Raw genomic sequence first — 72,089 nt, forward strand, 5'->3', positions numbered from 1 at the left:
CTGTATTCTTAAGCATTTGGGGTGGTGTGGTAGTTTGAATGGCTGTCTTGTAACAGATTAAGTTTTTGTTTCTTTTTTTTTTTTTTTTTTTTAAGGTAGGGTCTCACTCTGGTCCAGGCTGACCTGAAATTCACTATGTATTCTCAGGGTGGCCTTGAACTCATGGCAATCCTCCTACCTCTGCCTCCCGAGGGCTGGGATTAAAGGTGTGTGCCACCACACCCGGCACCAGATTAAGTTTTATTAAAGCTTTTGAATTTCTATCTGCCTGGCTGGAGGAGGTGTCACTGTGGGTGGGTCCTAGGGTCCAGCCCTAAGGTGTGTTTGAGGATAGATATAAATTTCCAGCCAAGGGCTGGAGAAATGACTTAGTGGTTAAAGCATTGGCTTCAAAGCCAAAGGACCTAGGTTCAATTCCCCAGGACCCACATAGGCCAGATGCATAAGGTGGTGCATGCATCTGGAGTTTGTTTGCAGCAGCTGAAGGTCCTGGTGCACTTATTCTCAGTTTCTCTTTCTCCTTCTCTTTGCCTCTTTTCCACTCTATTAAATAAATAAAATATTTTTAAAAATTCTAGCCTAAAGGTATGCAGAGCGCTTGAGCTCTGCTTGGGGTTCCTGGAGTGTGCTTGCTTTGTGGTGCTGGTGGTGGTGTTTCTCTCTGTGTCTGGACCTGTGAAAGGGGGCCGGCTTCTTCCCCAATTATGGAACTTCCCATGGATCTGTAAGCTTCAATAAATCCCTCCTATAAACTGTGTTTAGTTTGGAAGACCATCCCAGCAATATGAAGCTGACTATAACAGGTGGTGTTTGTGTACATACCTGATGTGTACGTATGGGTGCACGTATGTCATGGAGTGTATGTGGGGGTCAGAGGATAACTTCTGGGTGTTTGTCCTCACCTTTCACTTTATTTGAGACAGGGTCTCCCCTGTTAATTTGTTGCTGTAGAGGCTATACTAGCTGACCTGAAAGCTTTGGGATTCTCCAAACTCTACCTTCCATTTCTGTACGCACCTTTGTATTACAGGTGACTTGTGTCTGGCTTTATGTGGGTTCTGGGGACTCCGTGATCAGGCTTGCACAACAAATGCTTCTAACGACTGTGTCATCTCTCCAGCACCTTCTGAAACTACTGAAGTCTTGATTTCCTTATCTGTAAAAATGTTGCTTCCATAGCTACCTGTGGTAGTTTGATTCAGGTGTTCCCCATAAACTTAGGTGTTCTGAATGCTAGGTTCCCAGCTATGGAGATTTGGGAATTAACAACTCCTGGAGGCACTGTGTTGTTGGGGGCGGGCTTATAGGTGTTATAGTCAGTTTCCCCTTACCAGTGTTTGGCACACTCCCCTGTTGCTATTGTCCACCTTATGTTGGCCAGGGGGTGATGTCCATCCTCTGCTCATGCCATCATTCTCCCCTGCCATCATGGAGCTTCCCCTTGAGTCTGTAAGCCAAAATAAACCCTTTTTACCCCTAGAGCTGTTCTTGGTCAGGTGATTTCTGCCAGCAATGCAAACATGACTGCAATGCTACTTCATAGGATTACATGAAATATTAGAAGCAAAACACATATACATACATAAAATCTTGACAAGCATGCCTCTTCTGTTCTCTCTTTCCCTACAGCCTTTTGGACCTGAAGAATCTGGAATTATTATGAGTAATAAGGACAGAGGGCTTTTCTTTGGTGTATTACAGAAATTTTCTTTCCTCAAATGTCAGCTCTTGTTCATGTTACAATGTTAGTTATTGAAAATATTCCTGGAAGAGTAACATTGTTTTTTAAGTGTTTTAGTCTGCAAATATAAAAACTAAATCTAGATAAACTCATTCTTCAGTCACGAGGGATATCAACACAATTTATGAAATTTAGAACTCCCTGGTTTCATTTCTTTTTTTTAAAAGTTTATTTATTTGAGAGAGAGGCAGACAGACAGAGGGAGAGAGAGAGAAAAGAATGGGTGCACCAGGACCTCTAGTCACTGCCAACGAACTCCAGATGCATGCACCACCTTGTGTATCTGGGGGATCAAACCTGGGTCCTTAGGCTTCATAGGCAAGCACCTTAACCACTAAGTCATCTCTCCAACCCTCATGTCTTTTACCTGTCTCTAGACCACTTTTTTTGTAATTGAATGAATGAAATTATTCATCCTCAGTTTCATTCAGAAGCACATTTATTACATGTTCAACAAACTTGTATTCACTTTATACAACTGAAAAATAGTTAGAGAATTTTATTATATCTGGGATATTTTTTATCAATCAGATTTAGCTGCCACGAAAAAGAATTCCACAATTCATCTCTTATACAAGTTATACTCTCTACACTATGAAAAAATATTAAATATAATAAAAACTATTCATAAGCCTTACTATTTCTTGGCAAAGAAAAAAGCTCTTTGTGTTTTTAAAGACATGGTGAAGAATTTAGATGAAACTTACAAGTTTGAAATGAGTGCCAGATGTAAACATTCAAGCACACTCACAGCTGCATCAGGAGTTTCGCCGTGATTTACTAAAAAGTATTCAGCAGTTCTGTTTCATAGAAATCTCAAAAATACAAGTATTTCATTCACAAAACACACAGCTTGGCAGGTTTCCAGGGTAAGAATTTGCTGGAGAGTAGGTCAATTTATTGATTAAAATAAATCAGATAACTGACATTTGCCTCAGAAAATTGACAAAACAATACTGTTCAGAAATGGGAAGTCTTACAACTGGAGCTGGAAGAAAACTCCAAGCTATTATTTATGTTTATCATCAGAATTCATTGACATCATAAACTAGGTCTTTGAGAATTCTTGTATTATCATTGAAAAAATATACATGTAAGGACAAAACCTCTGATATGAAATTTGGTCTATATTCCTTCTTTATCCAGTGCATATTCACATGGACTAAATAATGAACATTCTTGAGCAGAATATATGACAAAATAATTTAGACACATGGGCTGGAGAATGATTTAGTGGTTAAGGCACTTGCCTGCAAAGCCAAAGGACCCAGGTTCAGTTCCCCAACGTTAGCTAGATGCACAAGGGGGCATGTCTGGAATTTGTTTGCAGTGGCTAGAGGCCTTGACATGCTTATGTGCGCGCTCGCTCGCTCTCTCTCTCTCTCTCTCTCCCCTTCTTTCTCTGTCAAATAAATAAATAAAAAGAATTCAAATTCAAGTAATCCAGTCCTTAAACATGTTGATATTACTTCTTACTCCATCGTATGTTTTTTCCTCTCTGTGTCTTCTCCACATAAAAGCTGGAAGTCATGGTGAGCTTCTGTAAACTCAACAGTCTGCTGAAGAGGGAGAAGACAGAATTTCCATAGAGCTCTTGAGAGTGCAGCAAAAAGAAGAGCAGCAGCAGCAGATGTAGAGAAACCCCACCTCAAACGGGGTGGACTGGTAAGAACAGACTGAGAAGTTGCCTGTGCACTTCTACATGCACACTATGGCACTAATGCATCCACACTCACACAGACATATACCCACACATGTACACACACACAGATATTTTTTAAAAGGTCATGTGAGCACACATTGCAGTTGTCTACAAGCCAAAAGAAGAGAGCTCAAATCCAACCTACTTTGCTGGTAGACCTTCTAGCATCCAGAATCTAAGAAAAACATTTATTTTTTTAAACCACCCAGCCTATGTATTTTGTTATGACCATCCCCAACAGACTACAGCAATTAAGAGGCTCAATACAAGTGACACAATAGTTTTATCCATTTCCTTTAACTGCTTACTATTTTAAGGGTTTGGATTAACAAAACGTATTGAGAAGGTAGGCAGACTTGACCAGGATAGTTTCAGATAGATCTCTGAATTCATCAAGTTTACTTTTAGTCTAGAACCAGGGAATGCATGAGACAGGCGCCTTGGTCATATAAAGTCATCAATTCAGGCCTATCATGATATTGTAGGTTACAGAACACCAGTCCACAAACTTGACTTATCTTCTGAAAGAATGTTTGAGGTATCATAGAGTAATGGATAGTTAAGTTGGCTTAAACACCAGGGGATGCTAAGTCAAGGTAGAGAATTACACATAAGGAAAAAAAATTATGCTATTTGAATACTCCAAACAAAAAGGCTAAGAGTGACAATTACTGTGGGCCAAAGTAATATGTTAAATTTGGTCTACAACTCCTTGAGTATCTATAGCTTGAACTAACGCCTAAAAGTACATTCTTATAACATGTAGCTGAGTCTTGTACATAATTAATAGCAGGTGACTTTCAGCTCATTGGTCTGCCAAATGATCTGTCTATATATGACAAATGCCCAGCTATATCAATCAAACTATTGTCTCCATCGCTTCTAACCCCTCCCCAACTCCTCAAATCTGCGTAAAGATGCCCGATGGAGCTCTCTGTATCTTGAATGGTTCAGGAAACTAACTCCATTCATGAGCCAATTATTTGCTCAAATAAACTCTACTAAATGTAACTTATCTAGTTTTTTTTTTTTTTTAAGCTGCTAAGGCGTTATTTCCTTACAACCATCACAGTAGTAAAGTATACTAAATTTGATTACAGACGCTAGTTTAGCAAACGGAAACATTTCTAAAATATCCCTCCTTACAGGCCCTGTTGCATTGCCAGCTTTCATTTTGTTCACAGTGCTATTTTCTTGTAGCTTCTTTCTTCTTTTTTTCCTCTTTTTCATTTTCTACGCTCCTGCAAGCCTAACCGAGCGCCAGCCGCGTAAAAGGACTGCATAAACTTTTGACTAGGAGCGCCCAGCTGGAACACAATGGACATTCAAATATGCGCAGACAGGGAAAATGGCAAGAAGGAGGAAAAAGCACGGGCGGATGAGAACGTTCCTAGGCCTGGAGAGCGTCTCTGCAGTGATTTTTTTTTTTCCCCTCCTTGCGCGAACTCAGCTCAATTTCTGAAGTCAGCACTTTCTTCAGGCAGACGCACCAACGCGGGCTTGTGGTGGAGGAAAGAAGAAAGCATTAAAAAAATAAACGCTTGGATTAAAAAAAAAAAAAAAAAAAACACGGAAAACGGGAGGCGGCGGGAGACGCGACGTGGCGAACCGCCTCTCGCTGGCGGATGAAAAGGCGAAGCCAAGCCAGGCCCGTTGCCGTGGCGACCCAGGACCAAAACGGCCGCCGACGATTGGCTGAGGCTCCGGAGCCAATGAGAAGGCGCGATGTTGGCGGGGCTCTAAGATGGCTGCCGCGCGGCTGCTTCCTCACCGGTAAGTTCGGCTCATCGCGGAGCTAGTTCGCGGCGGTGTCCGCGGCGGGCCTGACGGACTTGGGGGGTCCCGGGGCAGCGGAGGAAGCGGGGCTGCGCGCGCGGTCTCCCCGCCCCTTGACCGAGGCGCCTGGGGCGCGCTAGAAAAACTCCCGGGAAGGACGGCGGAGCGGCCCTCGCTCGGCTCGACTCTGCTCGTCCCCGGCGCGCGGAGGCGCCTTCCCCGGGCTCCTGTGTCTCGGGCCGGGCCACGGGGAGAGCGGGGAGACGGCTTTCCGGCGTGGAAGCGGCCTCTCGTGTAAGCTTGTGTCCCGGAAAACAGCTTGGTGAGGGTGCGGGCCGGCTGGACCCTCCGAGGCCCGGCTCCGCGGCGCGAGGTTCCGGGCGGGGGCGGCCCGGGCGCGGATCCGCGTGTGGCTTTGCCCCCCGCGAGCCTGCGGGCTCCCGGCCGCCGCTCTGGTCTTGAACCTGTAAGTATCCCCCCCGCGGGCTCCACTTCAAACGAGTCTTGGGTGTTACTGGTAATTGTAGATCTTTGCAGCCAAGGGCAAGGGTCTGGGCAAGTGTCCCCCCCTCCACCCCAAGCCTCGGCTAACCAAACGTTCCCTTTCGTTAAAACGCATTGACCCTCGGAGAATCCTGCTAAATACTTTATCCGAACGAGCAGATGGGCAACGTCAATCTGAACTGGGGCCTGATTTTCTTGTATTCTCTGTACAAAGGAAAGCATGGACTTCATAAAAATAAGCTCACTGTATACAGTAATGCTGGTATTTCATGCTTAGGAGTATTTTAGTTCACAGTTCCAAAGATTATAGGATGGTGATTATGATTATTTTACAAATAAGGTTATATTTGGATAAGATTAGGATTTCTTGGATTGTTTTTAATTGAGTACTAAATATAGGTTATAATCCTCATTTCACACACATGTCATTTCTAAACTGGACAGGAAACCTTTATCCATTGAGATGCTTTAATTGTGTCTTTTGGGTTTTATCTATATACAATTGTCTGGTCTAGAAAGTATGATATTGTTACTCAGGCCGCTGAATATGACTCAGTGTATGCAGCTTAATGTAATATCTTACATAGCTTTTCATATCTTAAAAAAGTACAGAAAAAATTCTTATTAACTGTTAGCCGTTTTATACTCAGAGCCTAGAATCATTCTTTTGGACCTCCAAATATTCCCATAGTTTAAGGCAGCAGGTTCTTTTTTCTATTAAAAAAGGGAATCACAATTGGTGAGGCAAGGCGATATCTCATCTGTGAGAAGGTATAGATGTGATTTCTAGTGGAAGGGTTGGGAGGAGTCATCAACACTGCACTGTTTAGATGACATGGGTGACAGTGCCCTGCTTTGTTTCATCTTTCTGCTCTGTGTCTTGGCTGTAACTGGGTTTCCTTTCCTCCTCAAAGTCCTGAGGTGTAGCATTTCTAAACCCTCTTAACCTTGTGAGGTAGAAGAGGAAACCTTATATATACAGGGGTTTAATCAGAAGTGCATGTAATTGAGAGAGAATGGAATGATAACTTCACAGATTGATGCTGCTCTAGTCATTTAGAACACATAAATATTAAGATCACAGAGAACTGTTGTAAAGGTGCAGAGATCTCAGAGATGAGTTTGAGCATGGAGACCCAGGCAAATGCAGTGGCCTGCTTAGGGCTAGCAATCATCAACTTTCAAGACTGGTTTTGCCCTCCTCTCCCCCAGTAATACCAGTGACCCCCAGTCCTTATTCAAGATTTGATATTGCTGTGGATTTGATATTTTGAAAGGTGGTATTTTCTAAGCTCTAGTACTTATAAAGACCAGTTCATCTCTGATGAACATGTGGTAAAGAATGATGCTTAACTGACCCTTGCCTAAAAGTTGGTGATTTATGTCGCTAAGAGGAAAAATAAAATAGGATAATTTTTAAAATATCGATAATTAGTAGCGGCCTCCATTACTTCCATCATAAAACTGTAAAATCACATAGTAGCAACCACTGACCTGCGCTGTCTTCTAAATGCCTTTTTTTTTGCCATGCTGCTGCACTAAATAATGACAGCGGTTATATTTCAAGGATGAAAGAAAACCTAGCATATTCAGACTAGGACAGTATAGAAATATTTTCAGTTCATAGTGAGTTGTGTCAGATCAAGACTGAAGATGTGTTCTGTGTAGTACCCATGATAATTTGTATGATAAATATTGGATGGAATAAATCTTTACTCAAGAGGTGATGGGGTATGAAATGGAGAACAGTGTGATATTCACAGAGAAAGGGATGGGTGATTATGAGTCATTTATATCTTCCTGATTAAATTAAATATTACTGGTTTACAGGCCAAAAGCTGAATGTTTACAAATTGTATGTTATATGGTCCTTGCTATAATCTGTATAACCTTTTCTAGTTATCTGGTATTCCCTATCTCTTGAGAATGGCTGAGTGAATTTCTCAGTTAAAGGGTAATTAATTTGGGCTCTGCTTTAAAGTAAAGAAATAAATTTGGCAGGGTATATGAGACAGATTCATCCTTCAGAGAAGCCAGAACAGGAATGAAAGGACCAGACATGGTGCCACTTTGAAAACATGTGAGTGGCATGTGTATGCCGTGAACAGGAAGGTGTGTTTCAAACACCAGCCCATAGCAGAAGTCACTAAGCAGCCCCTACATGTTGGCTGGCGAACAGTTGAGCTGCTTCTTACATGGGCAGGCTCCTTAGTGAGGGACTGTGGTTACCTGAATCTCCCATACATACATGCGTGCGAACATACGTACATGTGTCTTTTAAACAACTGGGAAAATGGCATGTGACTTTAAAGATATTCAAGAATTGAGTAAAAAAAAATACCTTACTGAATTTTGCTTTTGAAAGTGGAATCTACTCTTTTAGAATTATTTTTTTTTTCTTAAGATAAACCCAAGAAATTTTATGTCAGGCAAAGGTCATATTGGAGACAATTTTATTGTCCACGAAGCAGGAACTAAAATAACTTTGAGAAAGCTCCATAAGTCGTGAACATGGTATAGCTGCTTGGAGACTATGAAGTAAAAAGTACACCTGTTTTAGGGCAACTGCGACTGCTCACCACGGAAAAGCACATTTGGATGCCCAGAGTATAGATTGCTATACTGCAGAAATGCTACGAAAGTAGTCTAGCAGGACCCCTGTGCCATTGGACCCTGTGGGAGGCACATGTCATCTGACATTTGGCTGCTGGTGGGTGTAAATGTTGTCAATAATTTTTGCTTGTTTTGTGTACATCCTTCTCCAAGCTCTTATGTACTGTGTAGCATGTAGTGAGCATTTAAAAAATACCATGGGCAGGAAAAGAAATAGTGCTTCTTAAAATAAATCCCAAGCATACTTAAAAAAAAATAAACGAGTGAAATTCTTAGTCTTTTAAGGCCTCAAATGGATAATGAGTCTAAAGATACTTGCCAGTGGCAAGGTAATGGAGAATATTTCTCCTTTCTCTGCTCCTGAGAACGTAGACTTTTTTTTTTACTTAATAGTATAAAAGTCATTTTCCAGTATTGGCATATTTTTACATAATGTCCTTTGTGCTATCAAAGTATCTTAGGAATATCTTTACCCCCAACTTGTAAAACCTGCAAATCCCACAAATCCATCGTAGGGATGGATGCAGGTTTTATGGGGCTTAATGCTTTTATAAATTTGGGTCTCTCCTTTTAAAGATGAATGCAAGTTCTGGATAGAAAGTGAAGCACATGCTCTGGAAGAGCTGTAAGAATGAGGAGCATTGAAACTTGAATTCCATTAACTTCTTGGTAATTAGTCTTGTTTTGTTGCTCCATTCAGAAGACCAAATACCAGCTTTATTAATAGAAGCATTAATCTGATGTGGGAGTCAGGGAAGAAGATACTTTATATCCATTGCTAAATGAATGTACTACTAATACTAGAAACTACACAACCTTAGGAGCCTTCCTACTCATAACAGAAATAATAAAAATACAGCACATGGCCACAGAAATGATGAAAGTGGGAACATTTATTATTGGAAATTTTACTTAGCCCCTAGAAGCTCCTGAACACCTCAGACTAACCCCTAATCAGTAATTGTCCTGTGTTACAGATGAAGAAACTGAGTCTCTGAGATATTAAACATTTTGTTCATTCCACTAGTAGGTGGTGGAGTCTGGAGCCTAGTTGGAGCAAGAATCTGGACAATAATCAGTCAGTCAGTCACCCACCCATTCTTTAAAGCTGAGAGGTCCGAGAACAGAATCTGTTATTCAGGTTAATGTGAAGATCCTTTATTCCTCTGACCCCAAGAGAATGAAGATGGTTTTGCTACTAGGTTAGTTGCAACATTGGACAGAAAACTCAGCATAATATCTGTCCTTCCATTTCTTCAGGTTAAGAATAACTCTTGAGAGTTGTTTTTTATTTTAGACATCCTTTGAATGAACAAGTTTTGGTTTATTTTGTTTGCAAAAATAGACTGTACATGGAAGCCATAGTGAAATTTTCCCCCACTGTTATAACTTTGCAGATGGTACATTCTTGTTTTAAGAATGGTTCCTGAGATTCAGTAATAATGACTCTTACCAGTGGGCTACACAGATAGTTCTCAGGACCGTGCTGGACTTGTTGTCCCCAAATTTAATGCTGTTATTACAAAAAGTTATGGGATATTTGAGTTAAATTGTTAGAATTATATTTCATTTAGTAATTTTAGCAAGCAGTGTAAGATTTAAAACTGGGGTATCCTTCTCACCTGCCACAGCTATATGCACATACATACATCTTTTAGGGAACTGTTTCTCTACATAATCCATTGAAAGTTGATTATGGTTAAATGTGAGACATCCACCTTTATTCTCTTAACTAGTATAGCTCAAAGCATAGTATGTTAAGTCTTGAAGTTGCTTGTGATTCCTCACACCTACGAACTCAGAAGCAAGAAGCTAAGGCATGAAGATTGCCAAGAGTTCAAGAGTAGTCTGGGCTACATAATGAATTCCAGACCAGCCTGAGTTAGTCTCAATAAATAAACAAATAAATGCTACTTTAAGTTTTAAATTCTTACAGACTTTTAACATTATTGAACAATTAATGTTTTAGTGACTTTCATTTTTAGAAAAATTATCCATCCATTGGAGAATCAAAATTCTGTTTTATCTGTAGATGTATATTATAACACTTGTAATTATTTCAAAACTTTAAATATTTTTATTTTAGCATTATTTATTTATTTGGGGGAGAGAGAGAATTGAACCTGGGTCCTTTGGCTTTGCAGATAAGCACCTTAGGTGCTAAACCATCTCTCCAGCACAAAACTTTAAAAAAAAATTTTTTTTTGTTTATTTTATTTATTTATTTGAGAGCAACAGACAGAGAGAGAGAAAGAAGCAGATAGAGAGAGAGGGCCTCCAGCCCCTGCAAACAAATCCAGACACGTGCGCCCCCTTGTGCATCTGGCTAATGTGGGTCCTTAGGCTTCACAGGCAAGTGCTTAACCGCTAAGCCATCTCTCCAGCCCCAGCCCAAAACTTTTTAAAAATGCTTTATTTATTTTATTATTTATTTGAGAGAGAGGGGGAGAGAGAATGGGCATGCCAGGGCTTCCAGCCACTGCAAACAAACTCCAGATGCATGCACCCCCTTGTGCATATGGCTTACATAGGTCTTGGGGAATTGAACCGAGGTCGTTTGGCTTTGCAGGCAAATACCTGAACTGCTAAGCCATCTCTCAGCCCCGAAACTTTTTTTTTTTTAATACAAGTGCAGATATAGATACTAGCTGTTATGGTCCAACCCAGTTTTTGACTTAGAAAAATTTAGCTGGACTGTTTTTAGGTCATTGATAGACTTGCTAGACTCTTGGGGTGTCTGAGTGGTTTCAAACTGTTTCTGTGACTGCTATTTGTTTTAAGTTCAACTTTTTTTCTCCTAGAAGAAAAGATGTGGAGTGGCCTGTTGCCTCCTGGCCTAAGTGAAAGTGATGTTGAGTTGAATTCTGAAGATGAAGCCACCTTGGGGAACTCAGAACTTCATTTACAAGAAGGTGAAGAGGCTGGGACCAGTAAGAATCCAGAAATCCCAGTAGATGGGCTAAAAGCTGAAACAGAGACCAGTACAAATGCATATGAAAAGTGTCCTTCTGGAATCTCCTTAGAAATGTGGAATGTAGGTTTTCTCTAATGTGCTGTTACTACTTCCTGTGTGTGCATGTGTATTTGTCCTCTCCATTTCTTGTGGGCAGAATATTTGTGTGTTGGTATACAACAGATAGCACCAACAGCTCTAAGTACTTTCTCTGTACTTTGAATCATTTAGATGCATTTGCTTTGTGATAAAAACAGCAAGGGCAGACTACGTAGAATTAGCTGGCTTGTCTGGCATGATAAGTGAACTTGTCTTCATTTTACATGTTTTATAAGTGTAAACCATTGAGCTTCATTTTCAAAGTATCAGTGTACATTAAAACAGATACGTAAACTCTAAGTAAACTCTAGAGGTTTGTTCATTGTTGATATCTATAAATGCCAAAACGTAAGTATTTTTCTTATATAACACATTTTGTTAGTTTTCTAAATGCATGTTTTTCTTTAACATACATTTTTCAATTTTTTTAATTATATAGAAATTTCAAGAGTTACATAAAAAGCATTCTGAACAGAAAACATCAATGCCAAGATTCAGAGGGAAAAAAAGGAAACGCTCCAGAAAAGGTGTTTGTTAAGTTATTTTAATATTTTTATTTATTTATTTATAAGCAGAGAGGGAGAGAGAGAAAATGGGCATACACACATCAGGGTCTTTAGTCACTGCAGTTGAATTTCAGATGCATGCACCATTAGTGCATCTGGTTTTACATGGATACTGGGGAGTTGAACCCAGGTCACTAGGCTTTGCAGGCAAGCACCTTAACCACTTAGCCATGTCTCCAGCTTTGTTAATTTATTTTAAATATAAGTTTCCAATGGTTATGATGCTAGATTGTGACTAATTGAGTTAATTTTTTAAAAACATTTTCAAGTAGTTGTTGGATACTTAATATTTGACATTCTGAATTCTTTTCAGATAAATTGAAGAATGAAAAAGATTCTCAAGGGTAGGTATGATTTAAAATAGGTACCTTTTTTGAGCAGTATTGTAGAATTTATCCAAATAGCTGATTACCTATCTTGAGTAAGAACTAGTCATTGTAATGTAATTGTAGCCTCCAGGTTAAAATAAGTCAAAGTAAAGATGGGTAGCTTGTCTACACAGGAGTTCTTATCTGTCTTGCAGGGAGAAGCCCTCAAATGAAACCCAGTGGAAGGAACTTACTCAGTATTTTGGAGCTAATGATAGATTTGAACCCCCTGTTAAACAGAAAAAAGTTGACAAGGTAAGATCTTTTTAACTGTATCTTATATAGGTGTTTATTGCTCACTTTGTCCAAGAGCCTTGTTTATTAATTCTTGTAATTAGACACTTAAAGTGCCTACTGTGTACAGAAAGGCAAAATAAACAGCTAGTTACGTAGTCAAAACTGCTAAGGAGAACAACAACTTGTGAAAATTAAAATGAGGGCTTCCCTCATTTATCTTGGGTGGCAAGGAAAAGTTTTTCTTAGGTCATTTCACCAAGACCTGAAGGTGGTGGAAGACTGCTCACATAAACAGTGATTGTACCAAGGCTGTGACATGCATAAAGACCTTAAGGACAAGTCCTCCTGGGACCTCTGAGTAACTCTAAGAAGGCTAGCCTGGCTGAAGTAGGGCCAAGATAAGATTGTAGAAGTGATAGAGTTGGGGCGGGGGGCTCCTCAAAGAGCAGAGTAAGGAAATGGGCTAGATCTAGTTTATGTTTTAAAAGATTTCCCTTGCTGTTCTGTGGAAACCAGATTGTGGTGTAGCAAAAGTGGACAAAAAAACCACTGTTACCAGACTCATCTAGGCACAGGGTGATAGTCAGTTGAACGGGAGAGATACTGGTGATGATTGAGAGCAGTCTGTGGATTTGAGGTACGGTGTGGAAGTACTGATAATATTTGCCTGTGCATTGCTTTTTGGGTGCTAGGGAAGGTTTGGGGCATAAAGTAGGGAAGGTTCAGATTTTGCCCTAAGCAGTGGTGTGCCCTGTAACGCTAGTTACATGGTTGAGAAAAGTTAGGAGGAAGAAAGTCTTAGGTGCGTATTCAGAATGCAGTTTTATGGGTCAGGAGTATTAATTATAATTGAGGAACAGAAGAGTTAGTATAGTATAGTAAGGTGGGAGCTTAAAGGAGAGTCCGAGTTTGCAGTATGTACATACATGTAGTTGTCAGCCTGCAGAATTCAGAAAAGGCTTGAATAAATAGCTCACATAATCATTTACCTGGAGGAATGTTGGTAGGCTCCAGGAGTTGGAAAACTTGTGTTTGGTGGTAGAGCTGAAGCATAGGGTTAGTGAAGCCCAAGTGCAGTGTATGGGTCATTACTGTACATTACTGTATATGCTGAGAGCATTTGCTATTTTCTGATCACTTGGTATTTCTTGTGGAAAAACCTCCCCTGTTGTATGCAATCATGCCATTGAGGGCATGCACATGAGAGGCCTGTCATGGTACGATGTTGCAGATGCTTGCTTGGGCTTGTTTGGTTTTGTTTTCTGAGATGGGTTCTTGTTACATTGCTCAGGCTGGTTTAGAGTTCTTGGGCTTATTCAGGTGATCCTCCTGATCAGCCTATAAGTAGCTGATATTATGTGACCTTTTTATTCCCATTTCGTAAAGAATTCTTATCATCCAAAATAGTCCCTATAACACTGAGTAATTGCAATGGATTACTTCTATTGAGCAATAACCTTCAGGCTCAGCAATCATAAACTTTCTATAAAGAAAGACCATCCATAGAATTGAAAGTAAAACCAGGGCTCAGTGGAAAAATGGGAGTGAACTTTTGAAAGTATATTTGCATATTGTTGATGCCTGTTGTTCTAGTGGTCTTGGCGCAGACCATGTGACTTGGACTGCTGCTGGCTGTACCACCCAATTTGTCCTAAAGCCGTAGGAAGAGGACCATGCTGCCTTCTGGGCCATAGGTGGGAGGCATCTCTTACAGACTACTGTAGAGTCCTAGCCACTGACTCTCGTAAGGGAGTGATTAAATATTGGATCTACTAGGATTTTCTTTTGACATGTGAGTTAAAGGCTCTTGGTTTAATTATTTGTAGTTTTTGTTACTTTTTTCTGATAGCTATATTGATTTTAGAATGTCTAACTTGTTTCTTAAGAGAAACTAAAGCCATAACTGAACTTTTTAGCCATTCTAAAAAGCAGGTTTAGAGAATAATTTTCACAGCCTAATAGAATTTTATTACCCTACATCTGAAGTTGTACCTTCTTGACCCTGGTCAGGTATGACTGGCTCTTACATCTAGAATTTGGTCTGTATGGAGTTACAGAGCTTCTTTGTACAGAATCTTTAAAAGAACTTGGGTTTAAGAACTAATATCTTATTTGCCATTATGCATTAGATATATTCTAGAAGAGATGTTAAACACTATTAAAAATGGTTTTTCTGTTTTTGAGAAATTGCTGTAAGTCCTGTTGTAATTACATGTCCATATAGTAAGTTTGAGTTCTCTTAATGCCTTACACAGACAGGCATCTGCATAAATGACACCTGCCTGAGAACATTATGGTTGTCTTCTTGCCAGGGAAACTGTTGCTGACTAGGCTTGTACTTGTCCACAGTTTTTTCTGTATTTCACAAATAAATGCAGGAAAGGCAGGAAGGATGTGGTGGCAATGATTGTGTGTTCTCTTGGGAGGTGGGTGTAACTGCATGCCAGCAAGTCCATCCTCTTTCATTGGCTCAGGGTTGTGGTTTTTATGTGGTGCTCCTTTTGCTGTTGTGCTGAAGTTGACTGTGCATCATCAAGCAAAGAGTATTTGTAGGCCCAGCAGATAGCTACACTCCTCATGAAATCTAGTGGGGAGCCTGCAGAGCTGTGTGTACTGTGGACAGAACCAGCGTGGCTTTCCATCATTGTTCTCTCTGAGCCTCAGAGGCTGATCTGTTACATAGCCCAGAAAGCCTTTTTATTTTGTTTACATTTAACCCTCAAGAATAGTCAAGCAAAACAAACTTCTTCATCTTGTGTCCATCACACAGCCTTTCCTCCCCTTTTTGGCACGTTTCCAAGCTGAAAGTATTGCTCAGCCCAGAATGCATGTTACAGCCCTGTGTCACCTGCTTGCCAGACAATGCAGAGTCTGGCATTTTAAAATATCCGGAGCTCTTTTAAGTGTTCTTTATATTAAATACAGCTATAGTGGTGTTTCTGGCAGCAATTCTGGGACTTACTGATAATTCGATAATTACAACTATTATGAATCTATGTGGGAATTTCTGTAGAATAAATTTCGGTCATTGTAAATATCTCAAGTATTCTCCACTTAGCGGTAGTGGTTGAAGTAGTTCTGTGTGTATCTAGTGGATAATTTTTCGCATGAAAACTTGTATTACTGTTTGGAGGTGTACTGTCTTTGATGTTTTTATAGTTGTTTATCAAAGGAGACTGTTACTGAATAGAGTAAGTGGCTTTAAACTTTAAAATTTTTTTTGTAGTAGAATTCTTTTTCCATTAAGACTCTTACTTAAGTGGAACTCTCATACGTAGATCAGATCAAAGCTAGTCTGCCTTAAGCAGGTGGGGAAAGATGTGCAGGGCCTACGGGAGTGTTGGGGCACCGTGAAGTTGTCCTGGTGCTAGTCACAATTGTTCTCAGAATTTTTATGGTGTGCTCTGTGGAGTGGTTGGCAGGGTCAGTGTTAATCTCCTGATAGAGATGAAGAGATGGAAAGCTCAGTGGAATTACCTGAGCAAAATGAACAGCAGGTAAGAAGTAAGACTCAAACTAGGGAGATGGCTTAGTGTAAAGGCAAGTTCTTGCTAAGCCTGACAGCCAGGATTCCCCAGGACCCATGTAAAGCCAGATGTACAGAGTGGCACAAACATCTGGAATTTGCAGCAGCAAGAGGCCTTGGCCTGCCCATTTTCTCTCTTTCCCTCTCTTTCAAATAAATAAGTACATATTTTCTTTTAAAGTGAGACTCTAAACGCAAGTCATTTGGTCCCATTTCTAGGTTTTTAAAAAATATCTGAGCTTATTAAATAATTCCTCTCTATTTTATTTATTGATTTATTTAAGAAGGGCAGGGAGAGAATAGGCGCACTGGGGCTTCCAAACACTGCAAAGGAACTCCAGATGTATACACCATCTTGTACATCTGGTTTTATGTGGGCACTGAGGAATCAAACCCAGGTCCTTAGGCTATGTAGGCAAAAGTGCCTTAACTACTGAGCCATCTCTTTAACTGAGTTTAGTTTTTAACTTATCTGACTCAAGTGGTTTATGCAAGTATGACGTATTTACATATATAACACACATATATTAAGCAATCATAATTACATGACTTTTTAAAATACTGTTGTATGCTGTAAACACAATTCTCCTCCCCTCTTCTTTAGGCATAAATTGTCTTATTTTCAATATACTTAATTCCAATCATAGTACAGGCAAATTTTAGTAGACAACTTACTTATATGTAATATGCTTTAAATATTGAATATCTTATCCAAATAAATAAATAGTAGTGAGAGATCTGTAGAAATGCTTTGTATTACAGGTTGACTTAGAGAGCTTTAGTCTCATGTTAAGAGAGCTTTTAGATGGGCATATATGAGGTGAATCTATAGTGTCAAGCTTCGCGTCCATGAAGGCTTACATAAATGGTTGTCATTGTGCTGGTTTGACATCTGTAGCAAATCTCTGTTAAATGGAATGTTAGTAGTCATTGCCTTGTGAGAACCTGTTAATTGCTGCCTTTGGGTGGATTTTCCACCAATGGGCAAATTATTGTTTGTTTGTTCTAATGCATGTCATATGCTAAATTCTGATTCAAGCCAAAAATGTTTGGAACACAGTAAGGCTATATAGCTCTCAGCAGAACCCTGTAGCTCCTGCCACTCTTCAGGTGTGGAAGGTTTCCTAGATAAGTCAAAACCTACTCTTGGGTCCACCTCCTGTTTTTAAAAGCTTAAATACTCAAATCCTGTCTTGTGAAGCAACTTACTGACTCAGAAGCTGAATTTTTAGGACCTGAGCTTTGAATCTGAGACTCTGGGCCTTTTCTTTGTACAGAAGGCGTCTTGATATTTAGGCAAGTTAGAAACAATCTGTTGCTTGCCGAGTGCTTGTTGGAGTCTAGATATTTGTCTACAGCTTTATGTATCTTTTCCTGACCCTTGCCATTGCTTGTATGAGAGAGTATGGCTTTATCCTCCTTTTACTTCATGCAAGGTAACTGTAGCCCTTTTTACTCAATGATCTGTGGATCTCTGGTCACCCTGGGCCTTGGTATACAGGAAGACAGTATAGAAGTCTTCATACTCTTGGTGGCCCGAATGATAAGGGAAATGGTGCTGTGCTGCTGTATGAAACCTGGTGGCCAGGTTGCTGAGGTGAAAGAGTGGAGCAAATCTGGGGTGGTTGATTGTTAGGATCAACTCCAAGTTGAGGTATGAGGTATTAAAACTCCAGAATTTGTGATACAGAACAGTTGAATTTGATACTGATGTTTATTTCATTTGTCTCAGTGACATTTGAGGATGTAGCTATTCTGCAAAGGGAAGAAAGGCTAATCTGTAAGCATTTTTAAAATAAAATAGTTTTATTACCAATGTAAATTAAATATGAGGTTCTAGGTGTAGAACCTACTAAGCTGATTGTACTAAGCTCTGAGAGTCCAAGATGGGATGATATTTTCCATCCCTTGGAGTATATATTTTGTTTAGTAGTCAGTTAGACGTATATAAATAAGCATAACTGCATGTGAGCCTTCTTTAACTTTTAAGGGCATTATCACCTCAATATTACTACTGTGGAATTCTTTTGGAGACTTGTGTTATACATATTCACAGTGTGTAGGGGCTCCTTTTAATATTGATGCAGACATGGACTACTGCTCTGTAAATGTTATCTCAGTAGTACAGTCCTAGCAAGTGCCTCCTCTGTAGAAGGAACTGGGCTGAATTTTGGGACACTCCAAGCTAGTGATATACAGCGTCTGTCTTTATTTAGCATAGAAGCAAGAAAAGAGAAAGAATGTTTCATCAGTAAGTGCTGAGGAATACACACTGCACACTGACAGCCTGGACTGGAGAGCAGTCTGGTGTGGGACATGGAGAAAGGAGGTAGGGCCAGGAGGTCTGTCAGATGATAAGGTCATATTTGATAATAAGCCTAACAGGGTGATTAGGATTTATTTATTTTTGGAAGGGAAGCATATCAAGCACGGAGTACATTGATCAAATGACAGATGTGGGCAGAGACTAGAGAGCATAGCATTGCTGAAGATGAGGCTGGGAAAATTGATTTAACATAAAGACGGTCTGCATTCTGGCACAAGCTCCTTAGCTTTGTGTGAACCAAAATAAACAGTTCCTAAATTGGCACTAAGCCAGGCATGGTGGCTCACGCCTTTAATCCCAGCACTCGGGAGGCAGAGGTAGGAAGATCACCATGAATTCAAGGCCACCCTGAGACTACAGAGTGAATTCCAGGTCAGCTTGAGCTAGAGTGAGACCCTACTTTGAAAAAATAAAAATTAAAAAACAACCTGTCACTATTCATATCAGTCCTCATAGACCTCAGTTTGAGTGACACGGGCCTAGAATATAGAATTCTAACTAGAGTTACAGGTTCCAGACAATGAAAAGCATTGAAAAAAAATCTAAGGTAGTGTTTGGACCATCAGAAGAGGAACTCTGAAGAAATACAAGGCAGGGAAATTTCTGGAGATTGGACAAGAGTAAGAATAGAGAATTAGAACCATTTGGCCTAGGGTCAGATTATGCAGAACAATTGATTGAAGGTCTCCAGCTACTGTGGAGGAGGAAGTTAGGAGAAGGAAGTCTTCCCTTAGTGCTGGATATAAGTGAGACCTCATTGGTTTTGTTTCTGTGATCCTTTTAGGCAGATTATATTATGGTTACTTGAGTCTCGTTTCAACAAAGATAATAAATAGGACACAATTTCTCTCCACTGACTGTTTAAATTGAGAAATAGAGAAGAGCTGTTTTAGCACTTTTGTCATAAGAAGGAGAAGCATGTAAGATAGAGACAGCTTTAACTGAGTGCTGGGATAAAAGGCATGTGCCACCACACCAGGCTTCTTCATGAAAATTTAAATTATGATTTCTTGAACTATCATGAGTAAATTTTAAACCACTGCCATAGGAAAATAAAATTATTCTCATGTAGTTTCCTCCCTGTTTAGCAGCCAGCATAATTGTAGTGTTGAAAATGGTGAAAGGCTATTGAGTGAAAGTCAGGAACTATGGGATTGGGCCATGAGTATAGGCTCTGAGCAAACCTGGATTCTCATGCTGGCTTTAAACTTCTGACAGGTCGAACATCTTAGGCTGTTTTTCCTCATGTCTAAAATTAGATAACATGGGCTGGGAGATGGCTTGTTCAGTAAAGTGCTTGTCGTCAAGACACCCAACATCCATCTTTGGCCTTCACATACAGGTGCACCCACACACATGAACACGCATGCACATTCATGCATACCACACACACATGTGTGCGCACGGGTGCAAAGAAGAAAACAGGAAAACCAAGTGAGCATTTTTCATGGAGTTATTATAAGGATTAAATGACTACCTTAACAGAACCAAGTGAGCATTTTTCATGGAGTTACTATAAGGATTAAATGACTACCTTAACAGTACTAAGTCTAGGGTCTGTCATGTAGTGAGTACTTGAAGTGTTAAAGTGTTATCATTAATGTTGTTGCAGTCGTCTTCCTGCTGCCGACCAAAGTAGCTTGTGGGAGGAAAGATTTATTTTGGCTTACAGACTTGAGAAACTCTATGATGGCAGGAGAAACTGAGCATGAGCAGAGGGCTGAACATCACCTCCTGACTAACATTAGATGGACAACAGCAGCAGGAGAATATGCCAAATACTGGCCAAGGGAAATTGGCTGTAACACCTATAAGCCATCCACACCGCTTCCAGGAGGCTCCAGTTCCCAAATTGCCTCCATTTGGGAACCTAGCATTCAGAAAACAAGGATTTAGGGGGATACCTAACTCAAACCACAACAGTTGTTGTTAGGGGACAACAGTTTTTAGGTTCATAAAAATACATGAATTCTTGTATCCTCTCATTCATTATTTACATATGGGGATGGGGTACCAGGACCCCTTGTCTCTGCAAAGGAATGCCAGGTGTTGGTGCCACTTTTTGCATGTAGTTTATATGGGCACTTGAGAATTGAACCCAGGCTGGCAGACATTGCAGGCAAGTACTTTTTTCTGTTGAGGCATCATCTTCCCAGACCCTTTGCATTACTAGCTTCAGAAGTTACATGACCTTGGGTAAATCATTTACTGTTTCTGAAACTTCTCATCCTTTAAGGGTTATAGTGGCAGCTGCCTTACAGAGTCATTAGAGGTAAACATATATAATGGATTTGCTGTAGGTCTGTGACATGCTGTTAGCCAGCAAGTGGTTCACTTATTCTTGCCCTTAATTCACAGGTTTCTTTTCTTTTTAGTCAGGGCTTGAAAAAAGGATAGACCAAGCTGTGGATGAGTGGGATGTTGAGAAAGCGGAAGAACTCAGCAACCAGCTGGCGACTCGAGAGGTGAGTCACTGATTACACACGGCATTTCCAACGTTTCTGAAGTGGAAAACATTCTTTCTGTGATCATTAAGTTCAGTATCAAAATATTTTATTTAAGGTATTTTCTTTCTTCTTACTCTGCTATTTATTTGATATGCTAGGTTCTGTGTTTGTCTTTAATGTTTGTAAATTACTCTAGTTTAAAATTTGGGCTAAAAATAATGCAAAATTAATATTTGACCGTAGTTTTACACATACCAGAGAATTTTATTTTCAGGTCTGGTTAAAAGTCTAGCTTTCTTTTTCCAGTTATGACTTTAACTCAGTTGGATCCTCACTGAGGCAGCTGTATGTCCTGAAGTCACTCCCTGCAACATTTCTTAACCCTTGCTTATGTCCTGTGTCTGTCCATTCTACACAAGCTCCTCAGCCTTAAGGTGATTGAGCCACTTCCCCCATAGTTGGTAGCATTAATACTTTGTTTGCAAGGTCAGAAGGTCACAAGAAACTTGATTTACGACTCTGGGGGTGAGGTGAGGAGCCATATAAACTAAAGAGCCTATATTGGCATGTGCTTTGTGGTTATTCTCTGTAATTCCATTTTAGTCTAAGAAAAAAATAAAATCCTCTTCAAATTCTTATTTTTAGTGCCTGAATCCTTACCTCCTTCTTAAATTAGTCATTCTTTGATGCTTATTTACATATAGAACATTGTAGCTCATTTGTAAACTACTGGCCATGCTCAGTATTCTTTATTTCATATATATAATTTTTTACATAGTTTATGGTCTTGTATCTGCTCACCCCTGAGGGCTCTCCTCAGTAGGGTCTATTTTCAAGTTGGGGAACGCTGCGCCTCAGAGTATTCCTGCCCACCCTACATCTCTTAAAATCTTTTCGCTCCTCTTCTGCAACAATCCCTGAACCTTAGCAGGTATGTTAGCAGTTTGTTTTAGTGTTGACTTCTCTGTAGCCTCTGTACTGTGGATGTGTTTCAGTTAAGCACAGTGTTGGTTGCTATTTCTCTGGAGGAGGTTGTCAGACCAACACTGGGAGCAGCACTTGTGTCCCTGTTTCCTCCGCAGTGCTCTTCTGAACCTCCATAAATGTGGTGGAGGTGGTGAACCATGGTGTCATGCTTGGTATTCTAACTCGAGGTGAACATTCTTTTACCTAAAATGACAAATCTTGTATTTTGGTAGATTATTCTATGGAAATACTTTTGTAGTCTTCTATCATCAAATGTCAAAAAACTTCAGCATTGATGGCTATTGTGAGTTTTGTGCCTGCTTTTTGTTCCCCCTAATTTTGGCTATGGGCTGTATATATCTTTTTTTTTTTTTTTGTAATTGGCCAAAACCATTTTCTTTTTTAAATTTTTTGTTTATTTGCGAGAAAAAGAGGCAACTAGACAGAGAGAGAGAATGGCACTCTAGGGCCTTCAACCACTGCAAGTGAACTCCAGATGCATGCACCACCTTATGCATCTGGCTTACATGGGTCCTGGGGAATTGAACCTGGGTCCTTTGGCTTTGCAGGCAGGTGCCTTAACCACTAAGTCTCTCTGCAGCCCTGTTGTTTTTGTTTAGATATATTTTTACTTATTTATTTAAGAAGGAAAGAATGGGTGCACCAGGGCTCCAGCCACTGCACAGCCTTGTCACCTTGTGCATCTGGCTTTTGTGGGACTTAGAGAATCAAACCTATATCTTTAGGCTTTGCAGGCAAGTGCTTTAACCACTAAACCATCTCTCCAGCCCCAGTTGTTGTTGTTTTGGTTTTTTTTTTTTTTTTTTTGAGACCAGATCTCACTCTAATCCAGGCTGATTTGGAACTAACTCTGTAGCCCAGGCTGGCCTCTACTCACAGTGATCCTCCTACTTCAGTGTCCTTAGTGTTAGAATTAAAGATGTGTACCATGCCCCACTAACGTTACATATTTACGTAGAGAGAAAACAAGTTCTGAGGCTGGGAAGATGGCTTAGTGGTTAATAGTGCTTGTTTGCAAAGCTTGTCATCTTGGGATCACTTCTCAAGCCACCCATGTAAAGATTGATGCAAAAATGGCTCAAGCTTGTGGCATGCAGATGAATAATTTTTTTTAATTCAAAAGAGGGGCTGAGGGATTCCAAAATTGTCTTTTTCCGTTTATTAAGCCTTTTAAAACAACTGATCACATTAAATATTTCCTTATATAATGTGTGTACATGTGTACTAGGGACTAATATGAAGCAAATTATAAGGTAGTGGGCATTAAGGACATTGACAAGAAGTAGCAAGATTAGCAGTTTTGCAGCTTTTAAAAAAAAAATCTAACATTGCTGTTGATGATGGCTCACACCTGTGGTTTCAGCACTTGGAAGACGGAGATGGGGTATTGCTGTGAATTCAAAGCCAGTCTGGGCTATAGAATGAGATTCTGTCTGAAACAAAACAAAAATCCTTGACATTTAAGTATTTACCAAATTTACAAAGTTAATTCTTGTGAGATATATATAAGGTTCACAATTTTATATCACTTTTGAATTTGGTTTAGTGGCATTAGACATTTGTATTTTGCAGCCGTTACCACCATCCACCCCCAATACTTCCCTCATCTTGCATGTTAGACTGAAACTTCCCACTTCCCACTCCACCCTGCTTTTCACAGACACACCATTTTGTCTCTATGACTTTGACCCCTGCAGCTACTTGACACAAGGGAATCATATTTGTGCTTCTGTCTCTGGTATATTTCATGTAACATGATGTCTTCAGAGTTCATTATGGTGCCATGTGTGTCCGAATTTGTTTCTATTTTAAGACTGATTAATAATCCACTGTATCTATCCAGTACATATCTGTGTATTTTTTGACATTTTCCTTGTGCATTAATTGATAGACATTTGAGTTGTTTCTACATTTTGACTGTCTTGAAGAGGGCTGCTATGAATATGGTATATCTGTTTAAATCCCTGATTTCACTTCTTTTTTGTATATACCCAGAAATGGGAATTTGCATCATTAAAAAACAAGTTGTAGATCATGTGTTTTTAGTTATGTGACTCGGCATAGCCAGTTACCATATAGCTAGGCTTTAACTGAATATTCTTTCTTTGATGCTTTTTTATAAAATATTCTCTTCCCATCTCATAAGGCTTCTGTGCCCAAGGTTTGACTGTTAAAGAGTATTTGGGCATAGTAACAGTCCATTGCTTCTGGAGTAGAATGGTAAAGGTTCCACATTTTGATAAAATGGATTTGAAAGTATATTAAATGGTGCCACAAACTTAGTTAAAAGTACAGTTAACTCAGGAGATAGTAAAATGTTACCAATATTATATCTAATCTCCAAATTGTGGTGAGTTGACCATGAGAATGTTCAGTAGGGGTGGGGAGGAGCAGTGCTTGGGTTGGAAGGTATTGTAGGTGGTAGACATCTATCATAGTTCTAAGGATGCTGATATATACTATTACATCATGATGGGGATAGGGAAGAGTGGGACTTCATGTAGCTTTCAGGGACTAGAAAAGCCCACGAGGCAGCAATAACCAACCACTGGGCAGTATCCCACTAGGTAGGGTATATAGAGCCTGGTGGCATTCAAATTTGGATTAGGAACATGGCCTTTGGGAGAGCTGGCTCTCTACTATGTCACACTGGTGGTAAGGTATTTCACATTGTACTGCGTTTGAGACAGGTGTGTTTTGAATTGCTTTCAAAATTCTGGGAATGGTCTGGTTGCTGTGGGATGCCAGCTGGCCTGCTGTTGGTAGACAGTTTCCAGTGAAACCCAAGATGCACACATAAGAAAACCCCACAGGGCTACAGAGTATGGCTGCCCTTCCATCTTAGAAATGCTGCCTGTGAATTTGTCATCTCCACTGAGCTCTTCAGCATTGCAGGGTTCAATAAACTCATATCCCATTCTATTTCTTGTCCAGACTTCTTTCATGACCCAAGAGTTGTGTACTGTGTGATCTCTTTCAAACACCAAGGCAGCTGTCACAGCAAAGCCCTCAGAGTCACCGCAGGAGAAAGAAAGGAGGGGAGAACATAGTGTATCGTTACATGAAGGAGCTCCTAGGGAAGCAATGATGTCACGGCAGGTTCCCAGTTCCTTTAAACAGAGTTCGTTTCTTCAGGCTTTAAGTTGCAAAATTTGTAAAAAACTTTTTCCTAATCTGTGCACTTTATTTAAATTTGCAGTTACTATGCTAACTTCTATAATAGCAAAAGAAAATTTTGTTTTTCTTAGTTTTTGACATCATGTTTTGTCGCGATATTTTGTTAACATGGAATAGTTCCTTTGGCTTTGTGTCTCAAGACCTTAATGGTTTTGAGGAACAGAGACCAGTGAGGGCCTAGTTCTCAGTTTTGTTCTGCCTTCTCTAGTATCTCCTCATGATTAATCACATAGTGATGGTGTGGTCTTCTCATTCAAGCTATGCAGAGGCACCTACATCTCTTTGTCCCATTTCTCTCCATGGTGTTACTTTGACTTCAGTGGTATTTGGGTTTCTGCACTGTTCAGTGTGATTTTTCTGTCTGTTGAGGAAGCACCTGTGGAGAGATGGGAGATAACCTGAGATTGCAGATGCTCTTGTACACTGTCACCCACTATTGTTAGCATCCGATGCTGATTCTTGTCTTGCTAACGTCAGTTATTACTCTTAGTTCTTTAAAACATCATATTTTTTTTACCTTTTTTTGGTTCTTGGCAAACATCATGATTATGCTATTTGGTACTAGGCAAATCAAATCTAAGATGTAGCCTAAATAAGGTGTTCGACCATAGAATCTTTTCTGAGTTCGTATCAAATCTCTCATGATTCTGGACAATTCCCTAAGTTGATATACTGGGCTGGAAAGGGCATGTCATGTGACATTCTGTACCAGTCTTGCATTATTGACTTCACCCTGGTCTCCCATACCAGTCTTCCTGAGCTTCTCATGCTGTGTGTAGTATGTGACTGCCAGGAAAGTAGCCAGAGGCAGTGTCTCAGAACTCTCAAAAATGGCAACTTCTTTGAGAATCCTTTGGTTTTGTTTTGTGTTTTGGGATTCTCAGGAGAATAGTTTGAGCTTTACATTTTCATATGCATCCCCTTAGTTCCAGTCCTCTTGACTGGTGAGTGATGATGAGATTTTTATAAGTGTGAGTCTGGAGCAGAAGCCCTTTGTCAATGAAGTGTATAGGTGCATAGCAGGTGTCCTTTGCAAGTGAAGTGTATAGGTGCATGGTAGCTGTCCTTTGCGAATGAAGTATATAGGTGCATGGTAGCTGTCCTTTGTGAATGAAGTGTATAGGTGCATGGTAGCTGTCCTTTGTGAATGAAGTGTATAGGTGCATGGTAGGTGTCCTCTGTGAATGAAGTGTATAGGTGCATGGTAGGTGTCCTCTGTGAATGAAGTGTATAGGTGCATGGTAGGTGTCCTCTGTGAATGAAGTGTATAGGTGCATGGTAGGTGTCCTTATGGAGTCCAGGTATATTGGTTTTTAATAGCACCATTTTCTTTTTTCAAGAAGCAGCAACTGGGACCTGCTGATAAAGACTTTGCTCAGAGGCACAGATCCCAGAGACCTTAAAGTCCTTTCCAGCCCTAATAAGTGAAACTAATTTTTGATGTTTAACATTTATAAGCCTGTGAAACCAATAGGACAGCATCGGTTTTGAGGAAAATGAAGTCAGAAGTAGAACCGTATCTCTGAATAGCCCTTGAAAACAGTTTTTCAGAAAAAAAAATCTGCTAAAATAAGGCTGTCGGCGCTGTCATGGTGACACAGCAAGCGCACAGATTTTAGAAGCTCGTTCCCTTGGTAGAGAGCGCAGGGTCTGGTTTGAGGGGGTGACCGACTGCATGTGTTTGAAGCCTCAGTTTGCTGTCATCTTTGGGTTTGCCATGTTGTGGTGGATGGCTTTGAGACTGCCCTTCCTAGTGGTTAAATACTTCTTTGTTAGCAGTTTGAAAGAGAAATAAAGTCAACATATATCAAGTTTGTGTCATACTGATAAGACTGTCCTAATTTTTAAAAAGTCTTTTATATCTTTAAACAACTATATGCTCGTATTTCGAGGATATTTGAGGTTTAACCTCAGACTTATTCAGACTTGAAAGTACATTCTCTTCATTGACAGTGATGGAAACTGCCATCCTTTCGGTCTTCCTGTCTTTTCTCATATGTTGTCTTCACTATAATTCACATCCCAGTCTGTACAAAGCCATCGAAACAAAGGTTTGGAAATAAAAGTGCTAAAGTGAATGAAAGAGGGCAGCAGTTAGGTTGAATCTTACACTCTAAAGAGGATTTTTTTTCTGAGCGTCTTCACCTTTGCCTGTGGGAATAAACGCCAGTTTGATTTGTGCAGCACATGTGTGTCCTCATCATCAAACGAGGCGTCTCTGTATTAACTGGATGGATCACTCAGGTGATTTCAGTGCTGCCTGCATAGTGTCAGGACAAAAATGAATATGAAGTTGCCTGGAAGTTTAATTTAAGCTTGATAAGGCACATGCCCTTAAAGACTAAGCTTTTTCTTTTTTTTTTCTTTTTTAATAAGCAAAGATTTTTATTTTATTTTATTTTTATTTTTTTTAATATTTTTTATTTATTTATTTGAGAGTGACAGACAGAGAGAAAGACAGATAGAGGGAGAGAGAGAGAATGGGCGCGCCAGGGCTTCCAGCCTCTGCAAACAAACTCCAGACGCGTGCGCCCCCTTGTGCATCTAGCTAACGTAGGACCTGGGGAACCAAGCCTCGAACCGGGGTCCTTAGGCTTCACAGGCAAGCACTTAACCGCTAAGCCATCTTTCCAGCCCGCTTTTTCTTCTTTTTGTTGTTGTTGTTTAATTAATTAACTAATTAATTTATTTGAGAGCAACAGACACAGAGAAAGAGGCAGAGAAAGAATGGGCACACCAGGGCCTCTAGCCACTGCAAACGAACTCCAGATGTGTGCGCCCCCTTGTGCATCTGGCGTTAGTGGGTCCCAAGGAATAGAGCCTTGAACTGGGGTCCTTAGGTTTCACAGGCAAGTGCTTAACTGTTAAGCCATTTCTCTAGCCCAAGATTAAGCTTTTCTACAAGAGATGGTCTTTAGCTATACAACCTAAACTTAATTTCTTGGAAATATCAGTACCTCATGGTACAACTTTTTAATAATCTTGCACAACCTGGAAACAGTAGTCAAGTCAATGATGGTTCATGAGATATTAATATTCACATCTTAGGTGCTTTGGTTATAGTCCATTTTTGCCAAGGCCAAAACATTTCAATTTAATGGTATGATAAAATGTTTCATATTTTACAGCTCATTTTCTTGGATTTAAATGAGGACCAAGGCAATGATTTGCAATTGAATATAATACTAATTTAGAATCTAACCAAAGTATCACATGCAATAATGCTTCTACATGTATATATATATTCCTCTATAACTAATAAGTAAATACTGTGTTTGTACAACATATTAAACCAGCAATTTCATTATAGATTTCTTACATTTTTGAATTGCAGTAAGGACATAAAGTTAACAAAATATTAACAGTTTGTTAACATTTTGATTAAAAAGATAGTCATGGCCTTTTATAAATTCTATTTTATTTTTTGGTTTTTCCAAGTAGGGTTTCACTTTGGCTCAGGATGACCTGGAATTTACTATGGAGTATCAGGGTGGCCTCAAACTCTCAGCAATCCTCCAACCTCTGCCTCCCAAGTGCTGGGATTAAAGGTGTGTGCCCCCACACCCGGCTCTACTCATGGCCTTTTTAAAAACTAACATTTGACTTTTATTTTCTCATAACTAAGTGAATTGTGAATTCACTGCTCTCTAAATTTGGGTAAACTGTAATTTGTAGACTACTCTTTTTTTTATTTTTTTTTAAATTTTTTATTTATTTGAGAGCGACAGACACAGAGAGAAAGACAGACAGAGGGAGAGAGAATGGGCGCGCCAGGGCTTCCAGCCTCTGCAAACGAACTCCAGACGCGTGCGCCCCCTTGTGCATCTGGCTAACGTGGGACCTGGGGAACCGAGCCTTGAACCGGAGTCCTTAGGCTTCACAGGCAAGCGCTTAACCGCTAAGCCATCTCTCCAGCCCTAGACTACTCTTTTTAAAAGGAGTAATCTTGTAAAAAATCGGAAGGTATTTTCACGAGCATCTGGGGAGGTAGGTTTTACATGCCTTGGTAACATATGAGAAGTTGTGCTTTCTCAGAGATGCTGTTGGTCCCATACTAGTATTCAAGGTATTTTTCTAAGGCAGTTTATGATTATGGTTTAATTTCCTGAGTGTATTTGATTACAATTTACCATTTCCATTTCAGTTACTAGTTTTATGTAGTTCTGATTACTTTTGGTGAGATGGGAGCTGAGTCCTCACCCAAAAAAAATAGCAATGAAAATCTCAATACAATATTGACAGGTTTATCTATTAATGCACTTGGGGTATTATTACATGTGGAATTCAAAATAAAAGCATTTGCCTAAATTTTTAAGTTTGAGATGCTCTCAAACCCAAGTTTAAAGTCATATCTAGTTAGAACTATTGCATTTGTAACAAAACAAAAAGAAAATTTTATTTCATAGTTAATGTCAAAGCAAATGTTTTGGTTCTGACCCCTATGTTTTATAATCCAGATAGAAAAATTGCTCTCTTCCCATTTTCACAAATACTCTCCTTGGCAAGAAGTACCTTAAACCAAGTTTCTGGAGTAAAACATTTTGTTCATCTGTAACATAGACCAGTATATTCTTTGACTCTGCTCAAGAGGGGCAGGTCCTAGCCGGGCGTGGTGCCGCATGCCTCTAATTCCAGTACTTGGGAGACAGAGGTAGGAGGATTGTTGTGAGTTCAAGGCCACCCTGAGACTACCTAGTAAATTCCAGGTCAGCCTGAGCTAGAGTGAAACCCTACCTCGAATCCCCACCACCAAAACAAAGAAGGGCAGATCCTTTTTAGAGTTATATTTGTGGTTTCTAGCCACAGAAGAGTGAGTAAACACAGTAGAAATGCTTTATATATTATTTACATATGCCAAGGGTGTGAATTTAATACTTACATTTATCATTTGATTTTTATAGACAGGAGATTACCTTCCTGCTATTATCAGGGGTGTATATGACAGATACAGTCAACCATGAGTTTTCTCTAAAAGCAAGTGGTTGGTTTTTACTTAATCATTTCATAGTCATCTGACGTCTACCGATACACTCTGGCAAAGTGTATCTTATGTCTCAGATGTTACTACTCTGCCTTCTTTGACTGACTTCTCTTTCCAGTTAGGCAGTATGTAGTGTTTAGGACCATTTTCTTTTTGGCACATTTCACTGACAGAGGGAATGTGCTGCACTGGGGAGGAGGAAAGGCCTCTCATGCAGTGGTGTTGTTCCCCTGCAGCCCACCAGCCATCCAGGGCAGGTGGGAGTTCCCTGCCTTTGGGAGGTGTGTGTGCCTGCTGAGGATCATCTGAGACAGACTCCTTTTCATTAACTTTGGTCATCTCTCAGTGCTTTTTAATTTAAACATTCCTATTTTGCAGAAAGTCCAGGGAGCTTTAAAATGGTTGTTTTAATTCTTTGAAGCCTCATTCTGCTTAGTTCTTATATAAGACAGTTGTCACCTGTAGATGAAGGCTTGGCACAGTGCTGTGCCACAATACATAAGCTGTGTCAGTCTAAGTGAGGGAAGGCCTGTGTGTGAATTCCTGTACATCAGTGTAAAGATAGGTTTGTGCCCATAAAACCCTGCAGCCTTGAAGCTGAAATACTGTAGCATAAGAGAAGTAAGATGAGAGCTCCAGTGATGGAGTTTTCTCTCGGTGTCTAGGTGTGCTTACACAGATCGCACTGCAGTGTAGATGTTTTCTTTTAACCTTTGGGGTCTGGTTGGGTGATCACCTCAAATGGTATTCCTTATGCTCTCTTTTAATTATGTTTATCTGTGCTTTTAACTAACCTGAAAAAAAGATTTCAGATGTTACAAGTCTAATTAAAGAGACAGACAAAGCACAGTTTATACTGTAGATTTTTTTCTGCAGTTCAATTAATCAGCATGTTTTCTCTTTTAATTAAAACCATTTTAGTAAATTAAAGCCCACAGCAAAACACATATATAATTTGTTTGTAATTAGCTCTTAATTGGTGGTAGTTGAAGCTTAGCACCCTTGGTTTCTTTCTTCATGATTGCCATTTTATTAGCAGCCAGTCATTAATTAATCTTTTTCTAATTAGCTTATAAAACTGTTGATGGCACATTATTGTAAATGTGATTTTAAGTTCAAAGCTTGTTAATAGGCTTTCTTACTTAGAAGAACAGAGATAAAGAAATTGCTGAAAACAGTACTACAGTTCTTTTAAAAAACTGTCTTTCTTGTGGGGACTGTGTAAAGCATCTAACAGCTTATGGTTAATTTTTTAATGCTTTTTTTTCCCTTTATGAATGGAATAAGTTGCTTGAATACAAGTCTGTATCCAAGAGTAATTTCAGCTATAAGCACCATTTCTCTCTGTGTTGGTGTACACTAATCTACATATAATTTGGAATCTTTAAGACAGGTGTAATGGAAACTATTTTGCTACAAAATCAAAGTAGAATGTGTGGCTCATATATGTATGAGTGTGTATGTACATACCACGTGCCTGTGTGTATCTCTTTCTGCTGTGCTTAAAAATTAGGATTTCTTGGGTTATCCTTTGAAATAAAGTGATATGAAGTTATAGGTGTTAAAGGAAATAAGTATGTGTATAGTTGCACACACATACAGACACAAATGTGATACTTAAATTATATGTCAGTCTGTGCATTTACATTCTAAGATGACAAAGAAATTATGTGTCAGTGGCAGAGGAAGTGATGCGACTTAAGTTGAAGTTAAATGGTGAAGTAGGACATAGCGTACTGATTTGCTGTCTTCAGAGCACCGGCCTCTCCGGTGAGAAAAGTACTATGGAGGGAAGGGACTAGTGCAGATGTGGATATCCTGAGCCGCCCTGCATGGATAGAGGAGGTACCGTGCTCAATTGTGATTTGATGAATTACATTAGCCATGTTCCATTCTAGAAAAAACAACAATTTCATATAATGGAACTGCATGGCATTTTAAGCTGTTTTTTTTTTTTTAATCAATTACTTCAAAGTTTTGAAAGTTATTTGAAAACACAGCATTAGCAGTTATTGGTAATGCTTGTCTTATTTGCTTCTTGAACTTCACATGTTATTTCAACTTCGGCTATTTCTTTGCTTGTGTTTTAGAAGACATTTTATGATGCCATGCAAGAGATACTAGAAAGGGATAGCTGACAAGGAAAAAATTAAAAATTGGATAAAAAGTAAATGAATAATGTCATATTACTAAAAAGATGAGAGGCTAATTTGTGCCGACTTTTTGCTAATTTTGTTCAAGCCTCAAAATGAGGAGCTGTCACCCGTTCTATGTAGCGCTGGTGACAGTGCCAATGATCCATGAAATAGGCTGCCGCTGCTTTGTTCTGATAAGAATGCACAAATCTGCACAGTGTTCGCTCCCACAATCTCATTTTCATACTTGCATGCAGCTAAAAGAAATAAGCTGTTTGCAGGCTTGATTAATCAGACATTGGAGGGGTTTTGTCTCTTTGATCTCTTTCGTCTCCTAGGTAACTTGCTTGACATTAATGTTGAGCTTGAGTAAAGACAATCAGGAATTGTCGACCAAACTGATATAAAAATTAAAGACCTTAACACTTTAAGTACTCCAGTAATGGTTCCGCTTTACTTCAGAAAACATCTGTTTTCATTTAATTAAAGAACAAAAGAGAACGGCATAAATATTTTTCATAGAGACCTATTCCATAAAAAGTTAAAGAATGATAATTGGTATTTTTAAGTAAGTGCCTTGAAAGTGTTCAAAAGGAGGAAGACTTCATAAATCTCTTACAAGCTGGTAATTTTGAGATGAGTAAAATATTTTATGAAATGGATAAGAAGTTTATGGCTGTGCTCGATGAAGCTGTCTGGATCAGATGCTTCAAGTGATTATCAGGAAACTTTAATGACAACATTTTACCCAGAAATACTTTATTTTGATGTACGTCTTTTAAAAATCTGTACAATGTTTATAAAGATGTGCCATTATATCTATTTTACAACCTAATATGATTTACACATACTAAACCTATAAAATTGAAAGGAATTTTACAAAAATGTCGCTGTGCATTTGCTTGAGGTTCTGCCGACGCTTTTACAAATCTTCCAAGTGGCTGTAAAGATGAATGCCTCAAGGGTCCAGCCAGGGCCCTGCTTTTCCAACCAGCTAAAGCCCTTATCTTAAATCCAAGCAAAGTACCATTAATCTTTTTGAAAGACCTTTTATGGCTTTTAATATATCCCAAATTAGAACATTTTACACCCTTGGTTCCTGAAATACGGTGATAAAAAGCCTTTAGAGCTTAATTTTCCTTACCGCATGCTCTGACCAATTTGCAGTTCTTTGTGATAATGTTTAGACACCTTAATTAAAATGCAGCAAAATATTGGATGTCCTATATGGAAAATGCTGATACTTTGGTTACACATACAAGAAATTCTGTATGTATCTTTATTCATTAAAATATTCTTTCCACATTGTGGTGTTACACTTATCTGATGACCCCATACAGGTTTTTTTTTTTAATGTAAAAACCATTGACCAGGCTTTTGTGATGTTTACGTTGGGCAGGAAGATGATTTTTCTTTTTATAGAAGAGGTGGTTCTTGTCTGCATATTTTATTTGTTTGTAATATTGAAACACAGCACGATATTCTTTTATATTCTAAACTCGGTTTAGCCATCTTGACTGGAGAACTGCATTTCTTCTTAGCTGTCTTTTCCATTGAAGGCTTTGTTACTCTTTTATATTTCTAGATAGTCTTGTTCTTTTTCTTTTTCCACAGAAATAAGTGAAATGATTCATTTTAAGCACATGAAGGACTACGCATTATGAATTTTCACCATCGTTACAAGCCAAACAATTTTTTTCTCTAAAAAAGTAATACATAGACCCAGGTTCATTTTAATGTTTATCAATTGAAGAAAATTCCATCTAGCCTGGCCCATGTATAGTGTACTTAGAAAATATATACCTCTTATAGGAGCAATTCTGTCCACTTCAAAGTGTTTCTATGTACCAGATAGTTCAGTATATCTTACTTAGTTCAAGAAATGATGGAGCCCTCTCCTGTGAATATTTTTTTAGTGCAGTCTAATGAATTCCTCAAAGTTTATGCTGTGTCCTAATCATGAATGATGTAAATATTTACCGTCGTCTTGGTGGTTCTGGGTTTGGCTTTACTTCTTGATTTTTTTTTTTTTTTCATGTGATCCATGGTGAGGTGAAGTCAGTCTATTGGAGTACTGAGTGTTGTGGCTGTTCTTAATCTTGGGAACCTATAGGAAAATTTCAGTGAGTTAAGAAGGTGAATCTATGGCTTAATTTGCAGCCCTTGGGGAAATAATTTTCTCACTTGGCTAACAGTACATTGTATGGTTCAAATCATTGTTGTTTCTTATCCAAAGTGGCTGGGTGGATCTTGTGTGGGGAGGGAGAAAGTGGGGTGACAAAATTAAATCGTATATCACATTTGCATTTGATGTGTAATACATAGGGATGGAATTAACAGAGGGTACAGATTTTCAGGGAGATGGGGCAGGAAAGAGGCAACTGATGAATGAGGACAGCCTCCTATGTATCTTAAACACACAGCTCAGATTGCAGTTTGCAACAGGATAAATGTTCTTACTGCTCTCCATGTGTTCCATTGTACCTCTGTGGTGCCCAGTTCCTTTGCACGTAGTGGAGCCATCTGATTACCACTGACCAGACATATTGTGACACTTTGGGACTAAAGCTTAAGAACCAGTAGGAGACCCTTCAATTCTTCTATCATAGTGAGTCCAAAGGCTGTCTGTGGAGATGTTGACACCACAAGGTGAAGGAGAGCCCTGCCCATTCTTGGATTTCGAGAGAAACAATGAAAAGTTCAGCCATGAAGATATGGTGTTTCATTTAATACTGCATTGCTCACAAGCCTAACCCTGCCAGCAGTGCTACTTTTTTTTGTGTATGACAAGTCCATAGATTTTTAGTGGGTAGGAATGTCCTCTTAATGAAAAGTGGTGCCACGGCCCCACCCAGACTTCTATCTAGAGGGAGTGATGCTCAGCCCCTTGATTCTTAGTCATGTGGTGACTTAGGTGATACTGGGAAGTAAGAGAGCTATCTGAACAAAGCAGGGCAGGCACACTCTTCACTTGCATGCCATTTGAGAGCTGGTGTGTGTGGCTCAGTGATGTGTCTTCAGTGCCTAGAACAGAGCCTGACAGAAGCATGCATTTGTGTGTGTAGTGTGGGGCAGATGTCGTGTGGAAGAGAGGAAGTAGTAGTGAAGTGTTGCTGTGACTGTCAAGCAGATACTGAAGTTGCTGTGCTCTCAAATAGGTCTCACATCTTAACCAGCCCTTTCCCCAGGACTCACCTGTTGCTGCTAACCAGCTCAATGCTTTGGTTTGATAGTCAGCATCCTTTCATTTGCTTATTTTTTAAGTTTTTATTTTTATTTATTTATTAGAGACGGGGGGGTGGGGAGAGAGAATGGGTGCACCAGGGCCTGTATCCACTTGCAAACTCCAGATGCATGTGCCACCTTGTTCATCTGACTTGCATGGGACCTGAAAAATCAAATATGGGTCATTAAACTTTGCAGGCAAGTATCTTGATTGCTAATCCATCTCTCCTGCTTTATATTTTTTTTAAATAAATTATTAAGGTCTATTTTTCTCTCATTTTACAAAGTCCAGGCAATTCTTATTGACCACTTGTCTGTTAAGTGCTTGCCAAGATAAACTGAAAGACTTGTCAAGCGTTACAGACCTCCCTTTCTGAAAGGGGCTTCTTTCTTTGCATGTGTATTTAACCTCCCTCCTACCATGCTTTCTGTTGGCAAGCATCTCTAAAACTCAGGCTTTGATGCGCTGACTTTACAGTGGCTTCCATGCTGTTTGCTTCTCTTCCACAAGTCTGCCTGTGTCCTGATATGTATTTGATTTAGTGAAGGAATGGACAGGTAAGAAATCTCAGAAAGATCAAGCCTTGTCATTTGCCCAGGATTTTGTGGACATGTGTGTGAGGGGGAAGGGGGAAGTTTGGAGATAGGGTCTTGCTTTGCATCTCTGAATGGCCTGGAACTCACTGTGTATCTTAACCTCGTCTCCAACTTGAAACATTACTTCTGCATACTGGGATCACAGGCATATGTGCCACCACATGGCTTAGCTTACCCTGGTTCTTTGAGCCATATAAGTAGGTAGATTTGCTTTATTTATTTATTTTATTTTTTATTTTTGAGGTAGGGTCTCACTCCAGCCCAGGCTGACCTGGAAATCACAATGTAGTCTCAGGGTGGCCTCGAACTCATAGCAACACTTCTACCTCTGCCTCCCAAGTGCTGAGGTTAGAGCCATGCACCACGTCGCCTGGCTAGGTGGGCATTTTTAAGCCACTTACTCGACTAGAGACCTCAGTACTGCTCTGGAGATAGTTGCTGGGAAAGCCCTGCAGCAGAAAGGACCGAAGACTGCCAAAGCTCAGGCTTAGAGGCCGAGTGAGGGTGTTTGTCTTGAATGGACCTTGGAGACTGGCACTTGGCTGTCAGGGAGGCATGGGTAGGGATCCTGCCTGGAGAACATCTGGGTCCTGGAGTCCAGCTTCTTTCTGGTTCCCCTATATTCTTTTCTCTTCCAGAGACTTAAAAGCTGTTGCCCATCATGCAGAGTGCATTTATGAAGTAGTAATTAGCTTTCCCATGTTTTATTAATCCCATCTGTGACTGCCAATCAGAGCTTCTGATCAGCGTGAGATAACTGGTATGACTGCACTGAGTTGCTGTAATTCTAGCCCAGAGCAAAGAAAGTTGATGTCTCTGTCAGTCTGTGCAGCCTTATCAGGGCAAATTCCTGTCCAGCCTACAGAATTGCTGAGATAGCTTGAAGAGCCTCATTACTACCTTTGTGGACCCTCGAGGGCCTGAGTTTGGGGAGGATTTCTATCCAGGAGATAGTGCAGCTAGGGAAAGGGTCTTTGGGGAGAGAAGGGAAATGTGGGCTGTGTATTCACTATACTTTGTTCGTTTCTCATTTCTAGACATGGCTGTCTTACCCATGTGTTCTCAATTATTTGTATTACTGTCATTTTGACATTAGCTGGAATATTGATTTTCACAATTTTTTCTCTTTTTTTTTCCCCCCTTGTAATTCTTAGCTTGGTGTGAAAATTGCCAAAGCAATTGCCTGCCACAAGTTTGTTAAAGCCAAAAAGGAGGCTGAAAACTCACAGGCTGCTCGAAAAAAGAAGAAACTGGCATGGGGGTGAGTGTACAGTGCTGTTGTCTTGGTTCTCCTGGCTTTGTTGGAATTGAGGAAAGCCTGCTAATGCACTCACTGTGGGAATCCATTTTGTGGGGAGCTGCTCTTTAACTTTACTTTTTATACTGCTAAATGTTTATCAGATTATAAATATGGAGGCATTCCTTCAGCCTGTGTTGTGGCTTTTGTAAGGAATAAGAAAGTGTGAAAGTTCAAGGCTTGCTTTACTTTGGTCACTTAATAAACATGCTGCTTTAACAAAGTGTTTTGTGAGAAATAAATTGAGATTTTTATGTTTTTCATTTTAGGTTTGAAGCAAAGAAGAGATGGGAAACCAAAAGCAACATGGGATATATGTAACATTGCAGAGTCTCTCAAGACATTTGTAGATTGGTGTGCTTACTCTACAGAAGATTGTCCTCCTTAGGTCAACTATGTCAGGAAACTGACAAAAGTAGAAAAAAACAAGCTTGAAACTTGGGAATTGATTATGAACTTTTTTTAGTCTTTTTCTACAAAATTGTCCTATTGGAGAGAAGGAAATGAATATTTTGCTATTTGTGTAAGGAATTTTAAGCATCAATACAGGGGGAGAAAAAAGATAGGATTTTATTTATTTGTAAATACCCATAGTATAAAACCAGTTTGGCTTTTCATCGGTTTGGTACAGCATAGCCTGAGAGGACCTTGTACTGCCTCATCTGTTCTTGGCATGACTGTATGTTTTCTGGAATTGTGTTCAGATTGGCTTTGTTTATAATGGATTAGTCATAAATACAAAAATTCTCAATTGTTAATTCCTTTTCCAAATGACTTTAATTACCTTAATGGTTTAAAAATAATTATTGGTTCTTTATTGGAGGCAATAGGATTCATATTTCGTAGTCATACAGTAAAAGTAGTGAATTAATTTTTGTACTTCAGATGAGTAATTATAATAAAGGGGACAAAATGTAGTCTTTGAAGAATGATTTAAATTCAGCTCTGCCTAGAAATATCTTTGTAAATATCTGTCAACCATGTCATTCTTTAAGCTGTCAGATGGTCTTAGAGAAGATACTATGATTGTATCAGACAGACGAGTGTAACTCAAGATAACATCACTTTGCATTGTTGAAGAACTGGTTTTTTCTTTTACCTCTCTTCCCCACTACTCCTTTAAAGAGTCAATGAGTTAATGAGGCTAAAGAGAGACACTCACCCCTGGACCATGGGGAAAGTTTTCCTTAGATGTGCTTTAAAATACTAAGTACAAGTCTTTGGAAAGCATGTGACAAGCTGGTAAGACCATGTATGGATGCTGTGAAAATGAGTCATGGTTATATTTAACTACACTGTTACATTATTTCAAACTTCATAACGCAGTTTTATTAACTCATGATGATACATTTAAGTTTTCTCTCGGCTCTGGAATAAATGCCTAATTAGTTGCTCTGTAAGGGACCAAAATCATATCTTGATTCCATGTGCTTGGGGAAAGCCAGCATAGAGTAAGAAAGATTTAGGCAATTGTAAATCTACTATTTATTATGAAAATGTGTCCAGAACAAATATCAGCCAATCATATATTTTGTGATTTACTATCTTCTGTTCCATTTTATAATTATTATCAGGTACTAGCTTCCTCTGACATCTCATTTCAGCTAGTGGGTCAACACAGACTTGTAGTATAGGGACCTTTCCTCTGTACCCACTGTTCAATCCATTGGTTTTATTTGAAACATGAAGAACATTATCTATGAGCAGCAGTGTGATGTGGATGTCTTATATATAGTGCTTCAAAACAGATATTTCCCTTGGGCTTCTGACTTGATTTTCTCTTTTCTCACATGCAGTTCCTTAGGGTATGAAATGACCTTTGAAAGCACATTTTACTTTCTTGTCTCTTGCTTTGGTATCTGATCTGTATGATTGTATGTATGTTCTTGTGCATGTTGGTTTGTTGTACATGTGCGCATGCATGTAGAGGCCAAATGTCAATTCTGGGTGTCTTCCTCAGTTGCTGTCCGTATTATTCTTAGAGAGGGTTTCTCACTGAACCTAGAGCGCACTGCTTCTGTTAGACTAGCCAGCCAGTGAACCCCAGGGGTTCTATCTGCCTTCCAGGCATGTGCACCACACCCAGCACTTTAAAAACTATTTTATTTTTTATTTATTTATTAGAGACAGAGGGGGAGAGAGTGAGAATGGGTGTGCCAGGGCTTCTAGCCACTATAAACCAAACACATGCACCACCATGTGCATCTGGGTTATGTGGGACCTGGAGAATCAAAACTGGATCCTTAGGCTTTGCAGGCAAGCACCTTAACCGCTAAGCCACCTCTCCAGCCCAAATATATTTATTTATTTATTTATGAGAGGGAGAGAATGGGCGTGCCAGGGCCTCTAGCTGCTACAGATGAACTCCAGATGCATCTATTACCTTCTTACATGGGTCATGAGGAATCGAGCCTGAGTCCTTTGGCTCTACAGACAAGCACCTTAACCGCTAAGCCATCTCCTCAGCCCACACACCCAGCATTTTATGTGGGTTCTGGACAATTCATACTCAGGTCCTCATGCTTGTGCAGCAAGCACTTTACCCACGAAGCATCTCCACGTCCCCTTCTTGTCTGCCTGTGCCTTGGCAGAACGACCTCCATCTATTAGGGTCTTTGGAGCCTCTGACCCAAAGCCTATCCACCAGAGCCTTCACTCCATGTCAGTGTCAGCATTTGTCTCTGCCGTGCCCTATTCAGGCTTCATAGGCCCATGGGAGCATTTCAGTTGAGTGGAGGGCAGTGAGGTTGGGCGTCCGTCAGACAGTAGGAAGGGCCTCACTTAGCAGGGGAAGCCACATCTCCTAAGTCCCTACTGCTTTGGGCACATGGATTGCGGAAAGTTTGAAACCATTAGTACAGTCAAAAAGTAGGTAGGAGGGAAGGGTTTGGAGAGGAAGCGCTAGGCTTGTGGCTTATATCTGCTGGCCCCTTATGTGGAAATATAATTTAGATACTATATTCAATAAAGCAACAAAATGGGAGCATTATTCCTAGAATACCTGTGTTGCCCAAGGGGTGTAGTCATCTCTCCTTTCTATTGTGACCACACTGAAATAAGGATTCTTTGTGTGTCAGTAATAGCTCCGGTCCCTGAAGCTTCAACATGTGCATTTACCAGAATGCTTGAATTAGATTAGTAATGTAAATGTCATTTACTGTTAACTGAGATTTAATATGTTTTAGGCATCAGTATAGCGTTAATGTAACCATGATTTATTGTTTAAGTACTTTAGGCTAAAGCAGCTTACTTAAAGAACAGTAATTTTGAGCTTTACAGCACTGGTTTTCAGAAGTCAGGTTGGTAGTGCATTCTTGTTTAGGAGCCCTTGGGATGTTTCTGATTTTCAGCACAACATTCTATTTCTTTCACCAAAAGGAGAGTTTGAATATATAATCTCCAGCTTGCTATAATTAGTTCTGATGACAGAGTTAAATACCTCAGCCAAGACTGTAAATCAGCAGTTAAACAGGTCTCTGCAACTGATCATAAATCTCAAATACCATATCATAAGTACTTATTTTGGGGGCAGACAGATGAGGGGGCAGGCCTAGGACAGGAATAAAATGTTATGTGGATTTTAGATAACAACTTTAAAGCACACATTTCAAATCTACTGATAGCCATTTTGGCTACACTGTTGCCTTGCCTTTTAATAACTGATCAGAAGTTTGAAACTGAAAAAAATAATTTTATGTATTTATTTATGTGGGGTGCATATATATTTCATGTATGTGTCTGGAAGTCAGAGGACAACGTGAAGTGTCTGTGCTTCACCTTTTTTGAGAGACAGGAGTCTCTTGCCACTTCAGACTAACTGCTATACTACAAAGTGAACGCCAGACTAGCTGGCTGGCAAGCTTCCAATTCTCCTGGCTCTACTTCCCATTGCCGTACAGGTGTGAGAATCACAGATGCATGCACCACTTTGCATGGTACTGGGGAATGGAGCCTGGGTCCAGCAGCCTTTACAAGCAATTACCTTCAACTGCTGAACCATCGCCCCAGCTCTGAAAAGTTTGACTTCTTAAAATAGGAATCTGTGACTTAGAAGATGACTGCATTTACATTTGCTAGGTAAAGATTACTATTATGTTTTTTAAAAATATTTTATCTATTTGCATTTTTATTTTTATTTATTTGAGAGAGAGGCAGAGAGAATGGGCATGTTAGGGCCTCCAGCCACTGCAAACGAGCTCCAGACTCATGCCATTTTGTGCATCTGGTTTACATGGGGATAGGGGAATTGAACCTGGGTCCTTAGGCTTCACACCCACTAAGCAATGTCTCAGGCCCTAGTATTATGTTTCTTAGAAATGTTTATCTTAATAACAAAACATGTGAGTCTGATGCTTAAATGAGATGCCCATTGTGCATTACTGTTCTCTAAAGATAATAAAGTTGGGGAAACAGGCTGATACTATGTCAGGTCCCATTTTGGAAAATTAACCTAGTGAAAAACATAGTTGTCAAATCAGAACCAACTGAGACAATTCAAGTTTTTTGTTTTGGCAGAAGCTTCCTTTATTTTTAGAATCTGGCAGGGTTACAAGTACTTTGCATGTCAGTTTAATATTTTTTCAAGCCAACTGTTTATTCATTGGCTTAAAATTTACACTCTACTAAAGTCTTAGCTCTGACTTTCATGAAACAAATAGAAATATTTGGACAACATATGTACATGAGAATCTTTTTTCCAAAAGCAAATGTAGATTGGTATTTGTGGCGCCAGTGCCTTCTAACCTGGTAACAAATCGGAACACATGTAGAAATTCAGGGGCTTTGCACACTCACTGCTGTGTACTGTTGTTAGAACCAACCAGAACAGCGTACTGGGTTTCCAGACTTTAAATTAGTGACTGTGCTAGAGACTTAAATGTGTGCTCATAAGTTGCAGGGACATGGTGTTAGTACGTGTGTGCTCTTGGCCTTTGTGCGTTCTGAGGCATTGCCACCCAGTTTCCGTTTCGGAGGTTGGTGCTCTCGATTTTGAGAGAAGGAGCAGCACGGCACGCGGTGGTTGTTCCTTGTTTCCACACTACTCACCTTGGAAGGAAAACGCCTCACGTGCTAGTGCTGAGAGGAAATCAGCAGACTTTCCGGGAGAAGGGACCCTTGGCTGCCAGTGTGGCAGGTTGTGGTGGTCACTGAAAGCACATTCGCCATTCCCATGGTCTGCTCACTGGTGAGCACTGTGCCGGGTGCTGTGCCCTTCTGGAGGCTGTCTTCAAATACTGCTGTGCCCTCCCCTCCAAGTAGCCTCCTTCCACGTGGGCTTTGGTGAATTTGATCCCTGGAACTCGGCTATATTCTCTGGTTTATAAAATGTCACAAACTACCTTGTGTTTTCCCATCTGCCTCATAGGCAAGCACCTTAACCACTAAGCCATCTCTCCAGCCCAGTAGTAGTCCCTTTTTAAATTCAAGAAAAAGTGTCAGACTTCTCCAAATGAAATTGTACTTTTAAGAAATGGATATTTAGGGCTGGAGAGATGGCTTAGCGGTTAAGCACTTGCCTGTGAAGCCTAAGGATCCCGGTTCGAGGCTCGATTCCCCAGGATACACGTTAGCCAGATGCACAAGGGGGCACATGTGTCTGGATTTTGTTTGCAGTGGCTTGGAAGCCCTGGCGTGCCCATTCTCTCCCTCCCTCCCCCCCCCCCCGTCACTCTTAAATAAATAAAAATGAACAAAATTAAAAAAAAAAGAAATGGATATTTAGTAAGCTTGGGAGGTGACTGAGAGGGTAAGAGCACTTGCCTGAGAAGACCTGATTCACTTGGTCCCCAGGACCCACGTAAAAGTCTGGGTGTGGCCATGCATACCTGTAACTCCAATCTTGTGGGAGTGGAGAGTCAGTCAGTCTTGCTGGTCAGTCAGAGTGACTGAAACATTCCGTGAGAGTGTGTGTCTCAAGGAACAAGTGGGAAAGTGACAGAGAAGGACCCCTGACATTCCTCGGTGGTCTCCACATGAATGCACACACTGTATACGCATCTGCATCTGTGTGCGTACACGTACACACACCCAAAAAGTTGTTCAGTATATATGCTTTGTGTATCCGGATCAGACTACTCAAAGAGAGAATGTGCAGGAATGAGAGAGGAATGGAGGGTGGTGCCTGAGCTCCCAGTGCTCCTGTGCCAGGTTTTCTCCTATGCCCACTTACTGGCACCCCCGAGCAGCTGCCGCCCACACCACCTTGTAGGTCTATGGCTGCCTCTTGTTAAATTGCTGCAGGGGTCTTGCTGGATAACAGGTATGGAATGAGGTAATCTTTTCCCACCTCTCATTTCTGAAGGGTGTGTCTATCCAGTTATTACTTGTTCATTGAACCTGGAGCTTTAGAAATCAACAACTGCAGTACAAGCTGTAATTATTGATGTCTGTTTCATACTCATCTGTAAGTTCTGGCATTTGATCAAGAAGTTAATATTTCATCTTCAGGCTGAATGTCTCAGCTATCGAGGTTTTATTGTTTGATGGATAGCATACAATTATGATTGCCCCAAAAAAGTGTTTTCATTTGTAAGGTGGGTGATACCAGAGGTAATTACGAATGTCACAAGGAGTCGTGAAACAATGACGCTTTGAGTTTCTTTGAGTTCCTCCCTCCAGTAATTTGTGAGAAACGTTTACTGGACACTTCCTCTGTGTTGGAGTCTGAACTGCCTGGCACACAGCCTAAGGGGAAATGTATGTAGATATATGTACATGCATGTAGACCAAGTCCTGGACAGGGTAGTGTTTAATCAGTGACATAATCCTAGGCTTAACTACTGGTTGTCTGTCACCGGCTCAGTTCTTAGTGAGCAGTTGGCTTCAGTTGCTCTCTAGCCTGGTGGCTGGTGGACGGCTCATGCAGAACGGGTACGTTGATGCCCTGGCTTTTCTTGTGCTTTCTCTGTGTGCTCAAGAGGTGAGGATCTGTTCTTTAGTACATAGTTTTTTTTTGGTTTATCGAGGTAGGGTTGCAATCTGGCCCAGGCTGACGTGGAATAACTATGTAGTCTCAGGGTGGCCTCAAACTCATGGCAATCCTCCTGACTCTGCCTCCCAAGTGCTGGGATTAAAGGCATGCGCCACCACGCCCGGCCACAGTCATTTTAAGACTGAATTTTTCCTAGACACTGTCAATGTGTTCCTTATGTTAGAAAAGCCATGTCTCAGTGCTTGCTCACGTGAGGGCAATCCTACTTACTGCCATCAACAATGACTCAAGCACAAATCGGAGTTTACTTCTTGCTCACATGAAGGACAAAGGCTGATTCTGCCACCAGGAGTCTCTGCTCAATACAGCCTCAGAAAGGCCCAGGCTGCCAGCAAGTTCATCTATGCTTAGTAATGCTGGGTGGCAGCGCCTTGGCTAACTGGAAGGGAAAAGAGCACTTGTGGTATTTACGTGGGCATTACTTGGAAGTGGATCCCATGATACTGCCCCCTGTGCCTGGCTACAGCTTCATGTCACCACCCTCAAGTGCATGGCAGGCTAGAAAATGCAGACTGCTGTCCCAGGACAAAGGAAACAAGCCTTAGTAAACAGCAGGCAGCGTCTGCCACGTCACCTCAGTCACACATGACCTTGGTATAGTGAGCAAGTTCTCTACTCTGATTCAGCGTAGGCATTTTTACTTCAATGTGTTGACAGAGCAGAGTCAAAATAGCCACTCGAATTTCCATGTGGTATGTGGTGTCAATATGGAGTTAAGTGCTGAAGTGAGTGAGGGCTGGTGTGAAGCCCAAGACGTGAAGGACTGTTGGAGCTTTACCCGGAAGAAGACAGAGGTGAGAGCTTCTCTGCAGGAGGAGTGGGCATGAGAAGGGGTCCCCCTGAAGCAGCTGTTTGGTGGGAACCAGCACATAGCTGTGTGCATATGCTGGGGACTTTGGACTGGGACCTGTTGGAATGATGGTCCGCCTAGAGAGTGATGTGGGGCAAAAGGTGATACAAGGGCAGGCTTACAATCAGGAGTAATATCAGTAGCAGAACTCAGGTCATGTTGAGAACGTTACTGGGAAATGCCATCGAAATACTGGGTGCACAGTTCTGTCAGTTACTTTCTCATGGCTGTGAACAAATACCTGACCAGAAGCAACTTGAGAAACTGGAGTTTACTTCTGCTTACAGTTCCAGAGGGTGGCGACCATGGGGAGCATGGCGGGAGTAGGAAGGAAGCTACGTAACAGCAGAGAGGAAGTGGTTGTGCCCAGCCAGCTCTCCTTTTTTTTTTTTTTTTTTTTTTTTTTTGAGGCAAGCCCAACAGACTGGCCTTTTTAAAAGACATATTTTTGATTTATTTGACAGAGAGAGAATGAGCGTGCCAGGGTCTCTAGCCACTACAAACTACAGATATGTGTGCCCCCTTGTGCATCTGGCCAATATGGGTCCTGGAGAATCAAACATGGGTTCTTTGGGTTTGCAAGCAAACACCTTAATTGTTACAAGCCATCCTTCCAGCCCCGCCCCCTTTTTATGCAAGAGAGAAAATTGGCATGCCAGGATCTCCAGCCACTGTAATTGAACTCAGGATATGTGCACCACCTTGTGCGCGTGTGTGACCTTGCAGGCTTTCGTCACCTTGTGTGTCAGGCTTATGTGGGACCTGGAGAGTTGAACATGGGTCCCTAGGCTTCACAAGCAAGCACCTTAACCACTAAGCCAAATAAATACCAAAAATGTAAAACACTAAAACCTGGGTCAAAATGAATGGCATTACAGGCGGGATTCCTGAAAGGAGTGTCTCAGATCTCTGAAAGTCATTTATAAGGACATGTACTTCAAGAAAGGGAGGGAGCTTAGCTGACAGGAAGGGAAGTGACTGAACTGGGCAAGGCTGATGTGCACGGGCAAGACTTTGCAAATCCTGCATGTGGTATGCCCTCCAATCTGATGATGGTGTGTAGTGTAAGGTGGCCTCTAAGCTGCAGGCCTTCCCCATTCTCCAGAAAGGGGACAGTGAACTGTTAGCAGGTGGGACAGCATCGAGACACACAAACTCATTATCTGGATGGGTGTGTGGCAAGAACCTGGACACTGCATCAAGATCTATCCAGGGAAAATGTATTTAGACAGGGCAACCTTAGTGGTACACTTAAAAGGATTTAAATAATGACCAGTGTGCCTAGCTATTATGATTAAAAGAAGTACACTAGGCTAAAAGGAAGGTTGCTACATCTGAAACTGCATGTAAAACAATTGGAATTGACTCAGAAATGAAACTATTTGAGGCTCATCTTAATCCCCTTACTCTAGATTTTTCTTACATTTGCAGAGAGCCCATACGCTCAAAAGACCCATTATGCAGGTTTCTGAGCCCAACCAGTATCTACAGGGTCAAATAATGAGAATTTATTGTTACATATATTCCTTTTTTAAAATCTGTTTTGTGGGGGCTGGAGAGATGGCTTAGTGGTTAAGGTGCATGCCTACGAAGCCTAAGGACCCAGGTTTGATTCTCCGGGTCCCATGTAAGGCAGCTGCACGTGGTGTCACATGCATCTGGAGTTTGTTGGCAGTAGCTAGAGGCCCCGGGGTGCCCCTTCTCTCTCTCCCTCTCTCTGTCTCTAATAAATAAATCTAAAAATCTTTAAAATCTATTTTGTATTATTTGCAAGCAGGGAGAGGTAGGGGTAGAGAATGAGTGTGCCAGGGCCTCCTGCCATGGCAAACAAATTCCAAATGCACATACTTTGCATCTGACTTTACAAGGGTACTGGGAATTTGAACCTGGACCATCAGGCTGGCAAGCAAGCACCTTAACCATAAGCTATCTCTCCACCTTCCACATTGTATAGATGGGTGGCAGGTCAAAAATCTAAAATTTGGCTGGCAGTTAAGGCGCTTGCCTGCAAAACCTAAAGACCCAGGTTTGATTCCCCAGTGCCCTCATAAAGCCGGATGCGCAAAGTGGTGCATGCATCTAGAGTTCGCTTATAGCAGCTAGAGGCCCGGTGTACCCATTCTCATTCTCTCTCTGCTTGCAAATAAATAAAACTTTCAAAAAAGAATCTACAATTCAGCCAGGTGTGGTGGCACACGCCTTTAATCCCAGCACTCAGGACGCTGAAGTAGGAGGATCGCTGTGAGTTTGAGGCCAGCCTGAGACTACAGAGTGCATTCCAGGTCAGCCTAAGCCAGAGCGAGACCCTACCTCCAAAAACAAAGCAAAGACTCTAAAATTCCTTACTGTTTCCATACAATAGTCTTGCAGTACCCCTCCTAGGAAGCCAAACAAGTGTTGTATTTGTCCCAGAGATGAGGAAACAGTCGCTGGGGAAGCTTAAGAAAGAACTCTCAACTATACATCAGTCCATGAATTCATGTTAATGCTGTTTGGAGACAGAACCTTTTAATTAATAGTAAGATGAGGTCCTGGTGCCAGTGGCTTTACAAGAAGAGGCTGTGAGACAAAGCTAGTATTCCTGCACTGTCTTCACCATGGGATGCCCTCCCTCACCCGTATCATGAAGTTCCTCATCAGGTGCTAAACAGATTGGACTCTCGTGCGTCCAAGACTCCATGCACGACAGTGGGCCAAATAACTATGTTTTATAAAGTACCTGATCTAAAAATGCTTTGTTACAGCGACAGAAAACTCAGACAGGCGATCCTGAAAGTATGATCAGTGCCAATCTGCAGAGAGAATCAATTACTTGTTAACAATCTTAAGTATTGGACTGTGGAGACGGTTCACTAGATAAATACTTGCTGCGGGAGTGTGAGACCTGAGCTCAGATCCTCACACATGCCAGAGAAATAGACATGTCGGGTACTCTCCCTGGGGGCACAGCCTGGTATTCTGTATTTCCGTAAGCTCTGTGACAAGTGTACCCTCGTAGAGTCATGCTGTCTATGGTGCAGCTGAAGTAGGAATGGAAGATGAGCCAACGAAACTTGCACATCTTGCCACAAACTGCACGGAGAGAGGTGTACCGATTAGTGTGAATACCGATCCCACTGTGAACTCTGCTCAGAAAACAAACAAACAAACAAACAAAACCAAAAACCGAAAACAAAACAAAACACTTCAATACAGAAAGAGGAGGTTTGTGTCAAAGAATTTAATTGGAATCCTGCTTAGTGCTTGTTTCTGTGCCAGCAGTTCTCCAGAATAAAAAAGCAAAAGAAATTCCAAAGCCACTCACACATGAGTTCCATTCCTGGCGGTGGATGGCTTAAATAAGGTCCTTAGATGTTTCTGTGCCCCTTGGAAGGCGGTTTTAAGGAAGTCCACATGTTATTACCAGAGGTGGCCTGCGACCATTCTCGCACGGGTCCACTAAGAGCTGGCTGCCCGCTGCCTCTACGAGATCTGGGTCCGTCTCCACCGTGGCAGCCCTGCCTCAGGGAGGGCCGCTCACTGCGGGACAGTAACTGAGGACTGTCCGAAGGTCGGACAGCAATCTGGAAGATGGCTCAATTGGCAAAGCGCTTGCCGTGAGGACCTGGGTTTGGATCTGCAGCACCCAGGTAAATGCTGAGCATGGCGGCACGTGCCTGCTATCTGGAGCTTGGGACACGAGTTGATCCTGGGAACATGCTGGATTGCCATTCTAGCTGAATCAGTGAACTCCAAGCTTAGCCAGAAATATGGTCTCAGTAAGTAAGCTGGAAAGGACACCCATCATCTACCTTTAAGCTACATGTACCCACACACATATGAACGCATGCGCATACATAATATACCGACACACTCATGAACACATACACTTGCAAACCAAACAACCTGAAGGCAATGCTGCACCCTCTTCCTCATCCATTCAGTAAACATGTGTTGGACAGTATACAAGCACTACAGGGACATTGCTGAACAATACAGAAACATCGTGGACTTCAGAGCTCATATTTTAGTGGGAAAAGACCTATAATAAAGTCCATCACAGTGGTGCAAAAAACAAGGTCCTAGCCAGCAGCAGCAGCGTCACCTGGAGGTCTTGAGTTTAAAACTCATGACGGGGCTGCAGAGATGGCTTAGCGGTTAAGGCATTTGCCTGCAATGCCAAAGGACCCAGGTTCGATTCCCCAGGTCCCACTTTAGCCAGATGCACAAGGGGGCTCATTTGCAGTGGCTGGAGGCCCTGGTGCACCCATTCTCTCTCTTTCTCTCCCTCTTTCTGTCAAATAAATAAATTAACTAATTTAAAAAAACTCATGACAAGGGGCTGGAGAGATTGCTTAGTGGATAACGCATTTGCCTGGGAAGCCTAAGGACCCAGGTTTGACTCCCCAGAACCCAAATAAGCTGGATGCAGAAAGTGGCACATTCATCAGGAATTCATTTGCAGTGGTTCGAGGCCTTGGGGTGCCCTTTCTCTCTCTCTTTCTCAAATAACTATTTAAAAAAAATCCTAACAAAATTTCTAGGGAGTTCTGACCCACACTCAAGGCTGGGAGTCACTGTGTTCTCAAATGTTCGTTAAGCATGGACAAGAGAGGGACCAGCAAGCACATTGTTGTTACACACAAGTGTTAAAATAGTGAAAATAGTGAAGCCTCATTACACCAGACCATGGGCAACCCCTACTTGAATCCCATCTCTGCCCCTTAGGGATGTCTGGCTGCAACCAGAAGTAGCTTTACCTTAAGTGCCTATGGCAGTACAGGTCTGATGGATGGAATTACAAATCTGAAAGCACTTACAAGTGGACCCTAGCACACAGCAAACGATGTGCTTGATGGGACATAGTTGCATTTTTTTTTAATTTTTAAAAATTTTTTTATTTATTTATTTGAGAGTGACAGACACAGAGAGAAAGACAGATAGAGGAAGAGAGAGAGAATGGGCGCGCCAGGGCTTCCAGCCTCTGCAAACGAACTCCAGACGCATGCGCCCCCTTGTGCATCTGGCTAACGTGGGACCTGGGGAACCGAGCCTCGAACCGGGGTCCTTAGGCTTCACAGGCAAGTGCTTAACCGCTAAGCCATCTCTCCAGCCCCACAGTTGCATTTGACACATATCCTTTGCTCCAAACTGTCTTTGCAAGGATCTTTGTCTTTCCAAGGGTGTACAGGATTGGAAGACTGAAGTTTCACCTTGGATTAATAAGCAGTCAGTCATATCCACTTCCATTATAAGAGTCCCAAAACTCAGAATTCGTTGCCATTAATGAAATCACACAGTGTTTCCGTGTCATCTGGCCTTCTTTGTGTCACACTGCAGGAGTCAAAGAAAAACCTCTCAAGACTATAGCTACTACTTGCCTCATGAGCTATTGGTCTCTAGCCGAGGAGTGTGGTATATTTTTCAGCATCTGTGAAATAGTGACAGACTGACTTGCTAAGTTGTGAGTAGGAAGAAAGTCCAGATCTTTACTGGGTCTTGACAATACTGTATTTCAATGTTCATTAGCATGAGCATGGTTATGATTTGGCTGTGCTGATTTTCTGGAAAAAACAATTGTGTACGTTTGTGGTGACTCCATCTTCAAAGAATTCCCAGATGTGAGCCCAGGACAAGTTTCATGCATTGAGGACAGTGACAGGAAAGCAAAGGCCTTGGGATAAAATGGGTTCACTCCCTAACCCACAGGGGTTGCATCATTTGGACCATATTGCCATCTACAAAGTTCATGCTGGAGTTAGAAAAAAAAAATGGGTTGGAAAGATGGCTTAGAAGTTAAGGCACTTGCTTGAAAAGCCTAAAGACCCATGTTTGACTCTCCAAGTCCCATGTAAGCCAGATGCACAGTGATGCAATGTCACACATGCGCACAAGGGGGCACACACATCTGGAGTTTGATGGAAGTGGCTGGAGGCCCTGCTGTGCCGATTCTCTCTCTCTTTCTTGTTAAAAAATAAAAGCCGTCTGTTGGGCTTGCCTCAGAAAAATTTAAAAAAAGTCTTGTTTTGGTTAACTTTATAATTTTGGATTGGGCTTCATCTATTGCTATCCTGGGCTACATCTGACCTATGGACTGCAGGTTTGACCCTTTGTGACCTCCAGACACCTCTGTGAAGTGATAGCAATGATGTGGGAAGCAGTAAGTTAACTCACTCCAAGTGCAGGAAGCCTCAATTGCCAAGCCTGGTCCTGCTGTGTTCCTTTTTCTTTTCTTTTCTTTCTTTATTTTATTTTATTTTTTTATTTTTTGAGGTAGGGTTTCACTCTAGCTGGAATTCACTATGTAGTCTCAGGGCGGCCTTGAACTTGTGGTGATCCTCCTACCTCTGCCTCCCAAGGGCTGGGATGAAAGGTGTGCACCACTATACCAGACCCTTTTGTACAACAGGATATGGTCAGAGCATCTTCTCTCCTCTCCCTGGATCTTCAGTGTATGTAAATCTCCTCACCCCACCCTCCCTAAAAAAACTACTACATTCCACATGGAAGCTGTTTTCCTGAGAGCCATGTGAACCCAACCTCAGGGTATCCATAGATTTTCCTCAAAGAATTCTCCAAAGCTAAGCTCCTATGGGTGGACTAGGTAAAAACTGGCTTTGACATCCACTGTTTTGTATACTTTTAGATTTAATATGATTGTATCATAATTTGATATTTATATGGTTTGTGAAGCTTTTTTTATTTATCTTTTTAAAATTTTTATTAGAATTTTCCATGATTATAAAAAAAAATCCCACGTTAGTTCCCTCCCTCCCTCCCCACACTTTCCCCTTTGAATTCCATTCTCCATCATATTACCTCCCCATCACAATCATTGTAGTTACATATATACAATATCAACCTATTAAGTACCTACTTCCCCTCCTTTCTCTTCCCTTTATGTCTCCTTTTTAACTTACTGGCCTCTGCTACTAAGTATTTTCTTTCTCACGCAGAAGCCCAATCATCTGAAGCTAGGATCCACATATGAGGGAGAACATGTGGCGCTTGGCTTTCTGGGCCTGGGTTACCGGTTTGTGAAGCTTTTATTAATGTGCATGCAACTACTATCCCACAGTGTATGTTCAGCCAAATACTAATCAGTGGGCAAGCCTTACTAAGCATTTTAAAAAATATAATTTATTTATTTGCAAGGAGGAGAAAGGGAGAGAGAATAGCCATGCCAGGGCCTCTAGCTGCTACAAATGAAAACTCCGGATGCCTGCGCCACTCTCTACATCTGACTTTACGTGGGTACTGGAGAAGTGAACCAGGGTTATTAGTCTTTGCAGGCAAGTGCCTTAACTGCTGAGCCATTTCTCTAGTTCAAGCCTTTTTTTTACAGAAAGCAAAAGAGAGAGAGAATTGGAGTGCCAGGGTCTCAGCCACTGAAATTGAACCCCAGATGGTTTACGCCTAGTGGGCATGTGCGGCCTTGTGCTTGCCTCACATTTGTGTGTCTGGCTTGCATGGTATCTGGAGAGTCGAACATGGATCCTTAGGCTTTGCAGGCAAGCTCCTTAACCGCTAAGCTCTGGGGTCTTTATGCTATCTTCTCAGAACCTTTCTCAATGCCTCCTATATGGTAAATGTTGCTAAAGTTGAACCAGAGAGCTAACGAATTTTCCTTTTGTCTTATCTCTTCTCTGGAGACACTTCACGAAACTGTCCACAGTGATTTTTTTTTTTCCTGAAAGCAAAGATTGTTCTTTAAGCTTTGGTTTTTAAACTCCCAAAAACTATAGACCTCTCTCTAGAAAGAGGCCCATGTGGACAGACGCATTCATTTTGCACACAGTTTCAATGCTAAAGGGCCTCCTGTAACTTTCCCACCTCTGTGGGGAGCACTGCTTTCACTGTGAGCAGTGTCCAGCCCAAAGCCGTCTGAGACATCAGCTACCAGCTTTGCGCCCCAGCTCACAAGCCATCATGGTCCACCACACTTGCTATTTTGCTATCTCATTCCTCTAGTTGAGAACACGTAAGACCCACTTCCCATCTACTTGTGATCCCATTTCCCATCTACTTGTGATTTAAGGACAGCAAAAGGTAAAAGAAGTTCAGGTGTCCAAGGGTTCCGTATCGTGATTTTTTTTTTTTTTTTTTGAAGAGCTAATGGCAAAGTCATGTTAAAATAGGGTTATTCTATTCTGTTGATCATGCTTTCTGCCATGCAAACTCTGAATGTACTTTTTTGGGGGGTGGGGGAAGAAGTGTGTGTGTGTGTGTGTGTGTGTGTGTGTGTGTGCACCTGATGCACGCACATGTGTGTGCAGACATGGACACTCCATGTGCACATGTGCAGAAGCTGGCGGAAGAGGTCAGCTGTCCCCTCTGTCCCTCTTCTGCCTTATGATCCTGGGACAGAGCCTCTCACTGAACCTGTTTCTCAGTTGGATTCACCAACCAGCAAACTCCAGTGATCCTGCTGTCTCCCTCCCTCTGAGCAGCGTCCCGTCACACAGCAAGTGTGGCCAAGTGGAAGCTGGGACTCAAACTCATGTCCTTGTGTCTGCGCAGCCAGCACTCTTCCTCACTCAGCCATCTCCCAAGCCCCCAACTTTGCTTTTATGTTATCATCTTTCTTCTGCCTCCCATCCTCTAGTGAGAAAATCCAATTGTCAAAGAATTATCATCTTTCCTAATGAGCCCAGAAATCCAGATCCTTCTGGAAGGAGGACAAGGGCCAGTGGTGAGCATTTCTAAAGTAAAGGATATCAGGTACCTTGTTTGACATCAAAAAATAGCATTGAACAGATTTCTGTTTGTTTTGAGGCAGAGTCTCACTCTAGCCAAGGCTAACTTGAAACTCTGTAGACAAGGCTAGCCTCAAACTCCCAGCCATCCTCCAACCTCGGCCTCCCAAGTGCTGAGATCGAAGGTATGAACCAGCACGTCTGGCTTGGATTGATTGGCAGGAGGGGGAAGAATGGGGAAGGCTATCAACCCCTAAACAGCGCCACCCACGGGAAGAGCTTGGGAAATACAGCTGTAGATTTCCTGGGATGATGTGCGCAGAATTATTTGCCCATTCAGGAATCGGGCAGTGAGTTTCCCCCATTTGGAGGTTGAAAAGACAAGACAAAGATGATGTGGGCCCATAGGGAGTTGTCACGCACAGCACACTGTCCAGGGGCTGCAGAGGGATTACAGCCACCATTGTGGCTTCTGTAGTGAAGCAGCCAAGCAATGTCTTGTGGTTGCTAAGCAACCATTAGCCCACCGCTGCCCTTTTCCATTAAACATTATCTACCTTCTTGGATTGTTTTAATTTATTTAAAAAAAAAAAAAACAGGAAAGGTAACGCAACAGAGAATTACCAGTGAGACCTAACAATGAAAAATGCATTTGAGGTCCTAAAATCAGTGAGGGTTTGGCAAAGGTTAGAACACTCTTGGGTAGGATACTGAAGATAGTGACAATTGACTGATAGCTTTTCCCCCGAACATTTCGTCACCTGTCCTCCTGTTTCTTGATGCCAAAATAATAATAATAATACTGTGGGAGAAATAATGATAGTCTCTGATGTCATAAAACCCGAGACCTATGATCCAGTTTGAATGGTCTTCTCCACCTTCCGCTTGGACCTGTCCCAACCTCCAGCTTGTCCCAACGCAATGTCTCTTCCAGCAAAACGCTTGTGGGGCGGAGGTCGAATTCTGGTTCTGATAAGCTTTGTAGACACCCCAAACCATAGCCTTCAGAGAGCTGAGCTGAGTGCACGGGAACCCAGCTGGGTGTGGAGCGGCGGTTTCTGTACATCACAAGGCAAGTACCTGGGGAGAAAGGCTATGCAGCTCTATTCAAAAAACTACTTACTTTCTGCGTTGAGAAAGACGTTGATGACTTTTACAAGAGGATATTGAGGTGACCTGCAAAAGATGCACAATCAGAACCAGGAGTTACTCCCTGACAGCCTGCCGCACGCCATGCACAGAGTCAGTCTTTCATTTTTTCCTTTTTCCGTTTTTTCAGGTAGGGCCTTGTTCTAGCTCAGGCTGACCTGGAATTCACTATGTAGTCTCAGGGTGGCCTCGAACTCACAGCCATCCTCCTACTGCTGCCTCCCAAGTGCTGGGATTACAGGCATGCACCACCACGCCCGGCTTGTTTTCACTTTTTTATTTACACATGTGGGCTGGGGGGGGGGGTGCGTGTATCAGGGCTTCTTGCTGCTGTAAATAAGCAACAGAGATTTGTACCACTTTGTGTCAAGTTTACATGGGTGCTGGGAAATTTAAACCAGTGCAGGCAGGCTTTGCAAGCAAGCACCTTTATCATCTGAGCCATCTTTCTAACCCCTGTTTTTTTGTTGTTGTAATTTTTTGAGGAAGGTCTTAACTCTGTAGCCCAGACCTACCTGGAGCTCACTTTGTAGCCGAACCTGGCCTCAAACTCATGGGCTCTGAGCTACCTCAGCACTGGGATCACAGATGTGAACCACCACACCTACCTTTAGCCTGTTTCTAAATGCTTAAGTGAATTTCAGTCTAGCTGAAGGGATCTTTCTGGAAGACATTCAGGGAAAGTTGATGGTGAGGTGTGTGGCCTGGACACAACTAGGTTCCAGGTTCCATATTCCCCCCTGCGGGTGTGTGTGTGTGTGTGTGTGTGTGAGAGAGAGAGAGAGAGAGAGAGAGAGAGAGAGAGAGGTCCCTTCTCTTGCTCTATTGCCACCATGAGATTCTGTTCTGGATTCTGGGCTTTACGTGGGATCTGGGAACCAAACTCGGGTACTCAGGCCTGAGCAGCAAGGTTTTGATCCACTGAGCTGTCTCCTCCTCAGCCCCGGGCAACAGTATATTAGTATATTTTCTTTCAGACTGATCAAATTGTCTAGACTCTCCCAGGCTCGCCTTTCAGACCTGAGGTCTGGTTACCAGCTTTCTGGAATGCAAAAGAGTTACAAGGCACTGAGGTCAACTCCCTCAGCCATAGCTAGCTAGTGTTCCTCAATCCACACACTTTCATCTTTCCAGAGAGAGGATCTGGAAGAATGTCACTGTAAAAGCTGAATTCCTAGAAATGTTTCCAACTCATCGTCCTGGTTTTAGCTGCCTTCTCTTTGAGCAGAGAGCCAGCCATGGCTGTCCCCACTTCTCCCTGGGATCCTGTCTTCTCAGTTCTGCTCCAGCCTTTCCAGCTTCCACTAGTTTTGCTCATGGCTCTGTTTCCATTTCATGCCCTTGTCGATATATACTGTTTTTAGAAACAATGCTTTTAGTATTACTTCATGGAAGGACTGAAAGTCACCAAGTCCCATCCACTGTCTATCCCTCTTTGTTTTTATAGACTTTACTGTGGTCTGATGCATGTGCAATAAACCACATCCATTTCAAATGTATGATGTGGTGAACTTTGAAATGAGGAGATACCTGCAAAATACCCACCACAGTTAAGGTGTAGAGCCTTTCCATCATCCCAAAGAGACCCCTCAAGCCAAACTAGGCACATCCCTCCCTCCCATGCTCAAGCAACCACTGAATATCTTCTTTTAGATTACTGTGTATTCTTTAAGTTTATGCAAATAGTGTGTTATTCAGCCTTTTGTCCACTGTGATAAATATTTGGGGGAATAACTTAAAAGGAGGAAGGGAGCATTCATTTTGACTCACAGTCTCAGGGGGTTCAGTTCTTGATTAGGCAGCTGGTCCTTCCGGTGGCAGGACAGAATGGTGAAAGCCCACAGAGGAGCAAAGCTGCTCACTTCATGGTGGACGGGGAGCAGAGGCAAGCTGTATCTTCCTAGAGTACACCTCTAGTGACCTGTTTCCTTCAATTAGGACCCCACCTCCTATTTTCCACTCATACTGATATCATCAAATTATGAGTCTATCAGTGGATTCCATGATGTTAGATCAATGAAGTTAGAGTCCATATGAGCCAGTCAGTTCCCAGAAGTCTTACCTCTAAACACTTCTGTTTTGGGGAACCAAGCTGTCAACATATGAGCCTTTGAGGGGATATACTACATATCTGAACCATAGCAAATGAAATTAAACAACCTCTACTGGTGGGGCTAGGGGAAAATCCAGGCTTTCACCCAGGATCATGATGGAGGTTTGTGCATGTTGGCACAAGTCAGGCACTCCTTTGTATGACTAAGTAGTAACCTGCGTAGTCCATGGTGTGGTTAAACCACAATCTCTTAATACATTCTCCTCTCAGAGGGGACCCAGTAGTTCCCACTTCTGCACTATTTTATGTAAAGCTGTGTTAGTGAGCTTTCTGTTTTACTGACAACATGCCCAAGAAAGTTCACTGAAAAAGGTGGAATGACTTGTTTGGGCTCACAGTCTCCAAAGAATCAGTCCATGCTCGCTTGAGCCATCATTACAGAACTGTGGTGAGGCAGAGCAAAAATGCTCAGGGCTTGAAAGAAAAGATAGAGAGAGGGCTGGAGGGATAGCTTAGAGGTTAAAGTGCTAGCCTGCAAAGCAATAGGACCCAGGTTTGATTCTCCAGGACTCACATAAGCCACATGTACAAGGTGGCACATGCTTCTGCAGTTCGTTTGTAGCAGCCAAAGGTCCTGGCACGCACCCCATCTCTCTAACTGCCCCTCCTCTCTGCCTCTTTCTGTCTCAAATATAAATGAAAATATAAGATATTTTTTAAAAAGAGAGAGACACAAAGAGAGGGAGAGAGAAGACGTTATTCCAATATACCTTCAAGAATATGGCCAGTGACATACTTAAGTCCTAAAGTCTCCATCACCTCTGATAGCATCACTGGCCTTTAGCATATGGCCTTTGGGGAGCATGTAGGATCCAAAGCACAGCAAGATGGTGTGAACATGCATGTGCAGGTCTTTGCATACAGGCCCTTTCATTAGTTCTCAATAGACCTATTTCAATAGCCTACTGGATCTTGCTGTTGCTAACCTCACTCTGTATTAATACGGCCTACACATAACTTCTAGAACATTCTTCCAAAGGTACAGCTCTAATCCTATCACACTTTCAATGGTGTCTCATAGTCTGTAAGATCAAATTATTTATTGCTAAAAACACATGTGTTTGGGTGCTGGAGGGATGCCTTAGTAGTTAAGGCACCTGCCTGCAAAGCCTAAGGACCTAGGTTCAATTCCTCAGTACCCACATAAGCCAGATGCTGGAGCACGCATCTGGAGTTTGTTTGCAGTGGCCCTGATGTGCCCATATTCTCCCCACCCTCTCTGTCTCTCATAAATAATAATAAAACATCTGCGTTTTGACCCACCACTTTGTGTCTTGCCCCTGCTCATACCAAACCCTACTTCTCTTTGGATGTTGTGTCCCCGGTCCGTTCTCCATCATTGTACATCAGATATTCTGAACTATGATGTAAAGCCATTTCCTCCTTGAGATTTGAGCCGGGTGCTCTTTTTGTGAAGCTCACGGGCTCAGTGCTCTGCGTAGGGTTGGCCCTCTACCTAAGTATGCAGGCGGGTAAATTTATGATTCCGTGTGTATCAGGAACGAAGTAGAATGTGGGTTGGCCTGCGCCTTTGGGATGCAACATAAAACACAGTTATCCAGGGAACTTGGATGCAATTGCATTTAAATTATTACAGCATTTTATGGACAGGACATATTTCTAGAATGAGTTACAAATGCCTGTGCTTTCTTAACCAGAACTCAGTGGACATAATTTGGACCTCTCACTGGGTCTTGGTCATCACAATAGTCATCACGTGTAGGTCTGTACTGTAGTCCTGGGCCACCCTTGGGCAGGTGTGGGTGCAGAGGGTTTCCCTTCCTTCTCTAAGTCACTCTTGTCATGGCTGCACAGGGGACTGTGGTTGGTCTTTCCATGAGGTGCTGAGTTCCTACTGTGCGCTGCCAGCTGCTGCCTAGGTTATCCAGGAGCATCAACGTCATGGCTTGCAGAGTGGCGAGAATGATTTGTTGTTATTATTGTTACTTTGTGTGTGTGTGTAGTGTGGGTGGGAGTATGTGTATGTGCATGTCTGGTGCTGTGGGGGGTGTGCCTGTGGGAATCAGTATGTGTGGTTGTGTGTGTGTAGTATGTGTTGTGGTGGTGTGTGTGGGGGGTGCATGCCTATGCGTGTGCACTCTGGTGTGGAGGACGTGTGCGCACTCTGGGGTGGAGGATTCGTGTGCACTCTGACGTGAAGGCCAGGGCAAACACTGGGAGTCCTTCCTCGATTGCTCATCCACCTGTTTCCTTGAGACACAGGCTCTCACCGTGCTTGGTGTTCTTGTTTGCATTCAGACTGGCTCACCAGGGAGCTCTAGCTCTTCTCCAGTCTTCGCTCCCCACAGGACTAAGTTTCAAGGCATGCGTGGCCCAGCCCAGCTGTTCAGGTGGGTGATACAGAATCAGACTCAGTGAGCCAGGCCGTTCCCAGGCCCTTGTGCTGACGTGGCAGGTGCTGTCGCCCGGAATCATCTCCCAAGCCTGGGAGTAGGTTTTGTTCAACTGTACAGCAGCATCAAATTCTTTTTTTTTTTTTTTTTTTTGGTTTATTTATTTGAGAGCGACAGACAGAGAGAGAGAAAGGGGCAGAGAGACATAGAGAGAGAGAATGGGCGCGCCAGGGCCTCCAGCCGCTGCAAACGAACTCCAGACGCGTGCGCCCCCTTGTGCATCTGGCTAACGTGGGACCTGGGGAACCGAGCCTCGAACCGGGGTCCTTAGGCTTCACAGGTAAGGGCTTAACCGCTAAGCCATCTCCCCAGCCCAGCATCAAATTCTTCAAGGTCATGCGCATGTGCAGAGTTGCTCATTAAGGAGAGCTGTTTGCTAGTTCACGTAGATTAAACCCCGAGCAAAGGAAAGATCCAAGGAAGTGTGTGGATGCTGGTCAGAAGCAGAAACGAGACCTGAGCCTAAATTCCCTAACTCTGACTCCATGATTTATGCTCTGCCACAAATTGCTTTCAGAAAGTACAAACATAGATTTTCATTCAGGCTTGTGTCTATCTTTTACATGGCTGAGTTTCCAGAAACATACATTAACCATATATTAACATATATTTTACTATGTACCAAGTGTTGCAGTCAGATTCACATTGCTGGGATGAACTTCCAAACCAGATATAGTTTTTGGGAGGAAGAAGGGGTTCATTTGAATCTCACAGGCCCAGGAACAGTTCCATAATGGCAGAAGAAGCCGACCCCCTTTCATGGGTCCAAGTAGAGAGCAGCACCACCAGAACCATAAACAAGCACGCTCCAGAAACCCCAAGCAGAGCTCAAGCACGCTGAGCACTCTGCACACCTTTACACTGGAATTCCTTATGTACCCCCACACCTTAGCACCCGACTCTATGATCCACCCACAGTGACCAGTTACAAGCTTGAATAAAACTCCTGAATCTATTGGGGGACATCCATTCAAACTCCCGTACCCAGTCACTGATGTGAATCTCCTTAACTTTGGATAAACCTGAGACATAAAGATTGAGAAGTTTCAACAGCTTCTATCAAAAAGGGGAAAGGGACAGCCCATTGTCTGTCTGTACCACTGAAAGTACAGACAGACACAAACATGGCAGAGGGTAGGTAAGTCACCACACACGTGTGGGCTCAGCTCCAGGGCTCACATTAGTTCTCAGCTCTGGCATAATTTTAGGTCACTTGTAATGAAAAAAAAAAAAAGATACCAGCAAGGCCAAGCTTAATCAAGAGCTATTCCCCTGTGTGCAGAGCCTGATGGCCCATCCAGTGTGCTTTGCCAATTCTTTCTTTTTTCCATAACCCTTATATTATTCAGGAGGCTAAAACATCTCAAAGTGTACATCTGCCAGCCTCCTTGCTGCAAGATGACCATCGGATACGTTTCTGACCAGTGAGATGTAAGGATGCTAGACCAAGTGGCATACTCATAAGGGTGCTGGAGTTTTGGGGGGGGGGTCAATGTATGGAGGTCTGCAATTTCCTTTGAAACGTCTCAGGAGTCAATAAAATGAACTGACAGATGGGTAGAAGGATGGAAAACTGGGCAGATGTGTAATAAAGCAAGCATAGTTAAATGGTAATGGGAGTCTAGGTTTGGGCATACAATTGTTTCCTGGAAAATTCCTTTAAGTTTACTATATGTTTAAAATATTGGCAAGTGTTGGGAAATGAAACTCCTAGGAAAAAGGCTCTGGCCTTCATCTGTCACCTCTTGTTTGGACCAAATATGGAAATTGCTATGGCCATCTTGTGACAGTGATGGCTGTTTGGGCTCTTGCTGAATCCGGGGGGCAGGAAAAGAGGATGGGGTCCATGGTCCACTTTTCTGAATGGTTACAGCATTCAAGATCTCTTGCTGAATGAGGCAAATCAAAGCCCATGTGTTTTAGACCACTTCCCAATAGAAAAAGGCATTTGTTGGAACATTTTTTATATGTTAGAGGCAGACAGCCACCAAATGTTGTTCTTTCCTGGGCAACTCTTTGCAAAACATTGATTGCAGTATCTCCTCTACAAACCTTGTCCATTATCTGCAAACCTGACCCATGAGATGGACTGTCTGAGCAGTGGCCTGATTTTGTAACTCCTGAGCAGAGTGGAGATGCTCATCAAACGCTGAAAATAAGCAACAGCACTAAATGAGGCGTCTCTACCATGCCATACAGAGCTCAGGTAACATTGTGGAGGAGAGGCAGAAAGAAAGAAAGAGCCAGAGGAAGGGGACAAGTACTGTGGGATGTTGTCCTACACACACACATCGGCCATTGCATTCACGACCCCGACGGTGACTATCCCTACCCGCACAAGCCTGCCTGATGTCGGTCCCATCCATTTCCCCTCCCAGCATGGAAAGTGCAGGAAGGAAATAACAGGGCATCAAGGTAGAAGAGGGACTAACTGGAAAGAGGGGCTCAATAGAAGGGAAGTAGGGGAGGGTTTCTAATCTACATATACTATGTACATGAGTGAAAATTGTCAATAAAAGTTAATAAAAATGATAATGCTGCTGGGCATGGTGGCGCATGCCTTTAATCCCAGCACTCAGGAAGCAGAGGTAGGAGGATTGCTATGAGTTCGAGACCAGCCTCGGCTAGAGCGAGACCCTCCCTGAAAAAAACAAAATACAAAAAAAAGATAGTAATGCAGGAGTGACTCAGGAAGACATCTGACATAGATATCTGTGCACATGCAGTCTCACACAAATACACGTGTGTGTCCATATACATGTACATGAACAATGTATACATATGTATAATGTCCACACACATAAGCACACATATGAAAGTAATGGTGAAGCATTGGAGATGTTTTTTTTTCTTTTTCTGTTTTAGTCTAGAAGTTTCTTGTAGTTATCCACTCCTGCTTTGTCCAAAGGTTAGTAGAGAGTATGGGTGATGTGTGACAGAAATGCCATTAAGTACCTCTTTGAGTATTTCTGAATTAAAACACAAGAAATGTACACAACCTTGGTAATGTACCACAAAATGTTCATTCTAGGTTCATAAAAAATGCAAGTGAAGAGACAGGAGAAAGAAAATAGACATTTGCTAAACACTATTGTATGCCCAGCTGGTTGAGTCCCTGTGCTTATTCTAGATACTTAAGCCACACACAGTTTACTTACTCAGTATCTGCAGTAAGTCTGTGAGGAAGGTGATTTTAGCCCCATTTGGTAGCCAGGTACATTGAGATGCTGATGTGTGAGGAGAAAGGGCTCAAGAGCTGTTTTGTTACAGGACAGCACATGGCTAGTGAGGGTGGCTAGGATTAGATGTCAGATTCTGGTCCAAGTTCAAGTTATCTCCCCCTCCTGGCCCAGTGTTGATCCTGAGGACTGAAGCAGTTTACAGTCTGGAGATAGAGCTTGAACACCTGACAACTGATGTAAAATGAACAAGGTCAGGAAACGCTATGAGCAGACAGCCTCCTTCTACTTCTTTGTGGTTTATATGCTATTTCATGGCCCATCACGTTAGGGTTCAAGCAGACTCCAGCTATCTCTACACCATAAATCAAGGACACAGATCACCAGTCATCTACTGTATGTGGAGAAGCTTCAGAGAATAATAGTGTTAGTCACTTCCACGTTGCTAGGATGAACTCCAAACAGACACAGTTTATGGGAGGAATGGGATTTGTTTCCGATCCAGGGGAAGTTCCCTAATGGCAGAAGAGACTGGCCCCATTTTACAAAGCCAAGCAGAGAGGAGTCACCAGCAGCCAGCACACACCCAGAAGCAACAAGCAGCACAGGCCCAGGCGGAGCTCAAAAACCTCATTCTGGCCGTGTGTGGTGGTGTATGTCTTTAATCCCAGCACTCGGGAGGCAGAGGTAGGATCACCCTGAGTTTGAGCCCCCCCCCCCCCCGAGAAACCAACAAACTTATTTTGTAATTTAGGCTAGAAATCAGATCTACCTCCAGTGACACCGTAGGGCTCCACTCCAGGATCTATCCTCAGAGACACCTCCTCCAGCCAAGCAGCTGGAGACAAGCTTTAATAAAACACCTGAATCTATTGGGGGCGGGTGTGCCCACATTCAAACTACCACCAATGGATTTTGAAAATAACTTGAAAAATATACATTTTACATAGAATTTAAAGAAGAGGTTAAAAGCCTTAGAGGTTAAGTATAGGTAATGTCCAGAACTCTAGATTACAGAACCTGAACTGAATGCTAGACTCTTGTTTTTCAAGTGTGTGGTTGCTTGTGTGTGTATGCGTGTTTGTGTGTGGGTGCATGTATGTGTGCACGTGTATAAGCATGGATATGGAGGCCAGACAGAGGTCAACCTTAGGTGTTTTTCTCAGTTACTCTCCACCTTTTCTTTTCTTTTATTTTATTTTTTATTTATTTGACACACATAGAGAGAATGGGCACACCAGGGCCCCCAGCCATTGCAAATGAACTCCAGATGCATACACCACCTTGTGCATCTGGCTCACGTGGGTCCTGGAGAATTGAACTGAGGTCCTTTGGCTTTGCAGGAAAATGCCTTAACTGCTAAGCCATCTCTCCAGCCCAACATCTCTTTCTTTCTTTTTTCTTTGAGACAGTTTCACATTGAACCTAGAGCTCACCAAGTTGGCTACTACACTGACTAGCCAGGAGACCCTGCCTCTGTCGTCTCCCCAGTGTTGGGATTACAGGCATGCACCAGCATTTCCTGCTCTTGCATGGGGACTGTGGACGTGAACTCAGGTTGTCATGCTTGTGTGGCAAACCCATTACCCACTGAGCCTTCTCCCCAGTGTCTGACACTAATAGAGTCAGATGAAAATCCTACTGTCCGTTTGTGTGTCTGTGTATATGAGTGTGTGTGTGTATCTCTGGGTGTGTGTGTGTGGGTGGGTGTGAGTCTGTGTGCAGTGGAGAGCTAAGGCAAGAACTAGAAAGTCAAAACTTTCACAGCTAGAAATTAGAGCTGGGCATAGAACTGTGTGCCCATGTGTGTGTCCCCAGAGGGCACCTTTCCTGAGGGTTCACCCTGCCTTGACTGTTGGGACCTCCCATGTTGAAGAACTAACATTCTTGCAATTCTCCAGCCCTCAACCAGTTTTATATATTGACAATGGCAGATTCTCTGTATGAAAACCAAGAAATTCAACTGGTCCCTGCACTGCTTTTGGTCAAGTCACTTCTCATTTCTGTGCCTCACTTATTCACTTTACCTGTGCCCTTCTGATGCACCCATGGCTGAGCTCATTTGAGGTCTCTCTCAGCCTCATGGGAAGTCTTGAACATCAACAAAGAAGAGTGATCCTGCCAGGCATGGTGGCGCACACCTTTAATCACAACACTTGGGAGGCAGAGGTAGGAGGATCACCGTGAGTTCGAGGCCACCCTGAGATTACACAGTGAATTTCAGGTCAGCCCCTGCTAGAGTGGGACCCTACCTCGAAAAAACAAAAGAAGCATCAAATCGGTGCTTGGTGCCGACCGCTCAGCACAGTTGCCCTGGGTCATCCCTCTGAATTCAGTCCTACCGAGTGAGCATCTCACAGCCATTGCACACTACAGGACTGTACACAGACTTAGGAATGAAAGAGACCCAGGTGGGTCAGTTTCCACATCTGGCAAGTGAGATGTTAGAGCAGAAGTCAGCCAATCGGAGCGCAGGTCTAGACCGTGACCTACCGGTTACTTGTTTAGCCAAAGGCTTCCTTGAGTGCAGCAATGCCCCTCTGTTCACATGCTGTCTATAGCTGTCGTGCCTCAGTGGAACTGCTGAGTTATGGCAAGAGCTGGCACGGCCACACAGGCAAGCAGCTTTGCTACCAAGCCCTTTCTACAGAAGCTAGCTGACGCCTGGACAAAGATAGCCTCAATTTTTGTTTCTATCATGAAACTTCCATGGCTTTCTTAGGATGTCACATTTTCTTTGAACAAACCCAGCCTAGTGCCCTTCTGTCCCAAGGACAACTGGAACTGGAGACCAAGCCCTTAAAATGCAGACTGGAAGTGAGGCTTTGTCCCTTGGGGAAACCATTTTGATTTTATCCAAAAGGTTCTTCTCATTGCTATTATGAAACCTTTAGGGACTTGCTCATGTGTGGTTGCTAAGCTTGCACTAGCAATTAGAAACCCCGAAGCTTTCGGGGAGTCACCAATGTACAGATGCACCAAATAGCCTAAGACTGGTCCACGAGCAGACTGAGCTAGTGCACCAAACTAGCTAAGAAGTCACGGGCCTAGGTTGGCTTTTCTCTGGGAAAGCAAGAATCGGTGGCCTGGGGGGGTCTTGCACCGTGAGAGGCTGTGAGGAGAGCAAGCTCAGAGGAGAGCCGTGGAGGACCAATGGGAGCACGGAGCCAGCTAGTGTTGTGGGTGGGGAGACATGCCTCCTCCTGCCATACTCCCTCCCGTCCCAAACTCAGCGACATCTCAGCTCTTGTGCTTCAGAAGGAGGAGTCCCACCAGGCACAGGTAGTGTCAGTAATACGGGTTCATGGAAGCTGCGGAGAAAGCCAAGGTGAAACGTAAGGCCACCCTGCAGTGAAGGGTTGACGGAACCAAGGGCCAAAGGCAAAAGGCTGACTCTGTTCTAGCATCTGGACGTTGAGATCTTGGTCTACCCTCTCTCCTCTCCTTGCCCACCCATGGGGAGGTCTGGGACAATCCTTCTCCTGGAATAGGCTTTCTTAGAAAGAAACTGTCCTTTCTCTCAACCAGTCTGTTACAACTAGAGGCAGGAATATGTAGAAAGTTCCACATACCCACAGAGTTGAGGAAGGGCGGTGGTGAGCTGAGCATGTTCCTCGGGGAGGGCTGCCATGGGAGTGGGCAGAGCTCGCTGAGACGGGTGGTGGTATTGGCCCGGAGCCCCGTCCTTCCTCTTAACTGCTTTGCTTGGCTATCTGTACTCAGCTGCAGGCTGGGTTGTTTCTCTTTACCAATGTTCAATTATAAGTGCGGGATACAACAACATTTTTTCACAGAATGATCTGGAATGTGCTTTGAAAACATCTTCCCTTTGCTATTAACTTCAGGCAGAGTCAACATTCCTGGAACCCCTGTCCCCAAAGCACCTTAGCCCTCCTGCTGCACCCCAGGGTGTAGAAACCCCAGCACTGTGCTCTGTTGGGTGGGAGCTCCTGGGCTGGGGCAAGCTCTCTGAAGGAAAGGCTGCAGTGAAAGCCCCTCCCTGCTCTTCCACAGTGAGGCCTTCGGACAGTCTAGACACAGCAGAGGCATGCCAAAGCCTCTCGTGAGCACTGAAATGTCCCCCCACCGTGACAGAATGCTCCCTATCCTTACGGACACAAAGAAGAGTGGAGAGGCCCATGTGGCAAAGCCCAGGGCTTTGTTTTGCCCAGTGATGACCATGAACTGGTGAGCCTGAGACAAGGGGACCTGGCCACAGTTACAAGGTCATGCGTGAGGTCCTCTTCCTAGGGGCAGCTACCACCGATCCCACAGTGCCACACTCTCCCTCTTTGCAGTGGGGTGGGGTGGGATGGCTTTGACCCTGAGCCTGTGGAGGGTGCAAAGGGATTCAGGGCTTTCTCTGACACTGAAGGGCTTATTGTTCAGCATGACGCTTGGAGTCTGTCCTGGCTTATCTGAATGTGGTCTTCCCGAGTGGCCTTGGAGAGCCTCTCATGGGGGTTTGGATGAAGTTTTCAGAGCACCTGAAAAAGAGTGGTAGGATTCCGCAGGACAGTGAGCCGTGGGGCCCCTGATGAAGAAAGAGCCATGTGACAGCTTCAGCTGCGGGGCCAGGGATGGGACAGGCATTAGAAAGGCAAGCAGAGACTAGAGAGATGGCTTAATGGTTAAGGCACTTGCCTGCAAAGCCTAAGACCCAGGCTCAATTACTCAGAACTCATGTAAAGCCAGATGCACAAGGTGGTACATGGGTCTGGAGTTCATTTGCAGTGGCTAGAGGCCCTGGAGTGTCCATTTTCCCTCTCTCTTTATCTGCCTTAAATAAATAAGTAATAACATATGTTTTTTAAAAAAGACAAGCAGGATTTACCTAGCTTCTTTTATGTTTAATGTATGTGGGGGGTATGTGTGCGTGCATGTTCACATGTTCGTGGGCACAAGTGTGTGCAAGCGCATGTCTGTGTGTGTGTTGTGTGTGAGATGTATGGAGGCCAGAGGCTGATGCTGACTCTCTACGTTATTCACTTCTCTCAGGGACCCCAGAGTTCACAAATTCAGCTAGTCTGGCTGGCCAGCTTGCCCTGGGGATTGGCCCGTCCCTGCTCCCTGAGAATTGGGATTTCAGGTGCCCATGACCAGCCAGGCATTTATGTGGGTTCTGGGAATTGAAACTCAGGTCTTCATACATGTGCATCAGGTGCTTTATGACTCATTTCCCCAGCCTGTGGTTTCCAGTTTGTGGTGGTTTGATTCAGGTGTCCCCATAAACTTAGGTGTTCTGAATGCTAGGTTCCCAGCTGATGGAGATTTAGGAATTAACACCTCCTGGAGGCGGTGTGTTGTTGGGGGCAGGCTTATGGGTATTATAGCCAGTTTCTCCATGCCAGTGTTTGGCACAGTGTCTTGTTCCTGTTGTCCACCTGATGTTGGCCAGGGGTGATGTCCACCCTCTGCTCATGCCATCGTTTTCCCCTGCCATCATGGAGCTTCCCCTCAAGCCTGTAAGCCAAAATAAACCTCTTTTTTTTTTTTTTTTTTTTTTTTCCAGAAGCTGCTCTTTGTTGGGTGATTTCTACCAGCAATGCAAACCTGACTGCAGCACAGTCCTTGCCTTCAAGGGTCCAATCAAGAAGTCACTTTAATATCATTGGGCATGATCCCAACCAGAGTCTGCTCTTTGTACACTTGTTAAACATGTGCTCCTTTTGAAGTTCAGCACCAGACCAGGGTACCGTTCCTTGTCAAGAACCATCCCTCTCCCCTCCTCCTCAATTGTGCTCCCACTGAACACCTACCGTTTTAGACTTAACAATGCTCCTCCATATCTCTGACTCCTCCAGTACTCATTCAAGTCCAGGAGAGGCATTCCCATCGCGACACACCCCTAGTGTTGGCTGCTGTCCACAGCTACCCTCCCACCACCTATCTGTTCATAGTAGGTGTCCAGGCAAGAGTGTCACGTGACATGGCATGGTAAAGGAAAAGGACTATGCAAACCCTTCAGCATGGGTTTTCCTTCCTGTTTCCTCAGCCCACTGGGATATTGTAGCACCCACTGGGGTACACATGGGCATGCTTCTTTGCACTCTTTGCACACTTGTAGATGGTCCAGATCCCATAGAGACCTCCCTGCTGAGTCACACACTGCTTCTCTTTTCCTAAAGCCCAACGTATCGACTGTTGTAGCTTCTTGGCTCTGGCTCATGGCCGCCCACGGTGTTTCAATGACCACACTGGCTTGGGTTGAGCGGCTCGGTCTCATGGGTGCCAAGTTGATGCTTGCTGTTATAAGTGGTCTCACAGCTCTCCAGAGGGCTGCCTGAGCATCCTCATAATATGATGTCTGGCCAGTGAGCCAAAGTAAATAATCCCAGAGATGGGAGTTGCAGTGTCCTCAGAAGTTCCACTCCAATCATTTCTTCAGTGGGCTGTTGGTCACACGGTCGTCTCTATTCAGCGTGGAAGGAGCTAACACACGAGTGAACGCCAGGACATGAGACTCACTGATGCCACCCCGGAGCCTGGCTCCTGTACTCAGGGTATGATATCCTTGCTTGTGCAGGAATTTTCCAGCAAACAATGGTTGCTGACATTCATCCTGCGTTTGCTACAGCACAAGCATAATCAGCAGTATTTCCTTGCATGTGTTAAACTCAGTCTTTCCAACAACCACGTGTGGAAGGATACAGCCCATTTTGTAGATGAGGAAACTGAGATGCTCGGGGGTTCAAGTCATTTACCCTCATGAAGCAAATGCCATTCAATTAGTTGTAGGAAACTCAAGTACTCGGGCCTGTTGGTGCTGCGTTATGTCTATCTCTAGGTGATGCTAACTTCTGTGCTCATGGCCTGTTATGCAATTTGCTTTGTGGGGCTGAGAAAGGAACTATCAAGCACAAAGGGGAGTCAAGTATTGTGGACATGGCTTATCTGCTACTAAGAATAGCATGTTCTAGAATCTGGAAACCTCTGCTGTACTAGAGAGATCACGGGGTATGCCGTGAGCCTCTGCTCCCTGCTCCAATGACATCTGGCTTCCTGCTTCATCCCGTATATGCCACACCCAACTTACTCAGGAATCTTTTCCCCCTTTCGATAAACTCTCTGAGACAATCTATTCACAGTCATCTGTTTTCTGCCACCCAGGCAGGCAGGCAGACGTGTCTTACTACCTCTGTTAGCAGAGTGGTGGACAGTAGATTATACATGAAAATCTAACCCACTCAGAAAGACCCTGCCCATATGTTTGATCTTCAGATAATGCCAACTGGCACTAGAAGAAAGCAAACTGGATATCCCCAGGAGTGACTGGGCTTAATTCTGAGGCCCAGGAAGCAGAACTGGGCTGGGAGAGACCAGCTGTAGATGGACGCCGTTGAGGTTCTGCATGTGGTCACCTGTGCAATCAGTCCATCTCCTCCTGGTGTGCTTGGTGACTCAAAAGAGGCATGGTGCCAACCTTTAAGGGCAAAAGCACCAGGGTTTGTCACAGAGAAATATAAAATGTGACTCGGAGCAGGATGCTGGTGCAGATGAGGCTGAGAGATGGGGAAGTGGGCGAGCTGCCATCTTCGCTGCTCTGACTTCCTAAGCCTTCTTTCTTTTTGGCTCCAAAGATGATGGAACATGTGGCTCGCAGCTGAATCCTACAGGCCCTCAGATAAACGACGAGAAGACAGGTGACACCTGGGCAGCTTTCTCCCGTTCTGTGGGGCTAGGGGACTGGCCAGATGGCCTTGTTCCTCCCCTCCCCCCTTTATTTATGGAAGGCTTCACTCATTTTCAAACAGGAAGAGAAAGGGGGTGGGGAGAGAGAGGGACACTGGGATTATGTATTCAGAGACAGGAAGCAGTATGTATGAGCAAGTGGGTTCTGGTAAGCGGATGCATATGGCCATGTGCATAGGGTTTGGGGGGGCGCTCTCTTTTCCCAAAGTCCTCTCTTGTGGTCTGATCAGTGCCTCCCTGAAGGTCAGATAACTGTTCACATCGCATCAACTACATTGAGCCTGGTAGTTTTCTACTGCTCCCCCCGCCCCGCCCTGCCCCCAAGATCATGGTTGTTATTCCAGTTTTACGGACCAGGAGACTGAGGCACCGAGTGATTGAACTATCTATGTCTATCCGGCTACGGAAGTTCAGCTTTAGGAAAGCAGGTCTGGGGCCCATATGCATAACCAGTCCTCTCTATGGCTTTCAGACCCCAAGAATTCCTGAGTCCATCTGACCCAGTGTTTCCCAAACGTCACTTCTAAAACACCTGCATAATTTTAACCGTTCCTTCTCAACAATTAACTACGTTTACTTAAATCCGTTTGTTTGCAGAGACATCTTGATATTCTTACTGGAAGTGAAAAAAATAAAACCCAATATTTACTCCATGAAGCAAGGAAACATAAAGAACTAAGCCAGTGGAAATAATATTAACACCTTTTTACTGGGTGCTACTGCCCACCTAAGTCCCAGAGCTCTGGGCGCCTGGAACGGAGCATGAGAGAGAACAGACGAGGACGTCCCTGTCTGTGTGTCTTGTACGTCATGTTCCCTCTGAGCTCCTGAAGCAGTCTTGCTCCCGAGACTCTGGGGGAGCCAGTTAGGTTAGAGATCTCTTCTCACTACTCAGCAAACCAAGGCTCAGAGAGTGGGACTGTGGTGCCCAAGAGCGTGTTGGTGACCATGTGAAGACCAGCACAGGATCCCCGACTCCTAAGTTCTGCAACCCCCATTTCCATTTCTAGACACATTTTCCTGCATGCCTTGACTACTGTGTTATTCTGGTCACTTACATCCGGACTATGGCTCGACCACCTGGTCTTGTCCTGTGGTTCACGTATTTCTACAGTGCTTCCGTCTCTGCAGTTATAGCTGTCACTGCCCATCACGAGTAGAGCCCCTGGTCATGTGTGGTGAGGGATGGATACTGAGCTGGGATTTGGGACTCCTCCAGATCTAGTGAAGTCTGCACGTCTCTGTGGCTGAAGTGTTTGGCCTCTTTCGGTCTGCCAGCCCATCTGTAAAGGAGAGGCTAACATCGCATTCTCTACAAACATCAGAGCATTGTTTATAGGTTCCAAGTGAGGTCATGGATTTAAATATGTTCTGGTGAAAAACACTGCTCTGAAAATGCAAGCTCGTCCCCACTCCGACACTCACTTCTCTGGCACTCCCGAGGGCCAAGAACCATGAAGGAAGGGAAAAGGCATTTGAACTGACAAAACAGGGCTTTCCTTGGGCTGGAGAGATGGCCTAGCGGTTAAGCACTTGCCTGTGAAACCTAAGGACCCCGGTTCGAGGCTCGGTTCCCCAGGTCCCACGTTAGCCAGATGCACAAGGAGTTCGTTTGCAGCGGCGCACCCATTCTCTCTCTCTCCCTCTATCTGTCTTTCTCTCTGTGCCTGTCGCTCTCAAATAAAAAAATTAAAAAAACAACACAGGGCTTTCCAAGTTGACTTATGCTTTCTAGGACATGCCCTTACCCACTGGGGCGGGCGCCGGGC

General features: G+C 42.7%; 1 protein-coding gene across 3 annotated transcripts; it reads left to right on the forward strand.

The window, feature by feature from the left end:
- The first annotated feature begins 5,139 nt into the window (after window positions 1-5,139).
- Fam204a (family with sequence similarity 204 member A) lies at window positions 5,140-38,174 on the forward strand. Of its 3 annotated transcripts, none has more exons than XM_045142235.1 (8): window positions 5,140-5,216; window positions 11,138-11,370; window positions 11,828-11,915; window positions 12,268-12,298; window positions 12,478-12,577; window positions 20,787-20,876; window positions 37,115-37,221; window positions 37,527-38,174. In XM_045142235.1, the coding sequence occupies exons 1-8, from the start codon at window positions 5,156-5,158 to the stop codon at window positions 37,576-37,578; spliced, it is 762 nt and encodes a 253-aa protein (XP_044998170.1). In that variant the 5' UTR covers window positions 5,140-5,155; the 3' UTR covers window positions 37,579-38,174. The 3 variants fall into 3 exon arrangements, with proteins under 3 accessions (XP_044998170.1, XP_004659356.1, XP_044998171.1); XM_004659299.2 differs by having other exon boundaries at window positions 5,172-5,216; window positions 11,141-11,370; XM_045142236.1 differs by lacking the exon at window positions 5,140-5,216 and adding an exon at window positions 8,284-8,433.
- The last annotated feature ends 33,915 nt before the right edge of the window (window positions 38,175-72,089 follow it).

Source organism: Jaculus jaculus, chromosome 1 (genome assembly GCF_020740685.1).
Source record: "Jaculus jaculus isolate mJacJac1 chromosome 1, mJacJac1.mat.Y.cur, whole genome shotgun sequence".
In the NCBI taxonomy this organism is placed as follows: Eukaryota; Metazoa; Chordata; class Mammalia; order Rodentia; family Dipodidae; genus Jaculus; species Jaculus jaculus.

Coding starts and splice junctions, on each gene's coding strand:
- Fam204a (XM_045142235.1), top strand. CDS start 5,156: ATGAGAAGGCGCGATGTTGGCGGGGCTCTAAGATGGCTGCCGCGCGGC. Junction 11,916..12,267: donor AAGGAAACGCTCCAGAAAAG/GTGTTTGTTAAG, acceptor AATTCTTTTCAG/ATAAATTGAAGAATGAAAAA. Junction 37,222..37,526: donor AAGAAGAAACTGGCATGGGG/GTGAGTGTACAG, acceptor TTTTCATTTTAG/GTTTGAAGCAAAGAAGAGAT.